We start from the raw sequence: 72089 nt of genomic DNA, 5'->3' as shown, positions 1-72089 counted from the left end.
TTAAAAATAATATTGGTAAAATTTTTTTATGAAAAAAATTGACAAGTGTCAAGTAGGGTCTTCTACTTTAATATATATATATATATATATATATATATATATATATATATATATATATATATATATATATATATATACATAGTATTATTAGAATTTTATGTAATAAAAAAAATTGGCGGGGAGTTGGGATTCCCCGACCCTGTGGGGATCCCCGCGGGGGAGTGAGTGGAAGAATTTCTCACCCGTGGGGTAGTGAGTGGAAGAATTTCTCCCCCGCAGGGAATTTGGAGGCGGGGAATCCCCACCCCGTGGAAAGCAAGAATGGGGACGGGGATCCCATTCCCCGCCCTGCCCATGCACCACTTGCATCCCAAATGATGATGAGGAGTTACAAGAGTTAAATCCTACATCAAAACATCAAGAAAAAGTTTAGACCTTTGAAAAATTACTTGGGAAAAGAAAGGCAAGAAATCCAATTAGAGATGATGTGATTCCAAAGGCTACTTTAGGCTCTCAACCTAGCATCAAAAGTGTGTTATGCGGCAAACAAGCGATTCAAAAGGCACATATGACAAAATGCCTCATGCGGCCTTGTGCAAACCATTGCCTAAAGTTGTTGTCGAAATACATTTGGCAAAATGCCTCATGTGGCTGAGCTTGCAAATCGTGCTTCAAAGGTGGCTATTTTTGTATACAACCATATTTTCTTATTGTCTTGGTTGAGAAAAAGAGATGGCTGGAAAGAAATTGTACGCCTAGGGGTGACTCACAAGCTTTGAAGAGCATTTATGAGCGTAAACATGACTTGCAAGCTTTAGTGACAAGCAAATATTATAGATAACCGATTATCCAGAAGTGTTATAGAAAAGTTATAAATGATACTATTTTGGATAATAAATGTTGGGATGAATGTTTGCTTATAGTGAAGATTGCAACACCTATAATCAAGCTTTTGTGTATTGTGGATGTCGATGAAATTCCTTTACTTGGTTATGTTTACAAAGGAATGGCTAGGATTTGTAAGGGAATCATGGCTTTTTTGGGAAATAAGAAAAAAATGTACACTCCATATATTAAAATCATTGACAATAGATGGAAAAAGCATTTTAGTCATGATATCTATGTTGCAGCTTGCTTTTTGAATCCAGCTTTTAGGTATGTCGAGGAACCATTTATTGATACTCCAAAAATTATGCATGCCCTCTTAAATGTGATGGAAAAGGCAAGCGTATATAAAGAGTCTAGTGATAGCGACAAAGTAATGGATGAGACCATTATGTATCATGAACTGAAAGAAAGTTTCAGTCGTCAATTTGCCATTGACACTTACAAAATAAAGAGACCCGGCAAGTGTTAGCTATTAAACTTGTGTACAGCTGTAATAAATTTTTTTAAATGTTTAACTTGTGTTATTTGATTCAAAGGTGAATGGTGGAAGCTATTTGGGTACGGTACTCCAATTTTGCAATAATTAGCTATCCGGCTCTTAAGAGAAACTGTTTCCTCTTCAAGATGTGAATGAATTGGAGTGTCTTTGAGTGCATTCACACAAAGAGAAGAAACAAATTAGAGCACCAAAGGCTTAATGACATTTTTTTTACATCATATTATTTGCATTTGAAAAATAGGTATGTAAATTAACTTTGTATAATTCTTATGCTTCATGTCCGTGCATTTCGTTTGTGTGTTAGTTCCAAATAACCTTTATTGTTTTTTTAATTTTGGTTACATCTCATTGATAAATTTTTTGGGCTTATATAGAGTCTTACACCTCACTCCTATTAAAGCAACCCTGGACTATTTCATAGTTATCTATTTGCCCATTGGCCTCTGAAAAACTAAAAATATATAAACATACAATAAATCTCAACACTCCCCCTCAAGATGGGCAAAAGTTATCCACTAAGCCCATCTTGTCACATCCTCAAGATAAGTCTAACGAATTGAGCCCTTTCGTTAGAAAATCTACTATATGGTCTTTGGTTGAAACATGGCCTAGCTCCAATAATCCACTATTCAACTTCTCTTTGATGAAGAACCTATCGATCTCGATATGCTTAGTCCTATCATGTTGCACTAGGTTGTTGGCAATGCTTATGGCTGATTTTTTGCCACACCACAACTTCATTCTGACTCCTTGATCCAGCTTCAACTCCACCAACATACCTTTTAGCCATAACAACTCTACAACTCCCAAAGCCATAGCTCTGTACTCTATTTCCACTGTCGATCTTGCCATCAATGATTACTTCTTACTCTTCTAAGAGACCAAGTTGCCTTATACAAAGATGTAGTAATCTGAGGTGGATCTCCTATAAGTGGAATAGCTAGCCCAATCAGAGTTACAGTAGCCCTCAATGCTCACATGACCATTCTGCCTGAATATCAGCCCCTTTCCAGGGCACTTTTCAAATACCTCAGGATCTGGTACATTGCCTCTATATGACCCTTCCTCGGGTCATGCATGTAGCGACTCACCACGCTCACTGCAAAAGAGATATTAGGACGTGTGTGACTCAGATAGATCAGCTTGCCTACCAATCTCTAGTATCTCTCGCGATCAATTAGTTCTCTGACCTCTGCGCTCAACTTGAACCTTTGGTTGATTGGTGTAACAGCAGGTTTACACCCCAACATTCTTGTCTCCGTAAGAAGATCAATTGCGTACTTCCTTTGAGAGAGAACCATTCCCTCCGTTTCTCAAGCTATTTCAATCCCAAGGAAATATCAATGCAAACCAAGATCCTTCACCTCAAATTCTTTGCCTAGTCTCACCTTGAGTTGGGCAATCTCCTTCTCATCATCCCTTGTGATGATCATGTCATCCATATATATTGCAAGTATAGTAACGCAACCTCCATTTTATCGAAATAAAACAGTGTGGTCAGCGTTGATTAGCTAGTATCTCATATCTATCATAGCTCTCCTGAACCTGTCGAATCAAGCTCGAGGGGATTGCTTTAGCCCATAAAGAGATTTTTTCAACCTGCAGACCTTGCCCACTATTTGGTCTGTGCCAAATCCTAGAGATATATCAATGTACACCTCCTCCACTAAATCCCCATGAAGAAATACATTCTTCATATCTAGCTGGTGTAGCTTCCACCCACCATTCACTAATAGTGAGACCAATGCCCAAACAGTGCTCATCTTTGCTATAGGTGCAAAAGTTTCATCATAGTCGATGCCATAAGTTTGGATGTACCCTTTTGCCACCAAGCGTGTCTTGTATGGCTCAACCTGACTGTCTGGATTCTACTTCACAATGAAGACCCACTTGCATCCAACTGTCATTTTCCTGAATGATAGTGACACTAACTCCCATGTGTAATTTTTGTTAAGAGCCCTTACTTTTTCTTGCATGGCTACCTTCCATTTTGGGTCCTCCTTTGCTACCTGCCAACACTTGGGTAAAGAGACAATGTCCAAAGATGTAATGAATGCTCCATAATGGATGATAGATTAGAGTGTTGAACTGACTGGTCAATATTATGTGGAAACCCAAAACGATTAGGAGGATTTCCCGCATTGCTATGAGAAGTCCTCCTTAATGTCACGGGAGATGAAGAGAGAGGAATCATATCACCTAGGTTTGTGGTGGATGATGTAGGTATCTCAGGAGTTGAAGAAGGCTGAGACAGGGAACTTGGAACGAGTAGTACTGTAGGCATAGGTACATTCACCTTTCTCCTCCTCTAGTACACTCTTAGCTTCCCATGAGCCTGATTTTCTCCTCCTTCTTCTCCTGTTACCTCTATTTCAACCTCTTCTTCCAGTTCATTCTCAGTCGATTCTTCCCTCAAAACAAGACTCGATCCCATCTCTAACTAAATCAGCCTTTCATCCTCACTTTTCTCCCCTTCTTGTCCTATTTCTCCACTGTCTGACAAGTTACCAAAAGGTGAGATTACTCTCTGACAAGTGCTTGCGTATAAGTAATATAAAGTATTCTTTTCTTATATTGAGCATCACTTTTATCAGATTTTATTGCTTATTTGTATGTGTTTGTGTTCTTTTATGCATGTAGGGTTGTGGAGACAATTTCAGAAGAAAGGAAGCAAAAGTAGATCGTGGACGTGATTTTTGATGAAGTTTCTTGAATTGAACAAACGTAAAGATGCAAGTAGTGCTCAAAAACATGGGGGTGTGTGCCAACCTCCATTGTGCTCAAGTGAATACATAAAATGGAGGGCACAAAGGCAGTCACACTCATATGTTGAGGCTTGTGAAACATTAGCAAGAACTTTGTCAATATGGTTTCATAGAAGAAGCGACGTTATCTACCGCATGGATGTGTACCCATTCATGTGGCCTCAATGAAAAGAGTGGAGTTTGTGCACATTTTGGTGAAGTACTGTAGTAATTTAGTATAGCAAAATTATTGTAGGAGTTACTGTTCATAGTTCGCAGAAAACAGAATTTTGGAAATCCACATGGCCATGTGGAAATTTCACATACCCATGTAGATGCCTGATTGAAGCCCCTATAAATACCACATTTTGAGGATTCTTGAGGGATCTTTTCCCCATCTTTTGCCCATCTTTGGAGACGCTCGTGGCTAGGATTTGGAAGATAGCTATTGGGGGAGCTTTCGTCGGCATGGATTCGGCGAGGTGTGCCCTAGGCTTGACATGAGAACCTTTGGAGAAGACGAGACGGCTCCACAGGACCATCGATACAGACTACAAGGGGATTTTACCTATGGATTGCTTGTATTTACTTTCGATTTTATTATTGATTTTGTGTAGCTCTATGGAGAGCTAAACCCCTAATGGGTGCTTCGACTTGTAAACCCTAGGATGATTTTGTTTCATTGACTTTTATTATGCTTCTTTATTTGATGTTTTAATTGAGTTTCAACCTTGAATGCTTGTTGTATTGATTTTCCCTTAGAGTGACACTAGGGTTGAGAATCCCTCTTGGTAATCCTTGTGGATGAGTGACACTCCATTAGGATTAGACAAAGCAAGGCTGAAAAGGGTCAAGAGGGTGAGTCGAGAGGTAGCGGAATGTCCCTTTTCGCTTCTGACATGATTTATCCTACCTCTACATTCTAAGAGTTCTTCACAGAAATGATAGAGTGAAGTACTAAGAGACAAACTGCACTAGGGCTTAATTGCGCAAGCAACAGAGTGAAGTGTTGAAGTAATCTTTAGTGCTGGGGCTTAATTGTGAGTAGGGGTCTTTCTCCTAGACCAAAAGGTTAGATCTATATTAGGAAATATGGTTTATCACTTGGAGTCCCTTGAGCTTTAAGTAACTCTACATAGTGTGAGGCTTTGAGAGCATCCCTTTCCATCGGTGTATAGTATAGGGTTAGTCACGGTTGACCATAGGTTTGGGACCGTGTGTCTTTGGATGTCCACGACTCATTAAACTTCAGTTAGGAGGTATAATATTTAGTCTTGCACTTGAAACAATAGTCCTAGGGTGAGCAATGCCCGAGTACCCCATCTTTCTATCAATTACCTATCTTCACTCCTATTGCGTTTTCTTTCTCTTTTCTTTATTTCATTTGTATTGATATTGTCCACTTAAATCACAAATTGGTTCACTCGATAGCTAAATAGCATTACTACTTGCTTCCTAACAACTATTCCCTGTGGATACGACTACCCACTCACCGGGGTACTTTATTACTTCGACAACCATACACTTACGGTACACACAAGCAAGGGATGTGTCACTCTCAAGATGTAGTATAGCTCAACTCGTGAAAAGTCACATCCATATTCACAAACAATCGACTTTCTCCTGGGCTCTAACACACATACCCTTTCTGAGTGGTAGAATAGCCTACAAAAGCATATTTGATTGCTTTAGGATATAGCTTCCTGACACATCCCTTGCGTGTGTGTACCATAAGTACACGGGTTGTCGAAGTAATAAAATACCTCAGTGAGTGGGTAGTCGAATCCAAAGGGAATAGTTACTCGGAAACACAAGTATTTCTATTTAACTATGGTAAAAACCAAGTTGTAATGTTGATTCAAAGTGTCAATACAAATAAAAGTAAAGAGAAAAGAGAACAAGCAAAAGGAATAAGGAGAGCAATTGATAGTAAAAGGGGGTACCCTGATAATGCTCACTCTAGGACTATTGTTGCAAGTGAAAGACTAATATTATGTCTCCTAATTAAAGTTTAATGAGTCGTGAAAATCCAAAGACACAAGGTCCCAAACCTAAGGTCAATCGTGACTGTTTATATATAAATAATGTAACATATGTCCTAATAGAACCCAGTGTCCTAATAGAACCCAAATCCCAAGTTAATTTAAATTCTAATATATCCTAATCATAGATATATTTAGAATTAAAATTTAAATGTCTTAATCTTAATTGATTTTGGATTCTCTCTTTAAAATAAATTATTTGGTTGTCTCGGACTAGAATGCATATTCTGAGGCAAATACAAAATGCAAATTATAAAATTGCCCCTGAGAATTTATCTCGAGGCGCAAATACAAATTTCAAAATTGCCCCTGAGAACATATCTCGAGGCATAAATGCAAATTAGAAGATTACCCTTGAGAACACATATCTCAAGGCAATCTCAAATCTTAGGATAGCACAAATACGCATCCCAAGGTAAGGCTGAATTTCATATAGTCTGAGAACATATCTCGAGACAACCTGAGAAAATACAAATCCTGGGGCTCCCAAACACATATCCCGAGGTTGATTGAATTTTATTAATTTAATTAAATTTGAAAATTTAATTAAGATTTTAAAACTTGATTTTATCTTGAAATTTTATTAATTAAAAAAAAAATTCAAAATTTTAAATTTAATTTTATCCTCTTTCTCTTTGACTTGTTCCGCGAGGAGGTTATGGGTTAGGATTCTCCGGGAGGGGGTTGGGATTGAGGATAAAGATAAAAAAATTTAAAAGGAGGCGATCGGCAAGAAAAAAAAGGGAGGAGAGAGACCGAAAAAAAGAAGAAGGAAGCTTGGGGGACCGGAGGCCAGAAAAAAAAAAATTTTAAAAAAAAGAAGAGAAGAGAAGATTTGAAGAAAAAAAAAGAAGAAAAAAAAAAAGAAGAAGAAAGCTTGGGGGACCGTCATGGTTGAGTGGCTGAGATAATGCCGCCAATCATGCCGGACGCTGTTGTCGCCTGCCGACACCGTCACCGTTGCTGCTAATGACCGCTATCATAGCTTGACACCGTTGTTGCTGCTTGCCGTGTTCGATGTTGAAGCCGCCATAGTTGCTTGAGTGGCTGAGATAATGCCGCCAAGCATGCCTTATGCTCTTGTTGGTGTCACTATCATCGTTGCTATGTTCGATGCACCTGCCTGCAATTGTTGCTGTTGCCGCTTCCTTTCCTCACCCTCCGACTCTAGATTATGAAAACATCAAGAAATAAAAGAGGAAAAAATAAAGAAGAAAAAAAAATAAAGGAAAAAATTTCAGAAAGAAAAAAAACAGAGAAGATTTAACAAAAACAAAAAATAAAAAGTTTAATTTAAAAATATATATATATATATATATAATCGCCTATGGCTGCGGCCTTTTTGCTATGATTGCCCACCATCGTCACTGTCCCATGCTGCCGATGATGCACGTCGCCACTGTTGCCCGCTGCTCACCGTCATCGTCATGCTGCCTCCATTGTCTGCTGCTATCACTGCCGAGCTCACCAAAGTGGAGGTCGAGATTGAGAAGGTCAGGAAGCAGAAGCACAAGAAGAAGGTCAAGCTCACGAGCAAGCCGTGGACCGCTATGCCAGCGATCTAGCTTACTAGTTCTTCCAGGACCGCATCTCCGAGTTCTTTGTCAAGCTCTTGGCCTCCGGCTCGAACAACTGAAGAAGGAGAAGTTCAACAAGATCAGCTTCACCTCTAAATGGTGCCCAGCTCTCAAATCACGTTTCGATCGAAAGCATCGCTCGTCAGGCTTTTCAAAGAGTATGACCCTGAGTACGCCAAGATCGAGGAGCGCCACTATGTCTACCGTGTCTGTGACCGGCTACACTACAAAGTTTTTGTCTCTTTGCGGGAAGTTCTCCAGCTACCAGCTAGAGATTTTCATGGAAGTAATGGAAAGCCATGCTATACAACCGAATGTGAAAAAAAGACAAGGCCAAGATCGCCGCCGGTGCTCTACTCCCTCATGAGATCCTTGCAGCCATTTGCAAATACAAGGACTAAGATGGTGATGATGGTGATGTTGCTATTAATATAAGGAAAGGCAAAGAGTAGCAACTGTTTCACTTGATGTTGCACCAAAGCTTGAAGGAAATGATGTGCTGCAGCCTGTAGTCTGATCAACTGCAGCAACAAGAAGAGCCCAGTCCTGTTGAAGGCGCTCCTGATTCTATACCCAGTGATAGAGGTGCCCATGGAGATGAAACTAGGGAAGTATCTGACCTTGTACAGGTGCAGCACAAACAACCATCAATTTGCAAAGATGGTTTCTTCATGTGTGTGAGGTATGGATCTGAGTGCGCTCTTAGTGCGCGTCTTGCTATTGTGATTTGTTCATTAGAACAACCACCTCTTCGTCCGCTTGGAAGTTTTGCTGATGATGGTGCCTCTATGATCATGAAACTTGTTTAGGAAGAGCAACAGAGCTCATCATTGATAACCAGGCTGCAAGCCTGTACAGCATAGCCAACAGCTGCTCAAGCATGGAGAATATGATCTGACTTTTGTGATGTCCCAAAGTCAATGTATATAAGGTTTCTCAATCTAGGCATGGGTTCATTAACTATGGAACCTTGAGTCAATGTCATCCAAAATATTCTCACACCTTGTGTGGCAGAACAGTCTAAAAGAAACTTTGCTTTTTAAAACAAAAGCAAAGTCTCTAAATCATTCTCTTGCTTTTGCTATGGTTTTGTTCGAATTCTCTGCAATTACTTTTCTCGCTATGCAGCCTCATCAATTCTGATGTTGCATTAGCAATGTGATTGAACTTTGAATACACTGATATTTTGTAATCAATATATACTCTCTTCACTATTGTCTGGCATGAGAATGATCTGATCTTATCAATACGTCTGATAATGGATGCAGTGAGTTTGCTCTTCTTTTATCTGTGTTTCAGTGAGTATTAAAAGGTCCACAGATTAATTGATTTGAGATGAAAGTAGTACCTGAAGATGAAACATTTCTAGTGTGTGGTGATGGTGATAAGGATCGTGCTAGTTGCAGAGAAGAGCTTGACTGTGTGGCTCAACATAAAGAGAAGCATAGAACATTTGTTGCATGAACTGTTTCAGGTGGATAAACATTGTGAGCTTTCTAATTCACTGGTAAACATCGATAATGGGGAATAAAAATGAAGTAAAGTGGTGCTAACTACCATCTTTGATTTGTCTATAAGTAAAATAAAAAAATGATAATAAAAAAAATCAAAGGAAATTATGATGGCATCATCACAATGATGATAAAATAAAATAAAATAAAGAGTAAAAGATTAGACGGAAAAAAAATGAAAAGGCATGCATACGTGCATGATAAAAAATTGAGAAGCATGCATGGCTCTAAGCTTGTAACATATGAAACTGATAAAACTATTAAGATGTGCAAAGAAGATCCAACAGCTACCCCATAAACTCATCCAATCAACTCCAAGCCTCCAAAAGATTTCCGAAGATAAAAAAAAGACTATAGAAGCAAGCAATGTGCTGTCGTGTGCATACGTACATGAATACTCCATTCAAAAGAAGCACATGGGATAAGCATATATATATATATACATTATTGATATAAAATGATATATATATATATATATATATATAGAATGAAATAAATTTAAAAAAATGAGAAATAAAAGGAAAATGAGAAATGTGCTGTCGTGTGCATACGTACATGAAATACTCCATTCAAAAGAAGCACATGGGATAAGCATATATATATATATATATATATATGAGAGAAATGACATATTAAAATAATCAAATGCATGCTATATGCTCACATACAAATCAAATGGCAATGTTCTTGTATCTTGTGGCAATGATTGCAGTGTCAAGTTCTAGAATGTGCCAATCACTTTTAAGTCAAGTGATACAGTTGAAGATGACGAGCCACTAGCAAATTATGTTTGGAAATATGCTTTCCAGGTTGTTGATCACGAGTGGGAGAGTAATATTTTTGCAACTGATGCTGCAAGGGCTGTTGGAAAAGTTCTTCCTGAGCTTAATGGAAAACTTACTAGAGAAAATGTTCCTGTTGTGGACTTAACCTGCCGACTTGAGAAAAATGCATCATTTGATGATGTTAAGGCAGCTATCAAGTCGAGCATTTTCGATGCTAAAGCCGTCATTGGGTTGAGATCTTCTTTCATGAAGTTTATAGCATGGTACGACAATGAATGGGGGCTCTGACAGCACGCGTGCTAGACTTGATCGAGTGCATTGCTCTGGTCAGTACCCTCGACTAAAGTAACTGATGCTCCAAGGCCTTCATTCAAACAGATTAGATATATATATATATATATATATATATATATATATATATATATATAAATTTTTAATTGCTGGAACATGTGCAAATTTTGATTGGGTGGGATCTGTACCCTTCATGATATCAAAAATAAATGTAGGAAACATTTGATTTTATTTCTCATGAGCTTTGTATAAATGGAGGTGGTTTGATAATGTTTGACACCTCCACTTATAAAAGAAAAGAGAAAAACCTAACAAGGATGTTGTCACATTCTGCAGCTTTGGACCACTCAGCAAATTGCCTTGCTCTTATCAGACAACATAAATTTCGTGACAAAGATTAGAACACATTCTTGAAGCTAAGATACAAGTATTCAATGTCATGTGTCTTATGCTCTTTTAGCCATGTCTCTGGTGACATTCATGTATGATTAGTTCCGCATGCCAGGAATTAGCCATTTTAAACTCTGTTGATGGATTTGTATTCTTTATTGTGCAGATTTGGAGTTTTAGGTTATGATAAAAAATCATAGGTCATTACAGTACTCTAATCTCCATCATTTTGTTTATGAAATGAATATTTGATAAATTGGCTGTAGTTCTTTCAAGAATTGTCAAGAAATTCATGTTCTGCTTTCAAGTTTCTCGGACGAGCAAGGACCAAGCATCAGTTATCAGCAACACTTAGTGTTTAGTTCAAAAAGACTCAACATGATGATCATTTGTCCTTATGATCATCATCCTCTGATTCTAATACCTACAAGAATAGGGGAAGTGAAAGGACAAGCATGGAAAACACACGTGGTGATATTTGAAAAACAAATAAAAATAAAAATAAAAAAATGAGGAAAAAAATGAGAAAAATGAGAACCATTCTATGGACCTATAATATGCATGCATATATGTACTCACGTGAATGAAAGGGAAGGGCCCACCGTGAGGAGATATACATGGGAATGTTAAAAAAAAATTATTATATGTATGCATGCAAACAAAAAAAATATAATTAAAAAAAGTGAGAAGCAATACATTACAATGATCAAGTATGAGAAGCCTGCTATATTCTCACGTGCATAAAAAAAGAAAAGAAATAAAAAAGTAGGATAGGAATGCATGCATATGAAAGTGAATGGATGTGGTTAAATGGAGAAAACTCATCCCAATGAAAAAATAAATAATAATAAAAATAAATAAAAAAATAATGAAGCATGGTACGTAGAAAGTTCCATGAATGAAGGTATTGATCCCCCTCTGTATGATATAGAAGCATGCAATGAAAAACAAAAATGAGAATGATGAAAAGCATGCTCTAGTCTATAGTCTGCATGCATGATGTGCATTAAAAATATAAAATGCACATAAATAAATGAATGATGAGGAGCATACATGCATATTCATGTGCATGTTTGAAAAATATTTTTTTATGGTGATTAGATGATAAAAATACATGCACACATACGTGCACGAAATAAAAAAAATGAAATGAAAAGCATGCAAAGCAAAAATAAAATAAAATAAGAGAATGAGGAGGAGCATACATGCATATTCATGTGCATGTTTGAAAATATTTTTTTAGGGTGATTAGATGATAAAAATACATGCACACATACGTGCACGAAATAAAAAAAATGAAATGAAAAGCACGCAAAGCAAAAATAAAATAAAAAAAAAATAACAATAAGAAGTATGCATACGTGCATGGCAAAAAAAAAATATATAAAAAATAATAATAAAGATAAAAAAATAAAGAAATGAGAAGCATATGGGCCCACCATTAAAAAAATATATGAATGATGAGAAGCAGGCATATGTGCATGAAATATAAAAATAAAAAAATAATAAAAAAAGAAATGAAAAATGAGAAGTGTGCATACTATATATTCATTAAAATAAATAAAAAAAATCTCGAAATGATATGCCCGCAAATGGATAACAGAGGAAACATGTACTGTATGCATGGAGAAAACTTATCCTGGGGCAACAAAAAATAAATAAAATAATAAATGCTAATCTTGAAACAGTGACAAGGGTGCTTATCTTGAAGTGGTGACTAAATTTGTCTCGAGGCAGCAATAATATATATAAGGCTGCAGCAAAGCATGCAACGTGGTGAAAAGGCACAGGCAGTGGTGATTTATTCATTATGAGATGGCGACAAAAATTAAAATATATATATATATATATATATATATATATATATATATATATATATATATATATATGTATAAATTTTAAGGCGGTTATGAGATATTTCAAGATGGTAATCAGGCATGCAATGCAATGATGACGTGCATGCAGCGACATATCATGATATGCATAATCAAAACCAAAGTAATCAAGTCAAGACTTAAAATATGAAAAAAAATCAAGACTTGAAATTCATATAAATCGACAATTGAGCTCAGTGGTCTCAAGACATCAAAAGTCGAAGACCCAAAGAGTTTCACAAGTCAATATTAAAATATATATATATAAATCGACAATTGAGCTCAGCGGTCTCAAGACATTTAAAAGGCAAAGACCCAAAGAGTTTCACAAGTCAATATTTTGAAATTCATATAAATCGACAATTGAGCTCAGTGGTCTCTAGACATCAAAAGTCGAAGACCCAAAGAGTTTCACAAGTCAATATTAAAATATATATATAAATCGACAATTGAGCTCAGCGGTCTCAAGACATTTAAAAGGCAAAGACCCAAAGAGTTTCACAAGTCAATATTTCAAAATTTATATAAACCGACAATTGAGCTCGGGCTGGTCTCGAGGGCATCGAAAGTCAAAGACCCAAAGAGTTTCACAAGTCAATGTTTGAAATCCATATAAATCGACAATTGAACTCAGTAGCCTCAAGACGTCAGAAGTCAAAGACCCAAAGAGGTTCGCAAGTCAAGAAGGGAACTTCACAAGCATGAAAACCTGAGCTTATGAAAAGTCAAAATCAAGCCTATGACTCATCAACATGGAGGAGTCATAATTTGAAATTCAAATCAAACTCAAGATGCAAATCAAATCAAAAAATGCAAAAAAAAAATGTCCAAGACACAATGTTCAGACACAAGTCCATAAGTCAAGATGATTGTCAAGATGATTGTAAATTTCTTGTATTTTCAATGGAATCCATGAATTCATATTTATTGAAATCAATGAAAATTGATTATCACAATTTGTCTCCTTGTTCACACTTATTTTCTTAATCGGAGGTTCCTGCGACAATGTCCAGGGTAATTAACATTAAGGGCTTGCCTTTAGTGGAAGTCATGAACCCATAATCTCTTGAAGTCATAAAAATTAAATTTCATTTGTGATCTATGCTTTTTTAACCCGTCTAATCCCAATAAAAGGCCGGGTGGAAAGAAAGGAGCCCACAGTGACTAACCCTTATACTATGCCCCGGTGGAAAGGGATACTCTTGACGCCTCACACTGTGTAGTGTTGCTTGAAGCTCTAGGGATTCCAAGTGATAAACCCTATTCCCTAATATAAATCTAACCCTTTGGTCCAGCCGAAAAACCCTAATCACGATTAAGCCCCAGTGGAGTTTGCCTCTTAGCATTCACTCTATTATGACTACAAAGAACTCTTGGAATGTGGAGGTAGGATAAATCACATCGGAAGGGAAAAGGGGCGTTCCGCTACCCCTCGACTCACCCTATCAACCCTCTTCAACCTTGCTTTGTCTAATCCTAGTGAAGTGTCACTCATTCACAAGGATTGCCAAAATAGATTCTAAACCCTAATGTCACTCTAAGGGAAAATCAAATCAAAAAGCATTCAAGGTTGAAACTCAATTAAAACATCAATTAAATAAGTAAAATAAGAGTCAATGAAACAAAGTTATCCTAGGGTTTATAAGTCCAATCACCCACTAGGGGTTTAGCTCTCTATGGAGCAATACAAAAGCAAATATGAAATCAAAGAGAAGTGCAAATAATCCATAGAGAATCGTAGGGCAAACCTAGGGCATACCTCGCCAAATCGATGCTGATGAAAGCTCCCCCAATAGTTATCCTCTAAAGGAACTCAATGTCGCATGCCGTAGGACCACTCCAAAGCCTAGCAAAAGCCTCTCCACATCCTAGCCGACAGCTCCCCAAAAGATGGCCAAAAGATAGAAACAAGATCCCCAAATAAAACTCTTAAAGCGGTATTTATAGGGCTTGAAACGGGCATCCACACGGGCGTATGGAATTTCTACACGACCGTATGGATTTCCAGGACTTTTTTTCCTGCACACTTTGAACAGTAACTACTACAGTGATTTTGCTACAGTAATCTTCTACATTATACTTCGTATTACTTATACACAATCACTAATCACTTCCCCACTATTGGTCTGTTGTCTCTCACAAAGCACACATATCCAAACACTTTCAATGGAAAAACTCCTCCATCATTACCCTTCAACATCTCATAGGGAGACTTCCAATCCAATATTCTCGAGGGCATCTGTTCTTCCATTCTGCTATCCCATTCTGTGCTGGTGTATATGGGCAAGTAGTCTAATGATGTATCCCTTGTGTAGACAAGTACTCCCTAAATACTTTGTTGGTGTACTATGTCCCATTATCGAATTTCAATACCTTAACCACGGCACCATATTGAGTTTGTATTGCCATGTGAAAGTCTTTGAAAAAAGCAAGTACATCATTCTTATTTTTCCATCAAATATAACCAAGTAACACGAGAAAAGCAATCAATAAAAGTCACAAAATATCTATATCCATTAATTGTATTTGCCGGATAAGGCCCCACACATCAGAGTGAATAAGATCAAAAACCCCAGAACTCTTATTCCCAGAGCTATGATAAGAGCTTCTGGTATATTTTCCTAACTCACAAGCATCACAAACTAACTTTTCCTTATTTGCCCTTTCATACAATGAAGGGTACAACTGACTCAAAACAAGCAATGAAATGTGTCCCATACACCGATGATGCCGCAGAAACACCTCCTTTACTATCATCCCAGACACTCCTACTCTTGTCCCCTCTACCAAAGATGTCAACGCTGAATCCATCCTCTCTTTATCCATGTACCACAATCCTTTATGCCACGTGCCAGTCGTAAGTCTCTGACCTGTCCCCTTCTCTGTGAAGTTCACTTTGGGAATATCAAAAGAAACTAAACAATTTAGTTGGAGGATAATAGCACTAAAAGAAAATAGATTTACTGAAAATGAGGGAGCATACAATACATTGGACAAGGTTACTAAATCGGTACATTTAATTATACCCTTACCAACCACAAGCTGGGTTGTGCCATCCGCTATTTGGATTCTTTCTGGAGGGGTTAAGTGAGTGAAAGAAGTGAACTCACTAGACGCTCCTGTCACATGTCGAGATGCACCAGAATCTATGATCCATTCTAGTGATCTAGTGGGAGGTATAAAGGCAAAAGCATGTGTAGTACCTGTGGTAGAATGAACAAAAGTAGAAAGATTACCCCTCGAGTTATATGGGCCTATCTCATTAGTCGTGTTCTTCTTTCCCCCATGTCCTGCCATTCTCTGCTTCCTTTTTAGCATCTCGAAGAGCTCATGCTCCTCCTCGGTAAGGACTGACTTTTCCTCTACTTGTGGATCTACCATCAGATGTGCTTGGTAACCTCTATCTTTGCCTCCTCAATGGCCCCCACATCCATGACCACGATCTCCAGATTATCCTCGCCTACCTGTCTCTCTCTTCTTAGGTGGTTTTGGACAAGCTTTACTCAGGTGGCCTACTTCTCCACAATTGTAGCACCTGTGGGTTTCCCCATATGCACCTATTATACATGAGCTCAAGGTAGCCAAAGCTGATTGAACACCTGGAAGTCCACTCGACTCAGAGTGTAGCCTCATGCGACTTTCCTTCTATATCATAGCAGAGATAACCTCATCCAATGAAGGGATCTTTTATTGGGTTAGAAGGATTGATCTCCTCTGATCAAAGGCCAAGTTTAAATGAGCCAAGAACTGTATAGTCTTCATCTGTACATTGAACTCCCTGCTCTTGCACCCTGGAGTTGATATAGGTAAAAAATGATCAAGATCTTGCCATAACTGTTCCAGCTCCATGGAGTACTACTGAATAGATCTATCACCCTGCATTACCTCCTCTATGTCGCGCTGGATTTAGAGTACCCTCATGTGGTTCTCAGCCCCAGCATAGGTCCTTTTTAGCTTTACCCAAATATCCTCTACCTTTCTAATACCATCCACTGATGAAGCAACTTTTGGAACCATTGAGTTCACTAGCCAGGTGTAAAGCAAGGCGTGTATGGTTCTCTACTCATCCTCCTCAGCGCTTCCACTCGTTGGCTCAGCCTTGACTCCTGTCAGGTATCCATCTAGCCTTTCCCCCATTAAAGCAGCCTTGATCTGACTCGACCAACTCAGATAAGTAGCTGGTCCATCAAGTTTCAGATCTACAGGAGGAAGATCTAGCCTAATAGGCTATGGATATACTGGTGTCAACCCCTTACCTTGCCGACCCAACACCAGAAGCAAGGTTTTGACCTCCTTTTCATTCAGTTTTTTCATAATATCCTCCATCAATCAATCTTAAGTATCAAAGTCTAGATCACACAGATCTCACGTGACTTCCTTCCTCTTCTTAACTTGACCCAGTCTCGATCTTCTTTACCCACAAGATCAAGATCCCTGTCATTCAACTTTTCTTTCGTTTCTTGACACAATCTTGGTCCTTCAAGACATCAAGATCTAAGTCAAACCCATCTCAACCCCTTTGTCAGGATTGGTGGGGTATCGGGCCCCCCACCTGGGCAACTTCAATTGATGAAAAGGGAGAAAGGTGGTTACCGAGTAGAGAAGAGATGGGCGTCGGTATTGTAGCGGTGGTGGTATTGTAGTAGCGACGGAACTTCGTTAGGGTTTTGCTAGATTCTCTCTGATACCATATTGTTTTTTTAATTTTGGTTACATCACATTGATAAATTTTTTGGGCTTCTATAGAGCCTTACACCTCACTCTAATATAAACAACCCTAGACTATTTCATAGTTATCTATTTGCCCATTAGCCCCTGAAAAACTGAAAATATATAAACATACAATAAATCTCAACAACTTTTACTTTAAATTCCAATTTATAGAATGATAATAGAGAGTCACTCATTGGTTATTGATGTGTTCTCCGCAAATGCATGGGTCACACACAAGTAATACAGTGGTACCCTGTGAGGGGTAGGGTTGTTGAACCACATGGACTGAACTCAAAGTACTGGCTTATCACTGATCTCTAGTTGAATTCAAATTGAGGATTATATTAACCAAAAGAAATTAAATAATAAAAGCATAAAAGGAAAAGAACAAGTGAAGATAACATCCAGCTTGGATTGAGTGTTAACAACAAGAGAACAATCCCCCGGGATGATTCCTATACACTTAGTAATGCTCACTCGTTATCGTGATTTACCAGGTACATTCTATAGTTCTAGTGTGTGCTCAAGAGCAATGTTGCAACTATTGTTCTTAACTACGCCGAGTTTTACAAAGATAACTATGAGTTCATGCTCACCAAGTTTTGCCATTGCCTAGGGTAATAACAACTGTGACAATCCACCAACAAGTTTTACCTGAACAACTACGCAGATCAAACATATTAAGTTTTGCAAACACAAGATTTAACATAAGAACTAAAAGAACTCCGTAAATCAAGAAATGCAAGTGTTCATGGCATACAAAGTGTCATAGCTCCCACCCTGGGGTACTATGGCCGGCTAGCCCCTCATGGGTGGGTACAACATGGAGAAAACAACAATAGATATAAAGAAAGAAGACATGACTCCCTTCTCTTCAAGATCTGCCTCCAATGTTGAGCTCTGTGTGCTGGCACCACTTCCCTAGTGCCTCCAACTCGCCCTTTGTTGCCTTAGAAAGTGTGGTAAAGCTTGATCTTCGCTCTCATCAATATCCTCTAGGTGGAGGAGAAGATCCCCGAACAAAGATGATAGAGAAAACCTTAGAAACTAGAGTTAAAAAGGTAGATCTCAGGCGCGACACGGAGCCAGTATACGCTAACCCACTAAGAAAAGCTGCTTGTTGCGTAGCATGTTTAGCAAGGAGTTTCCATTCAAGCGTCACCAAGGTTTAGGTTTCTCAGGCAATTAAGATCTCAAAAAAATGTGAAGAAGTCACACACTAGGGTTAAGGTTTCTTAGCCCTTTTATAATGCAAGAGTGATCCAATGGTAATAAAAGGTATACATTGAGAGGATCAACAAGGAAAGAATCAATTAGCATTATATCAAGATTAACGATTCAAGAAAAGAATTAATTAGCATCATTAATCCTTAGGAAGAATAAATCAAAATCAACGACTCAAGGAAATAATTAATTAGCATTATCAATCTAAGGAAAAGAATAAATTAGGAGATTTATTTCACAATTATCCAAAATTTATACCTAAATAAAAGTAGAAAATAAATCAAGAAGATCACGTGACTAGGTTTGGAAGTATGAGATGGCTTTGATTGTTACATATCCAACAAAATTCACAATTGTACTCAATTTATTTATTTTTTTTTGTGGGGGTTCATATGCGTATAAATTAATTTTTATTTATTTAGGGATACACATGCAAATGATCTTTTAAAATGAGATAGGTTGAATTTGATTAGAAAAGAACTTTGGTATTTTAATTAAATTTGCCTAAGTCCATTATTTAGAAAATTTAGGGGATATTTTAGTAGTCTCGTTTTTGACTTGTAAACATTTTTTAAAAAAACATACACTATAGTCTATAGAAGTGATCCACGTCTGTTTTTAGTGGTTTTAGTTCCGCAAAACAAAGACTACTGTAAACTCTGAAAATGATAAATTTATTACCGCTAAATTATTTTAATTATTATAAAATTTTTAAATTCATTAAGATAAAATTTTAAAAAAATGTATGGAGAAAATAAATTTGCAAAATACATATGTTATTAATGTTAATGTAAATAATTTTTAGAAAAATAGTTTTACCATGTTAAGATTTTACTATGGTAGCTGTCACGGCCCTCCCGATCGCACTAACGATCAGGTGAGACCCTTACAGTAGCCATCAACCATTTCTCTCAAAATTCTAATTGGGGGACTTTGGCATTTTCTTTTTAAAATAGATTGTTTTTAAGAATAGGTACATGTGACCCAACTTCACACAGTACTATTTCTGGGTTAATTTTATTAATATATATATATATATATAATAAATTTAGGATCAACAACATATTTAAATAAGAGTAATGATATTTTTACTGAATAAATTTTTTGAATAGGTCTCTCGAAAAATGTGGATGCCAAGTTGGCATTCATGTCAACATCCACATCACTTTTTTTTATCTCTTTTTTTTTTAAAAAAAAAAATTTAAATTTTATCTAAATTCTCAATTTAAACTTTTAATCGTAAATGATAAACCAAAAACTCCCTTACTAAACACCAGAGTATAAACCACAAATCCCGGTAAGATATTTGTGGTTTACTGTTTAGGGTTTAGGGTATAAGATTTAGGTTTAGGGTTTAGGGCTTAGGATTTAGGGTTTAGTATTTATTGTTTATGATTTAAGTTTTTAGATTTTTAGGTATAGATTTTGTAGTGTTTGTATTTATGATTTTAGATATGTTTTTATAATTTTTTTTAAATTTTAAGAATTTAAGAATTTTTAAGGGTTAAATATGAAATTTATAAAAAATAATGACTGATGGTATGAATAACAAGTTGACATTTACGTCATTCGAATAATCTATCACAAAAATAACATCGCTATTTGAATAATCATGCTAATCACTTTTTTGTTTATTAGCATCGATGTTTTTAGGCTATTTGTCCAGCTTGAAAAAATAGTTTAAATCTTAAGTTATGCATGCGGAAGGTATAGGTGTTATAAAATTCAGTTCTTTTCGTGTGGTTTTATTCTTCGTAATGTGGCTTGCCAAATTTTGTAAATAATAATAATAAAAAAATTAAATTGAATAACATAAAATAATAAAATTTATCCCCTGCCTCTCAACTAGACCTGTCCAAGGGCCGGGCTACCCGCCCAAACCCGAAGGCCCGCCCGAAATTTGGGCGGGTTTGGACAAATATATAGGGTCCGATGTCCGGCCTCGACAAAAAAAGAAGCTCGTTTAAAAAAATGGGCCGGGTTTGGGTTTTGTTGTTAAAAAGTCCCGACTCTGCCCGCCCGACCCAGTATTATAAAAATATATTTATTAATTAAGTTGGTATATACTTATACATATATATATATATATATATATATATATATATATATATATATATATATATATATATATATATATATATATATATTTGATTGCCATTAATTATAATGATTTGAATTTTTAGTTGTTTTTAATTAAATAAAGATTTATATTTCTAGTATTTTTAACTTTTAAGTATTTTTGTAGAATAATATTCTATCATATCCACATATTAATAATATTATTAATTTTTTTATAATTTATATATTATTTAATAAAAAAACTATTTGGGCATGGGGCTGGGCAGGGTAGAGATCATTAAATTTGGGCGGGCTTGGACAAGAATTAAGGCCCGAATTTTCGGGCCGGGCCGGGCTTGGGCAATGTTGAATTTTAGTAATTTTGATTCAAGCCCGGCCCGGCCCATGGACAGGTCTACTCTCAACTAGAAAACAGTCAAAACACTCGACAGTGTTTTCTTTCGTGTTTCTTATCTTGGCATAGGAAAGTGCATCCGTGATCATTCATCGTCACTGAAAAACCTGGAAACCATACTAGACATTCCGTGATGGCGTTGAAGTTCCCAAAAGTTCTCCTTTTCTTCTTCTTCTTCTTCTTCTTCTTCTCCACAATCGCGGCAGGAAGCTATGAAGATCCTACGAGGAGGACCATGGAGGAGTTCTCAGGATATCCATTTCATTCATCGCATCCCATCTTTTCTCTTTCACCAGTCAACCTGGAGAGCCTTCAGAAGCAGGTATTACTTCTCTTGGTTTTCTTGGAGATTACTTTTTGCCTGAAGGGAATATTAATAAATTGAGGTTTTTGTTTGCTTGGTTTTGTTTCTTTTACAGTTTGATGAGTTGGCGAACTTTTCAGATACCCCAGCTCCATCAGTGACTCGGATTTTGTTCACTGAGAACGATGTATTGGCTCGAGGGTAAATCTCAGATAACTTTTAAATTTTCTTGATTCTTTGAAATAGGAATTGAAAAATAAAAAAATGGAATTGTTGGAGGAACTTCCATAAAAACAACCTTTGTATATAGGAGTTTATGGAGTTTTTCAGTTGAGTTCTTATTGATTGATTGAGGATGATAGAATTATAGGAACTTGATGCAAGTTTATATACATAGTATTGCCATCTCCAATACAAAAAAATGAATTGACTTCCTCATCTATTGCATTTTGGTTTGTAAACAACCATAAAGGTTTTAGGGAAAGTAGCTATTTTCTCTACCTTTATTTCTATATGCCTATGTGCTTCAATTGAAATGTTTCAAGAGTTGAATAGTTAATTAAATTCAAAGGCTTCACCAACTGCCATACCCCTGATGGGGAGTTTAAGAGATATTCATTTAAGAATTTATTTCGATTTTGCTTTAGTTTTTCTTTTTTGGACAAGTTAATTGTCATGCATTGCCGAAGACAGGAACAATGAATAGGGGGATGTTAAGGCAGATTAGTTTGCACTAAAAAAGAGGAGTTCATAAAAGTTCACATGGTGGGAGTGAAGAGGAGGAAGGTTTTGAGCCATCTGCGAAGGCTAGATAAATGTGCAAGGCTTAGGATGTAGGGAGGATTAAACATGCGCATATTTACCTCCTTATTTGAAAGCCATTTCCATGCCATATAATCATGCCACTCAAGTTGTGAAAAGTTCACCTTACTGTTCTGCTAAGGCCTATCCTAATAGGTTTTAAACTCTATACAGCCACCTAAATAAGACATAAAGAAAGGATCATGAAAGGATAGGATAGAAGGTGAGATGTACTGTATTAAGTCAAATGGGATAATTGAAACCTTTTATTCTTGAGTAACTTCATCTTCCCACCTGCTGAAAAGCTTAAGTCCTATTATCTAATCTCTTCTATTTGAACCCAGTTGAGTTGGTCATCCTATTATCTAATCTCTTCTATTAGAACCCAGTCGAGTTGGTCTGGTACACCATGTGACATATGTTGCATGGTGTGGGGGCTCAAGTGTAAGAAAGATAAAGGCTTTGGAATGTGGATATAATTGCTCATTAGTGTTTTGGATGTCACTGACTTTGAGTGTGAGAACAACTTACATGGAAGAATAGGGTTGCATATGCGCTTCTTAAACTTGCAGCCTCTGAGTTTTGTGCTCTTGGCTATCCTTTGAGGGTACTGCTTTAAGAAGCTTGAGAAAATATTTGGTTTTAGTATCTGTTGAAGCTTGTTTTAATGTGCATATAATTAGATTAAGAAGGCTTAAATGTGCTAGAGTATTCCCTGGGTTGGATGTTTTAAATCTTTCAGTCCGATTTGATTTTGTATGCCTTGGACCCCCATCTTTTGGCTGTGACATGCCTTGAACCCTCAATTTATCACTTTGCGAGGAGTGTCTTGAATTCTATAATTTCTATTTTACCTGCATATTATTTAACACACCTCCTTTACTGCTTGCCTCAAGTCTGTTTACTATTTTCTCAATCTCAAAATGGATTTAGCATCTCATCTTGTTTCTAGAATTTATATTTGTGAGAACTTTATTATTAAGAGGTGGGCTTCCTTGCCCCATGTAACCAGAATCCTCAATCAATGAGTACTGAAGGGATAATATTTAGTTATTTATAAAGGAGATTTAAAAGTATGGAAAAGATTTTTAAGCAATACATTCTTTTATGGATATTTTTCTTACTAGAAGACTTCAAAATCATGTAGAACTTATGATATATAACAAATGTGTACAGGACAATGTTCAAATCGATCATAATCACAATTTTTCATTTTAACTTTGTTAAAATATTGTAGAATACCTAGCATATTACTATGTATTATTATGGAGGCAACATTTTCTGACTCTTATGAATACTTATGTGATCAATTTGAAAATCATTTCTCTTATTGATAAAATTGTAATTGTAACTAAAACCATAACTGCAGGTATATTAAAGAACTGATGGGTAAAGCTAGTCTTTCTGTTCGGGAAGATGCTGTTGGTAACATATTTGGGCGGTGGTGAGTTTGAAACCATTATTCCTGCAGTCTTATAACAAGGATGAATTAGAAATAATTCAAGATTTTGTTGCAGTTTGAATTTGAAGTTAATTTTATTGCTGTGAGACTAAAAGCTTTTCTACATAGACATGATAATCCCATGTTCAAATAGACATAACAGTAGCTAATGCAAGGTTGCTGTTTGATTGAAGATCATGTCAGCTTTTATCTTACAATGTCAAAATATTTTATGTAGACATAATAATCCTGTGTTCTAATAGTTGTAACAGTACTAACATGAAGTTCAAGTGGCTATTTTGTTTTTCAATTTGACTTCCCATGCTTCATTCAAAACCCATAATTCTAGCAACAGAAAAGGTGATAAAAATATACCCTGAATAATAACTGAGATTCTGGATGTATCCTTATTTTAGAAAAGGTAATAAAATATCAACAAAATTAGAAGCTAATTTCTAGAAAATAGGAACTAATTCTCTAACCTATTTTTCATAACTGTTTGATACATCCCTAAAATTAGTGCATTGATTCTATCATGCCTGGCTTGATGAGGAGAAACTCATAGGTAAGTTTGAACAATTCCTTTGTAAGGATATCAGCTATATGTTGTGGTATTGCAACAAATGGCATACAGGTAACTCCTGCTTCAATCTTCTCTTTTATAAAGTGTCTATCAATTTCGATATGTTTTGTCCTTTTCTGTGATACAGGCTGTGTGAAATGCTAACGTCTACCTTGTTATCAAAGCACAACTTCATAGACATAGTCACAGGTTTTTTTAGTTCTTCCGAAACTATTTCAGCTGCATCATCTCGCAATCCATATAGAGATTTCTTTGGTTTGCAGACTTTCGATCCAAACTTTCTCAAAGCCCAATGGTGGATCCACGTTAAAATTTTCCTCCAAATCTCCATAGAAAGGCATCCTTTACATCCAGTAATTCTAGAGGCCAGCGAAGATTGTCTGCAATTGATAAAAACACTCTTATTATGTTTAATTTTGCCACAGATGCAAAGGTTTCAAGGTTGTCGATATTGTATGTTTGAGTGTAATCTTTAGCCATCAAATGTGCCTTGTATCTTTTAAATGATCCATCTGACTTGTGTTTGCTGTGAAAACCCATTTGCTTCAAACTGTTTTTCTTCTTTCTTGGCTGATCCATTACTTCCCATGTTTTATTTTTTCAAGGGTCATTATTTCTTCAAGAGTAGCCTCTTTCCACTCAGGAACCTGTAGAGCATTTTTATGTTGTCTTTGGGAATTTTACACAAGACAATTATGAAGTAAAAACAAAGAAGGTATGTGACAAATCTTATAAGAAACAAAATTTTATATGGAATGTTTGGTACAAGTTCTAATGCCTTTACAGTTAGCAATGGGATTTAGATGAACTAGCTTGGATATGTTCAGTGTGAAGGCCGTCTGCAAATAGGGCCATTCCCACTCGCGTCCCGGGGTGCTAAGGGCTTTTTCTAAAAGGCGGCAGTGTTTAATTGAAGATTCAGTGGATTTTTTATCAGCCTTTGCTTTGTACTGTTGCCCTTGTTGAGAAACATTGGTCTCATTTCTTTGTTTCCTTTATGAGTAAACAACTTCTTTGGTACTTGTCTTGCCGTTTGTTGTTCCTATCAAAAGATGACTGTAGAATTTGGATTGAGTTTTCATTAGTTAAAACACTAGGTTCTGTATTTATGAAAAAATTGGGTCCATTAGAAGTTAATGTGGCATTTTCAGGTTGAAAGACATTAGAGTAACCAGAATGTTACATATGCGTCTTCCATTCAAAATGGGTTTCAAAAAATGGTTTAGATTAAAAAAAAAAAAACTGAAGTGACATCTATGGTGACAAACATTTTCTTGGGAATAGGTCCAATAGGATCATAATACTTGCATCCATTTTGAGTTGTAGCATGACCTACAAAGACGCTTCCTCGCGCTCGGATTTAATTTGTCATGGTTGTGGTCACAAATATACATCGAAGCACTTTTAATGGTAAGTTAGAGCACAACTTAGATATGAAAAAACTCTTTTGAAAAACACTTGCATGTGTTTGAAATTTTAAGCAGGCATTTGGTTGAAAGAAATTAGCTGCAAGAGTTGTTTCGCCCTAAAGACACTAAGGAACCTTATTTATAAATGATAATGCTCTAGCAACCTCTAAAGGATGTTTGTTTTTCCCTTCAGTTACTCAATGTTGTTGAGGTGTGCCTATCATCGCAAATGAGCTAGGCTTGATTGGGTAGGCGTAGGGCCCTACTCAAGCTCAGCTCGAAATTCAGTAGCTTGAGCTCGAGCTTGGTCTGAGCTCAAAATTAACTCAAAAAGATGAGTTTGAGTTCAACTCAAATTTTGAAAGCTCGGTCTAGGTTCGGCTTAGCTTGAAATTGAAATTGGGCAAATTGTTTCTAAAAAATTGAATCCAGCCATCTAGCGCAAGATTAAAATATACTAAATAATATAATTATGAATATCTTTAATAAATTAAAATTAATATTTTTAATGAATTAAAAATATTGTTTGATAGAATTTTAAAGCACAATACTATTACCTAGAATAAAAAAAATCATGAATTCTTACTTCATCCTTTCATTCATTTGATAGATAATGCTACCTCACCTAAGCATTAAAATAACAAATGATGAGGCGCGCAAGTGAGCCTAATGTGACGCAAGTGCACGTGTTGTATCAAGTTGTAAAGTGTGCAGATATGCAAAAGTCGATCCCATGAGGAAATTGAATATTAATGCTAGCTCTCATCCTATTATCTAGCTGGTCAAAGTGTGTTAAGTGTTAACAAGTAAACTAACTAAAATTAAGATTTTTTTCCACAAAACTCAAATGCAATCTAGTAGAGATCAAGATAATGAGAATGGTGCTCGGATGAGATTTTTCTTAGTTGCTCAAGATGATGACTTCTATTTATAAAGTTTTGAACCTAATTCATTAAGATCATTGGACCATGGAGGTTCTTTTCTTGGATTAGCTCTTATCTCTAAGTGACTAACCCCTAGACAAGGTGGAGTAGGTATTTCACACATTCTCCCCTTGAATGTATTTCAATTATGTGAACCATACTATTAGGTTACCATTGTATGGAAAGTTCTTATCATTCTCCAAGCACCAAAAAGTTTGTTCATTTTGAACTGAAAAAATTGAAAACAAGTAGTTTGTACTTGAGTCAACTCCATTTTCAAAGAAATAGAGACCTCTGTTTCTTCAGCATTGCCAATCATCCTATCGAGATCAACTCATACTGCAAAGAATGGAAATTAACCTAATGCTTGAGATCATTCATTAACTTAGTGATCTGCAAAAGATTACGAGATAGCTCAGGCACATAAAGAACATTATGCAGAGTTAAGGAGATATACCAAAGGATCCTGTTCCAGCTATTGTTGAGAGAGAACCATTGACAAGTTTAATTTTGTGTTCCCCGAACAAGACTTGTAAGCTGAGAATAGATTAGAACAACTTGTTATATGATCAATTGCTCCAGAGTCCATGATCCAAGGGTTGGTTTGACCAGAATTGTCACTGAGGAGAGTAGTAATAGAGATATCTTTCCAAGCCAAAGAACCAGAGGGATTTACACTAAATTGTGGAGATTGGAAAAGTTTGTACAAGTGCTTTAGCTGTTCTTTTGTGAATTTGACGCTTTTGGAATGACTTGCTGCCCTTGGAAAGAATTCTAAGGAAAATCTGTTCCACCGTATATTGTGGATGTCCCATAAGAAATTTATACAGTTGCTTCGAGCAATCTATGATTCTACATGGCTGTTCAAGTTTAGAAGAAATAATTTAAATTCTTCATATTATTTGACAGTTGAAAACAGTAGAATATATAGAGAAGCATGACAACAAAACTGTCATTGATACCCATAATTCTAGCAACAGAAAAAGCTAATAAATATACTTGTAATAATTATGGAGAATATAGATATCCTTTTTTAGAGAAGGTAATAAAATATTAACAAAATCAGAAACTAATCTCTGGAAAACCGGAACGATTATGTGACCTATCTTTTTTGACAGAATTCAAATAAGAAAGTGTTTTGAAACTGGTTCAAGTAACCCCCTAGCCATTTGAGGGCTATGTGGGGGGTGGGGGGTGGGGGAGGAATGCTTATATGGGCTGGACTTGACAAAAAATTGACAGATGCTGTCCTAGCTACTGCAGGAATGAGTCTATGAACCTTTTGATGCTAGCATTATTTATTAAATAATGATCATCTTGTTGTCAACATTGTCTTTCTGTTCTGTTTGTTAGCCTTTTGGTTACAAATGGATAGGATATAGTAATAAATTATCATTATGTTGTAGTATAACCTTTACCATCACAAGGTTTTCATTATTTGTAAGGAATTGGTTATAGACATAGAAAATAAGGTGGCATATTATTCTCTGTAAGTAATACAATTGGATCCCTATTTATCATGCACATTGTAAATGAATTCCCTATGTTTCGACATATCTACTTCCTGAAATTTCACCAAATTATTTTTGTTTTTCAGGACTGGTTCTGATCCAGAGCTTGGGGCAGTTGCAACTGGTTCTCACATTGATGCCATTCCTTATTCAGGAAAATATGATGGGGTTGTTGGTGTCTTGGGTGCTATTGAAGCAATAAATGTGCTGAAAAGGTGTGTAATTAACCTGCTCAAATTTGGCATCAATGTTAGTTTTTGAGTTTTCATACTTTAAAGTTCTACTACATATGCTTGTTTTCCATTACTCAAACTTTTGATAACCATGCTCAGAAATTGAATATTATTTGAAATATTTTGGTAATATAATGGATACTAGTCATGTATCATCCTTTAATATGTAAATCTAAATGCAAAGTCATTTGCTACTAGAAACTCCTAAGTGTTTGGTTAGGGGATAAAAGTTTGGGCTTAAGGGAATCTTTTTAAAAATTTGGGTTAAAGGGAAAACTTTTATTTGAGTTAGACAAAACTTCGGCTTAATTAGCCATAATTAAAGTTAAATATTTTAAGATAAAAAAAATTACTTTTCTAATTAATTGATGTGGTTTACTGCAAGTGCACGTTTTGATCAAGTAGTATTTAAGATATCATTCCCACGGGACGATGTTGTTCATTACCGATTACTTGCTATTAATGGCTATCTAAACAGTTCTAAGTTAAGTAAAGAAATTAAAGCAAATGAATTAAAGAAACTATAATTAACAAGAACTAAGGGTGAGTGATGGCTCAGGGCAAGGGTTTAGATTCAAATACTTTTGGGATTTGGGTTCACCACAATGAAGATTTGAAGGTTCCATACCAATGTCCTTGCTATTAGGTTTAATCACTTCTTGAGGTGAATTATCTTGAGGTACTTGCTACTTCCTTTTGGAATACAGCAAGGTATCTAATTTAGACCTATCCCTACTTTTGTGGTAATTTTATTAATTAGATCAATCAAGATCTGTGATAATCCAATGGGCCTTTAGGAGATTTTAATCTAAAACTTTAGGTTAAATTCTTAGCTTTCCAACATCAATGTTCACTTTTCGGTTCTTCCCTTGACATCTAAGATCATGTAAATGAGAGGCTTTACACATTCACAAGCATTAACCACAATGAAAACTGAATTAAAAGCAATCAAACATTAATTAGAAAAGATAAATCAGAACTTCATCATCTATTGCATTTACTTCCAATCCTAGAATAAAAGTATTTACTCTCTCATGTTCAATATGCAAACCATAGAACTCATTCTAAACATTAGACAAGCAAGAATAGAGATTAGTGGCAAAAGAAAAACTCCTTGTTCTCCACAAGGGTTATGCATCTTGCTTGCTACTTAATAAATCCCAGCTTGATCTTCAATCTGCTTTCTTAGATGGCTCGGGCTCCTAGCTTTTCTCGGGTCTTGGAGAGACCAATCCTCAGCCATCGCACCCGGATTTCCTCCTCTCAAAACCCCTTTTGTTGTTTTATATAGGTAGGGCTTCAGTTAGGGTTTTGCTGCCAGCATGAAAGACATGCATGTAACATAACACGGGCTGGTCGTGTTTCTTTCTGTGTTGAGAATTTGGAACTTCTGTTGCACAGGTAAGGGACATGGGCTGTGTTCAGGCACATGAGCTCGCTGACAGTGTTTCTTTCTGGTCTCCATTTTGTGCTTTCTTCATACTCCAAAGCTGGTCCATTCAGTCCTTCCTTCTTAGATGCTTGAAATGATCATGGAACCGAGGGCAAACTCTGCTTATCAACATGCAAAAACATTGAAAAGTAGTAATCCGAACTAAAAGAGTGAAATCTATACAAGACTTGAGAAAAAAACGCATGGGCAAACTACAAATAAAACCCAATTCATATCAAAATATCATGCAATTTTCACTTCTAATGATGTGTTAATTAATATTTATCATTAATAATCTTGTTACTATTATTAATAAATTTATTTAAATTTAAGTATTGTAAAAGGAGGTTGGTGGGATAATTCTTGGGCATTTGGTTGGGGGTTGGGTAGTGTCCTATTTGCTTCAAAGCTGACAGCCTTATGTGTTCTCTTACTTGTGGATTTGAAGGTGATATCCTTCCTTGAATTTGTAATATCTTCAAGTGACAGTGAACCAACCATTGCACTGTTTTCTGGTGGACGCAGGCCTCGTCTCTTGTGTTGTTTGATGCCTTAATTGTGCGTTTACCTTGTTCATGCATGTTGAAATGCTCTAACTCACATCTCAATTCTCATCAACAGGAGTTAACTGAGTAAATGAATCAGACTAATCATAATTTAATACGATTTATCCTCAGCATATGAGTGGGAATTTAGTGGTGAAGTGCCATTTTCATGAACTGGCGCTAAGAGGGGATGTAGTCTCACTTTTAGTGACGAATTAATGAAGTCAAAACTTATTAAGAATGGCCACTTCCCTCTGCTTCAGAGAGTTTTGGCTGAACCAGGGCTAATATAAAATGGGGAAGTGGAGAAATGGGACTTCCCACATTTAGTTTTCAAACAAACAATATTTCTGACATCCTCCATATGACAATGTTTTGTTATAGTACATAAAATTTTAAATGTCTTGATTTTCTTGATCAAATCTTTATTTGAGCCACCTTGAATTTCATCAAGCTGTGAACTTGAAATTAGCGTTTCCAAGACAATCCAAATAAATGAATAAGATAAACCTGAGTGTACCTGCAATTCTGTAGACAAACTGAAGTTATTTCCTACATACTGGGATAATTTTGGACAGCCTCTCAATATGCATATTTTAGAAACCAGATATTCGTTAGCAAGGATTCCTGAACATAAAACAGCAAGTAAAATGCATGTATCAGTGACTCAATTTTATAGATGTCTATTATTGACTCGCCAATTTGAAATGGTTTGTCTTGGATCTAACGTGATAGGACATGATGAATTTTCCATCAGAACATCATGAAGCCTGAAAATACAGGCATTGGCGGAAAATTAAGATCTTTATAATCATGAGGTTGATCCATTTTCTTCTTGTTCATGCTGAAATAATTAGGTACATCTTTAAATGTTGAATCTAAAATGTTGAAAAATATGGTAAAACTTCTACTGGAGCATCCGTGGATGAAAGACAAGCATATGGGCAAATATTAAGGTCTTACATGGGAATGTATGCGATTAAAGACTGCTGGGGTTTTTATATATATTTATATGCATGTATGTATATATTGCCTTTTTTATTTGCAATTTCTATATCAAAATTATGATGGATACACATTAATACTGAATGATTTCCATTTTCTCCTTGTTCATGCAGAACTAATTATGCCCTAAGATTGTGGTTTGGTTTAGTTGTTTCCTTAATAGTATTTCTTACATATATCATGTGTCTGATGATTCTTCTTCACAGATCTGGCTTCCAGCCTAAGAGATCATTGGAGGTGATCTTGTTTACATCTGAGGAACCCACTCGTTTTGGAATCAGTTGTTTGGGGAGGTCTTTACTTATTCTTGCTGTTGTATGCTGGTTGCTTTGTTTATATTGTTCTATATACTTAACTGTTATCAGAGATGTGGAGTTTTATTCCATCTCACTTATTAGCTTAAATATGTACAAAAACTCATCGTCAGTTTGGTTGGTGGTGGCCTATCTCTGTAAAAATTATTGTGATTATATTGAATTTGTTTTATGTCTTAAATGTGCAGTCGCTTATTAGCAGGGAGTGAGGCACTGGTTAATGGCATTAAAGAATCAGTTGATGGTCAAAATACATCATTTTTTGATGCCGCAAAGTCTGCAGGCTATGTAGTTTCTGAAGAAAATTTGTCTACTGTCATTTTGGAGAAAGGCAGCTATTTTGCTTTTCTTGAATTGCATATAGAGCAAGGTCCACTTTTGGAAGAAGAAGGTTGGCCTCAACACTCACTTTTATATGTTTTATTTGTGATGATTATGTTTAATTTCTTATTTCAATCTTAAGGTGTTTCCATTGGTATTGTAACTGCTATTGCTGCTCCCGCAAGTATAAAGGTGGAGTTTGAGGGAAATGGAGGCCATGCTGGAGCAGTCCTTATGCCAGAAAGGTTTTCTGCTTTTAATTTTTCTATATATATATATATATATATATTCAATCATTTCCTTATTGTCCAGAAAGCCTTTATACCATTGATATTTATTTCTTGTTTGAATATTCTATTTTACATGCTTTTGGAATAAATCCTGGAAAATAGTTTGTCATATTTAAGGTATGTAATGAGGATCGTTGAGTTTGAGTGTTTATGCAATTTGGTCCATGTGGCATATTTTAGTTTAGGAGAGAATATGTAATTGAAGATGCTTTCTTATGAATAAGAAGAAGGGAGTCAATAAGGAAGATGGATAGTCTTAGACAAGGCATGGTTCCAGTTATAGGTCTTAATCGTTGATTAGGATGCTTGACCACCTCACTGCCAAGTGCCATCTTCCACTCAACTTCTCCTTAAAGGATGTGCAGGTTACTAGTTTAATTAATGATTTCATATTAGTTAATTTGTTAAATATGGATATGAATATAAAGCCCTTTATCTTTTTTCTTATTAGTTTAAGCTTTTGGGTTGAATTGAGCCTAGATAATATTTATTTGATTTGTATTTAACATAGTAGCAGAGCTTGACTTGTTTTAGTTGTTTAGTTTGTTTATTTTATTTGCGACGTGTCTTTAAAATTGACTAGCATGTACCGCATGGGGTGTATTAAAGTAACTAATATTCTTATGTAGGTTAATTTGGTAAATGTGGATACGAACATATAAGTTTTGGTCTTTTTATCCTATCAGCTCAAGTCTTTTGGGTTAATTTGAGTTGGGATAATAAGTTCTGTTTGAATCTAACATAGGTAATTAGCCTCTTTTTCAAGATTACAAACAAAAAATCCTAGAATATGGTTTGAGGTCTTCAATGATTTTATTCAGAGGAGACATTTGGTTGAAAGAATCTTGTCAAATTCCCAGTTATCTTGGAAAGGCATGTTACATGCCTATGCTTGGTAGACATTAGCAATATTCCTAACAATATATCAACTCTAAGATTGCAACTTTCCCACAAATAATGGTGAAGTGATTCCCATCATGTACCTGTGTAATGTCACATTAATATCAGGTAATAAAGTTTACATATTTTTTATTCCGAATAATACCCTTTGACTTATTTTGACATATTTTCCTCTACGTTGATTAAATGCACACTTTGATATATTTTAATTTTATGCATACATTTTATAATGACGTAAGAAACACTAAGGATTTGGCCCTGCAAAAAATAAGAATGGCTTATATACACCTATAAAATGATATTTTCTTATGTTTCTCTTGGATCAAAAACCAACTAATAACTTCTATTAAAAATAATCAACTATTCTTTGCTCTCTTTTCTTCATTCATTATGGGAAATGACAAAATAGGAAAACAAAAATTATTTTGTAGTTTATGTTAAATGTATTATTTAACATAAAGAGTAATTTGGGAATCTAGTTTTCTAATATGGCTATATTTCCATCAAGATTTTGTGTATATTAGAGTAACTAATAGTCTCACATCAGTTAATTTGGAAATATGTATTTGAATATATAAAACTATTTTCTCATTCTATTAGGTTAAAATTTTGGGTTGAATTGGGCTTAGATAATATGTTTGGTTTGCATTTAACATGACATTAGAGCTTTGTCTATTTGGCTTGTTTGCAACATGTCTTGTTAAAATAGACTAGCACGTATCACGGAGTGTATTAGAATAACTAATAGTCCCACATTTGTTAATTTGAAAAATATGGATTTGCATATATGACCGTGGGTTTCTTATCTTAATAGCTTAAGCTTTCTGGTATGAATCGAGCTCAAATAATATGTTTAGTTTGCATCTAATATGGTATCATAACTTGGTTTGTTTGGTTTGTTTATAACGTGGGTAGTTAAAATAGACTAGCACGCATTAAGGGGGCTTGGTAGAGTAACTAATAGCCCTACATTGGTTAATTTGGAAATATGAATCAAAATATATAATTTTAGGTCTATCTTATTACCTTAAACTTTTGGATTGATAATCAGGCCTAGATTATTTGTTTGGTATGCATCAAACATGGTATTGAAGTTTAGTTTATTTGTTTGCTTTTCTTTTTCCTTTTTTTTTAATTTTGGTCAACATGACTATTTAAAATAGGCTAGCATGCATCAAGGGATGTATTAGAGAAACTAATAGTCTCACATTGATTAATTTAGAACATATGGATTTGAATATATGAGCCTCTATTTCTTATTCTATCAACTTAAGCTTTTTGGGTTGAATTAGACCCATATAATATGTTTGGTTTGTATTTAACGGTGTATACCAAATGTGTTAAAGTAAAAGGCATGTCAATATTTGAACTAAATAATTCACAAACCAAACATAATGTTCTAGTATTATTAGGAATTAGATTCTTGAGAATTAAATTATTAGGAATATGGTTATGTAAGGCCCATTTTGTTTCCTGTGAACCAAAGCCCCTGAAGGTAATGCAAATCCATTGTCTCAATGTGAGAAGAATATAAGCTTGATGAATATAAGGTTGTCGGTGAAGTGAAATCACATAAAGTTTGAGGAAAAATTCAAGGTAGATTTTCAATCAATGATGTGGTCTAAAAGCAAGGAGTGACAAGGAAAAGCATGTGTTGTAGAATGAAGGGTGAAAGTTGTTTTTTGTTGGAAATAATTTTGGGATGAAACAAATTGGTGGGCAATAAGCAAGATAAAACTCAAGAGGAAGATGTATTCAATTTTTCCCACTTTCAGAGGAAGACAACAATACACTTGCTTATAGCGTTTTGTGACCTTTCACATTTGCATATTAATTTCATATTCATTTCCCTAAACACCATCTCATTAACCAAAACACATTTTCATGAACTAAAACAAAACCTTTTAGTTTCCCAATATCATGCATGCATGTATCCAATTAAGTTTACTTCTTCTGACATCCTTCCTTAAACTTAATTGCCTTTGTCTCTCATGCCAAGTAGTTGCTTAAATTTGTTGAAGAGATCAATTCCAAGTGGTTTGGTGAAAATGTCTGCAACTTGATCATGCGTCTTCACATATATTAGCTTCACATCTCTATTCTTCACATGCTCTCGAATAGAATGAAACCGAACATCAATATGTTTGCTCCTTTGATGATGCACCGGATTCTTCCCCGAAGAAATAGCTGACTTGTTATTGATGAATATTTTTGTAGCTTCATTTTGAACAAACTTAATCTCCTTTAATAAATTTCTTAGGCATATAGTATGACCTATGAAGCACGGACACTCCAGGGAGCTTGGCGTACCCGTGTCGTACCCATGTCGGACACACGGATACCGGACACACCGTGGACACCACCAGACACTCATATGTTTTGTAAATGGTTTTTCTAAGTTACTCATGTATATTTCCTAATTACTTCCCAATACACAAGATCACCAAATTATTCTATAAGTAAATATATGACATATATTACATGAAAACTATATAGATTTATATTTATAATAAATATTTTATAAATATATAATATTTTTTTATAGCCGTGTCTTGCCGTACCCGTGTCCTTAATGTTTAGAAATTATCGTGTTGTCATGTTCGTGTTATGTTGTATTGTGTCACTGTGTCCGTGTTCATGTTGCTTAGAGTATGACTAACACGTGAAGATGCCGCGACATACTCCGCTTCACATGTAGATAATGTCACAATTGGTTACTTCTTAGACATCCATGAAAATGCCGCATCACCCATGAAAAATACAAATCTGGAAGTGCTTTTTCAGTCATCACAATCTCCATCTCAATCACTATTCGAATAGCCAATAAGCTCAAGGTTGTTAGAAGAAGAATAAAATAGGCCATGGCAAAAGGTACCTTGGATGTAACTGTTACAAGAGAAGAGAATGACAATCTGTATATTTTACATTGATGAACTAGAACCAAACATATATAGGTGGTATTTAGCTCTAAACATGGTAGCTCTAAAATTGTATAGATTACAAAGAATAATATCTCTAAGATTATGCCTAAGAATCAGCTATTAATATCTCTAAGATTATTTTTAAGAATAAGAAATTTATAGCTATTTACAACATTTCCCTCAAGTTGGAGCGTAGATATCAATCTTGCCCTACTTGTTACAGATATAGTCAATTCGAACCCCATTAAGAGCCTTGGTGAAGATATCTCCAAGTTGTTCTCCAGTCTTTACATATCTTGCAGAAATCAATTTTTGCTAAATCTTTTCACAAACAAAGTGACAATCGATCTTAATGTGTTTAGTGCGTTCGTGAAACATAGGATTAGTGGCAATATGGAGAGCAGCTTGATTTTTACACCATAGTACAGCTGGAATCGATGTTTTAAGGCCCATTTCTTGTAATAACTGATATATCCACATAACTTCACATATAGATTGTGCCATAGCTCTATATTCAGACTCTGCACTAGAACGAGACACCACGTTTTGTTTCTTGCTTTTCCAGGATACCAAGTTTCCCCCAACAAACACACAATACCCTGTAGTGTAACGTCGGTTTATCTTTGAACCTGCCCAATCCACGTAAGAAAAACTCTCGATGTCACCATGTCCATGATTGTTGTATAATATGCCACGTCCAGGAGCCCCTTTCAAGTAACACAAAATCTGCTCCAGTGCTGCCCAATGATGAACTATTGGAGAAGACATAAATTGACTCACTGCACTAACAGAGTAGGCAAGATTCGGACGAGTTACTGTAAGATAGTTCAATTTCCTAACCAACCTTCTATACTTCTCGGCATCTTCAAACAAATCACCATCCTTTGTCAATTGAGAATTAGGAGGCATTGGAGTGTTGCATGGTTTGGCTCCCAACTTTCCTGTGTCAGTCAATAAATTGAGGACATACTTTCTTTGGGATAAGAAAATACCTTTCTTACTTCGACTACTTCAACCCCCAAGAAATATTTCAATGCTCCTAGATCTTTGGTGTGGAATTGAGTGTGAAGAAAGGATTTTAAAGCTGAAATTCCCATAGAATCACTCCCAATAATGACTATATCATCAACATAGACCACAAGAAGAATGATACCTGAGTCATATTTAGAATAAAAAACTGAGTGATCTGACTTAGTCTTTGTCATTCCAAAACTTTCGAGAGCTTGACTAACTTTCCCAAACCAAGCACGTGGGATTTGTTTCAATCCATACAAGGATTTACGAAGACGACACACCGTGCCAAACTCTCCCTGAGCAACAAAACAGGTGGTTGCTCCATATGCACTTCTTCATTGAGGTCACCATGTAAGAAGGCATTTTTGATGTCTAACTGATGTAGAGGCCAATTATATGTTGCTGCCAAAGAAATAAACAAGCGAGCAGAAGTTAACTTGGCCACAGGAGAAAAAGTATCCAAATAATCCACACCATAAGTCTGAGCTTATCTTTTAGCCACAAGACGAGCCTTGAGGTGAGCAATAGAATCATCAGTATTTACTTTGACGGTGGACACCCATTTACATCCAATAGTCTTCTTTCTTGTAGGTAAATCCACTAAATTCCAAATATCATTAGTATCTAAAGCATTCATCTCTTCTATAATAGCAGTACGCCAATCAGGGTGGGACAAGGCTTCAGAGATAGTTTTGAGAATAGGAGTAGATTCAAGAGATGCAACAAAAGAACAAGATGAAGACAAATGATTATAAGAAACAAAAGATGAAATGGGATAAGTGCACTGTCTTTTATCTTTACGAACTGCAATAGGAAGATCAAGATCACTAATCGTAGGGTCTAAAGGCGTTGAAGTTATTTGCATAGGACATGGAGAAAGCCTTTCCCGCCTTGAATACACCTACCAAATAGGGGGTTTTGGTGGAGGTGGAGGAAGGTCACTTATTCGAGTTGTGATAGTATAAAGGAGCAAGTCATCATCCTCCACAGGACCAGAAGACGTGGAAGACAAGGAGAAGAACGGAATATGTTCTTGACAAGTAACATCAACTGACACAAGATACTGATTAAGGGTAGGAGAATAACAACAATAACCTTTTTGTATCTGAGAATATCTAAGAAAAACACATTTAAAAGATTTCGGGTCCAATTTAGTGAGATGAGGTCGGACATCACGCACAAAACTAGTCCTACCAAACACTCGTGGTTCAACAGGGAACACAGATTTAGTGGGAAATAAGATATGATAAGGACTCTCACCATTAAGAACAGAGGAAGACATGTGATTAATCAAGAAACATACTGTGGAAATAGCATCTACCCAAAACTGTTTAGGTACTTGCATTTGGAAGAGGAGTGCTCTCGCAGTTTCAAGGAGATGTCTATTTTTTCGTTCATCTACTCCATTTTGAGATGGGGTATCAACACAAGATGATTGGTGAAGAATGCCATTTTGGACCATGTAAGTTTGAAAAGAATATGAAAAATATTCTTTTGCATTATCACTTCTCAAGGTTTAGACAGAAATATTGAATTGTGTTTTTATTTCCGCACAAAAGGCACTAAAATGAGTAAATAACTCAGAACAATTTTTCATAAAAAAAAGATAATTAACTCGAGAAAAGTCATCAACATAAGTAATAAAATATTTAAAACCAGGTTTGGACAAAAAGGGCACGGACCCCAAACATCTGAATGAACCAACTCAGAAGGAGAATTGGCTCTTTTATTGACTCGAGGAAAAGAACTCAAACAATGATGTTTAGCAAAATGACATGACTCATAGTCCAAAGAAGACAAAGCATGAAACTAAGGACATAATTTCTTCAACACTGGTAAGGATGGATGACCAAAACAACAATGAGGTTCAAAGGGAGTGAGGACACTGGAACAAGCAGTGGATCTCGACAGTTTTGTATCCAAAATGTAGAGGCCTCCAGATTCATGTCCCTTACCAATAATCTTCTTCCGTCAAAAGAACCTGAAAGATGTAGTAATTAGGAAAGAATGAGACAAAGCAGTTCAAGGCACGAGTAATTTTGCTAACAGACATGATATTAAAAGAAAAATTAGGTAGATTAAGAATAGATGACAATGATAATCAAGGAGTTAGATCAATAGTGCTAGTACCAAGAACACAAAAACTAGATCCATCTGCCAAAGTGACGTTAGATGGAGATGTGTGAGGTTCAAAATTGGATAGGAGTGTGGGATTACCTGTCATATGACCAGTGGCACCAGTGTCAATGACCTATTTGGTCGGAGAAGAGATAAGACATGTACTTGGGTCACCTGACTCAGCGATTGCATAGATAGATTGAGATGAAGACTTTGAATTCTCTTGATACTGAAGGAATTTTGCATATTCGTTTGCAGAGATTGCACGTGTTGTCAGAGGAACTTGGGATGGTATTAGTGGTTGCAACATAAGCTGAGTGAAATTTTTGAATCTGTGACTTTTGTTGTAATTTTCTACAATGTCGCTTTGTATGTCCTGTCTCATAACAGTTATAACAAACAATTCCCCCCGAGTCCAGATCCTTGCTTTTAGTGCTTCCACTTCTGTTATTATTCTTGGCATAAGCTTGTCCTGTTTTGATCCACGACTAATAAGTGCACTATTAGTGTGAATGACAGAAGTGATAGATGGGTTATTATCAACCCGCAGTATCCTGGTAAAAACATCATGTAAGGAGGGAATTTCTGCACTAGATAAAATCTGGGACTTAGCAAACTCAAATTTAGAGTCAAGCCCGGTTAAAAAACTCGTGATAGCCATCTTTTCCCGTTGATCCTGTTGAACTTTCACATCAGGGTTAAAGGGCAACAAGACATTTAGTACCTTATATGTTTTCTTGAAGTGCATGAAATATGCCATTAATGATTTCTCTTGTTGTTCAGCTCGATAAAATTCCTTACAAACATCATATATGCGTGAGATATTCTTTTTACTGGAATACAAAAACTCTAAATGCTCCATTAAAGACTTAACAGATTCACAATGACTAATAAGTGAAAATACCTCACTTTCAATAGAGTTTCTAATTTGCAAAATCAATCGAGCATCATCCCGCAACCAAACTATCTTTTTGTCATCATCAATTGGTGGATCTTTTGTCAAATGGTCATCCTTGGAGATACTTCTTAAATAAATTTTGATGGTATTGTTCCACTCCAAATAATTAGAGCCATTTAACTTCTGATTTGTAACTTGGGACAACACAGGGATAACATCTGTTACCACCACATTCTTCGACTCTTCACCCATATTGGCACAACACAAACCAAGTAGATCAGCCCTACCCACTACAAAACACTAACAACGACATCTTCATGGCAAGGCCAAGAATGCCGCTCAGCAAGCAACTCCCTCAAAATTGAGAAAACAGATTAGAAAGGATCCAAAACAGAGAAGAAGAAGCCAGGACGGCAATTGTCGCCGGAGGTTGACACACGCGCAGATGAGGATTGGTTACTGGAAAACTAGACCAAAAACAAAAACAAGAACCTTAAAGCTCTGGTGCCATGTTACAAGAGAAAGAGAATGATAATCTGTATATTTTACATTGATGAACTAGAACCAAACATATATATGTGGTATTTAGCTCTAAACTTGGTAGCTCTAAAATTGGAAAGATAACAAAGAATAATATCTCTAAGATTATGCCTAAGAATAAGAAATTTACAGCTATTTACAACAGTAACGAAGGATCCTTTTAGCCGCCTTCCAATGACTTGCTGTAGTTTCCTCCATGAACTTACTCATAAGTCCAACACCATAGAGTATGTCCGGCCTAGTACATGTCAAATATTTCAAGCATCCTACTAAGCTTTTGTAAAGCATAGGATCAATCTTCCTTTCATCATTCTTGGAAAACTTGGCTCCGCAATCCACTGGGGTACTAATTGGGTTGCATTCCTCCATCTTTAACCTTTTTAGGATCTCCTTATGTAGAAAAGTCAAAGATATGTAAATAATTAGTAACGGTTGTATAGCTGTAAGTAGGAATTAGTTTCCTTATTTTTAGCAATCAGATTTTATTTTCTAAGATCTGATTATATTTAGCAATCAGATCCTATTTTCTAGGATCTGATTTTTTGTATCATGTGTAATCTTTTTCTCCTATATAAGACCTATTCGGTCTATCAATGAAATCAAGAAGTGTATAATCCTTTTCTCAAAAAACTACATGGTATCAGAGATAGGTTCTTTTGCCGTAACCTTTTTCTTCTTTTTTTAAATGGCCTCCTCTACCACCGACTCAGCTACACCAGATTCGACCACTACTTCTGTCCCTTTAGTTTCCTCTAATATGGATTCTTCTCACTCATCCATGCAAGTTACTCTTCATCGATTGAATGGACGCAATTATCTTGAGTGGTCTCAGTCTGTTAAGCTGGCCATTGATGGCCGTGGAAAACTTGGCTATTTGACAGGAGAAACCGCTGAACTTGATTCCAATGATCCCTCTTATCGGGCTTGGCGTTTAGAGAAGTCCTTAGTTACTACATGGCTTCTTAATTCAATGGAGAATTCCACTGGTAAGCCGCATCTTTTTATGAAATCTGCCAAGGAGGTCTGGGAGTCAGTTAAATCCACCTATTCTGATCTTGAGAACTCTTCTCAGATCTTTGAATTGAAGATTCGTTTATGGCAATCCAAACAAGGGTCTCGAGATGTTAGGACCTATTACAACGAGATGGTTTCATTATGGCAAGAGCTTGATCACTGTTATGATGACCAGTGGGAGAGCCCTTTCGATTGCGTGTGCCATAAGAAGAAAGAGGAGAATGATCTTGTGTTTATGTTCTTGGCTGGTATTCATCGCAACCTTGATGAGGTCAAAGGGAGGATCCTTGGCCGTAAACCTCTTCCCTCGATCTGAGAAGTCTTCTCGGAAATTCGACTTGAAGAACTTCGCAAGAAGACAATGTATGTTGACATTGATTCCACTACAACCAGTCCTGATTCTTCTGCCTCTGCCCTTATTAGTCGAAGTGCTGACAATGACAAAAAGAAGAGACTATATTGTGATTATTGCAAACGGATGTGGCACACTTGTGAGACATGTTGGAAACTTCATGGCAAGTCGACTGCTGGGAAACCTTGCCCTGAAAGGGCTCTTCACGCTATAATCGACTCTTCTCGTGACCATCCTTCTCCAATCGAACATCCCTCCTTCACTCGGGAACAAGTTGAGCAATTGTTGAAATTAATTCCTTCCCAGTCTCAAGATCCTTCCCGTTTCATTGCAAAATCAGCCGGTAATAATTCTTTAATCTCTTGCTTTCATTGTTCCACACAAAACTGCACTTGGATCATTGATTCAGGTGCCACTGATCACATGACTGGTTGTTCGCGTCAGTTTTCCTCTTATAAACCATGTGCAGGAAATAAACGAGTTCGTATTGCTGATGGTTCTTTCTCTATTATTGCTGGTATTGGGGATATTAAAATTTCTCCCATCCTTACCTTTTTTAATGTCCTTCATGTTCCGAGTTTATTGTGTCACTTAATATCCATTAGCAAACTCACAACTGATCTTGGTTGTAAGGCTGTTTTTTCACCTTCTACCTGTGTCTTTCACAAGTCGGCCTCGGGGAAGATGATTGGACAAGCTTGGGGGTCTGAAGGATTGTATTTCTTGGCTGATGGATTCACCAAAAATAAAGTAACTCAATCGATTTCCTGTTTAAATACTGTTTCTAGTTTGAATATTTATGATATTTATTTATGGCACTGTAGATTGGGTCATCCAAGTTTCTTCTACTTAAAACATTTGTTCCCTGGTTTGTTTGGCAATAAAAATCCATCATCCTTTCATTGTGATATTTGTGCGTTGGCAAAAATGAGTAAAAGTTCTTATCATCCACTCTCGTATAAACCTTCGAAATCTTTTGCCTTAATTCATAGTGATATTTGGGGTCCATCCTGTGTTACTACTTGTAAAGGATATCGATGGTTTATAACTTTTATTGATGATCATACACGTGTGTGTTGGACCTTTCTTCTTAAAGAAAAAAGTGAGGTACCTTCTGTTTTCAAGAACTTTTATAACATGATTTTTACTCAATTTGGTGCTAAAATTCAGATTTTTTCGAAGTGACAATGGCTGGGAGTATTTTGCACAATGTTTGGGAAATTTTTTTTGGGAAAGGGGGATTGTACAACAGAGTTCATGCAATGACACACCTGCTTAAAATGGTGTTTCTCAGAGAAAAAATCGACATCTCCTTGAAGTTGGTAGGGCTTTAATGTTTTCTGCAAATGTTCCTAAATACTTATAGGGAGATGCCATTTTGCATGCTACTTGTTTGATAAATAGAATGCCATCTTGGATTCTCAAATTAAAGAAGCCAATTGATATGCTACAATCTTTTTTTCCTCAATCACGCCTATTCCATTCCATGCCTTTAAAAATGTTTGGCCGCACTATTTTTCTAAAAAATCCAAATAAAAAGAGTAGCAAACTTGATCCGAAGGCTATAAAATGTGTGTTTGTTGGTCTTGCCTTCCATCAAAAAGGTTTTAAATGTTATCACCCGAGTTCAAAGAAATTATTTATTTCAATGGATGTCAATTTCTTTGAAAACATTCCTTTTTTCCATTCTCATCTTCAGGGGGAGAATAAAATAGAAGACTTGAATTCTAATCAAATATTGATTCACGAGAAATTAAACTGGTTGTCTAATCAAACTTTAATTCCTGAAAATTTAATCCCTCAAAGTAATGGACAACCTAACTTGAACTTTGATCTTGTGTTGCCACAAGAATTTCATCAATCTTTTCAAAATAAAAACAATGTTCAAATGGAAAATAGATTTGGGAAAGTTTATTCTGGGAGAATCCACCGTTCAAGCGATCAACCGGACAAACTCACAAACTATCTGACATCCGAACCGGAACCGGCGCCACCTTCTAGTAAGTCATGTGATCCAACTCTAGATCTTCCAATTGCTCTTAGGAAAGAAAAACGCTCATGTGTCAAATACCCCTTATCTAATTATGTGTCTAATGAACATCTCTCATCCCAATATTCTGCCTTTACCACTGACAAGGTCCCCTTGCGTATATCCCGCAATTGCACGGGTTTGTCGAAGTAATAATCCCGGATGAGCGGGTATCGAATCCACAGGGAGTAGGGAATAAAAACACTTAATCCGCTTCTTAGCTATGTGAAAAATCAATAGTGATAAGTGTGACAATGATTAAATTCTCAAAAGTAAAAGCAACAAGTAAGAGAGCACGAATAAAGGAGGAGGTAAGGCAATCGATAAAGATGGGGTATTCGGATAATGCTCCGCCTAAGATAATTGTTTTAAGTGCAAGAACCCTCTATTATGCTTCCTAATCGATGTAATGGTGAGTCGTGGAAATCCTTAATTACATAGTCCCAAATCTAAGGTCAACTATGCCTAACTTTATACATGTCCCGGAGGAGAGATTAGATAACCTCTCAACCTCGCACTCGAATAGAGTTGCAAAGAGCTCTAGGGATTCCAAGTGATAAATCTCTTCCTAATTATAGATCTAACCCTTTGGTCCAGGTGGAAGGTCCCTAACCACAATTAAGCCCTAGATACTAAGATCACCTCAACGCTTCACTCCGTTGCACGCTCAACTAAGCCCCAACGGAGGGTCATCCCTTAGACCATTCACTATATTATGGCCGCAAAGAACTCGAGTAACGGAGGTAGAATCTATCACGTCAGAGGGGAAAGGGGACGCTCCTGTACCTCTCGACTCACCCTTTCAACCCTCTCCAACCTAGCTTTGTCTAACGCTCATGGTGTGTCACTCACTCACAAGGTTACCAACAAGAACTCTCAACCCTAGTGTCACTCTAGGGGAAATGTTCATACAATCAAGCATTCAAGGTTGGAACTCACAATAAACATCAATTAATTGAAAGCATAATAAAGGGATTCAATGAAACAAATACATCCTAGGGTTCACAAATACCCAAGTACCCACTAGGGGTTTAGCTCTCCATGGAGCTAAGTACAATCAAAGAAATAGAATGTAAAAGCAATGAATCCATAAAGAAACCCCCTCGATGGTCGTGTCGATGGTCTTGTGGAAAGTCCTCTACTCGTTGTCCAAGGATTCCCTCGTCCGGTATAGGATACGCCTCGACGGAAGCTCCCCTACTAACCTTCTTCCTAAGGAATGACGATGTCGGAGCCGTAGAACCTCTCCAAAACCTTAGCCAATACCCCTCAAAACCCTAGCCGAAGCCCTCTCTCAAGTTTGGGAAAAGATGGAGAAAAGAATGCTGAAATCGGGGCTGAATCGGCTTTAAATAGGGCTGGAATCGGGCGACCACACGGGCCTGTGGATTTTACACACGCCCATGTGGAATTTCCACACGGGCGTGTATAAGTTCCACACGCACGTGTGGATTGTCTGAATTTTTGTTTTCTCGGCCGGCTGTGAACAGTAATTACTACAGTGATTGTTACAGTAACCTGCTACAGTATTCTGTCAAAAATACTCCCGAATCCACTTTTCATCAAGGTAACATAAACGGGCACACGTTTATGCCGTGGATCGCTTTGCTTCTTCAATGACGGATAAGTTGATGGAGATCTTGTTCTATGTGCATAAGTCGGAATGCTTGAGTGTGATTGCCCTTGTGCCCCTCCAAATGGTTGTGCTAACTTAAATACGGGGAGGTTGGCACACACTCTAGCATCTCGCACCCGACTCATATCTTCGCGTTTGAATTTTAGCAAGATTTTCTCCAAAATCGGTGCATTGTGATCCACATTGGCTTCTTTCCTTCATAATTGGTTTCCCAACTCAACCTGCATAAAAGTAACATAAAAACACACATATTAGTGTAAAAACCCGAGAAAAGTAATGCTCAACATAAGGAAAGAACGCTTCACATTCATATCGCACAAGCACTTATCAACTACTAATATATATGTTGTTCAAGTTCCTAATAATATACAGGAAGCTCTTAAAAGTCTTGAGTGGAGAATGGCTGTTTTAGAGGAGGTGGATGCTCTTGAGAAAAATCAGACATGGAATGTTGAGGAGCTTCCAAAGGGAATTCCTACAGTTGGGTGTAAATGGGTGTTTACTCCAAAGTTCAACAGTGATGGATCTTTGGAACGATACAAAGCTCGTCTAGTGGCCAAGGGGTTTACCTAAACCTACGGTATATATTATACAGAAACATTTGCTCCTGTTGCTAAATTAAACACAGTTCGAAGTCTACTCTGTGGCAGGAAATCTAGATTGGCCTCTATGCCAGTTTGATATAAAAAATGTCTTTCTAAATGGCAAGTTGGAAGAGGAAGTCTACATGCTACCTCCACCTGGATTTGAATACAAGTTTGGTTCCAAGGTCTGCCGCCTAGAGAAAGCTTTGTATGGGCTGAAGCCATCTCCTAGGGCGTGGTTTCAGAAATTTACTGTAGTTGTAAAGAATCAAGGCTACAATCAAGCACAATCGGATCATACCTTGTTTACTCGCTTCTCCAACTATGTTAAGATCATAGCTTTGATAGTTTACGTGGATGATATTCTTATCACAGGTGATGATTATGAGGAGATTGACAAGATGAAGGTTCGACTTTCTAAAGAATTTGAAGTCAAAGATCTTGGAGAGATGAAATACTTCTTGGCTATGGAAATAGCTAGATCTAAGCGTGGGATTGTTGTGTCACAGAGGAAATACATTCTAGATTTGTTACAAGATACTGGAATGAGTGCGTGCAAACCTTCTGAGACACCGATTGATCCAAATAAAAAGCTTGGAGATATTAAAGAAGGTAAAGAAGTAGATGTTCAACAATATCAGCGACTCGTTGGGAGATTGATTTATTTATCTCATACTAGATCTGACATAGCATTTGCTGTGAGTTTAGTAAGTCAGTTCATGCATTGTCCATATGAAGCACATCTTGACGCTGTCTATAGAATCCTCAGATACTTGAAAGGTTGTCCTGGCAAAGGATTAATCTTTAAAAGGGGGGAAAACGAACAATTGAAGCCTTCACGGATGCGAATTGGGCAGGATCAGTCACTGATAGGAAATCTACTTCTGGTTATTGTACCTTTGTGTGGGGGAATCTCGTGACATGGAGAAGCAAGAAACAAACTGTCGTAGCTCGTAGCAGTGCTGAAGCCGAGTACCGAGCTATGACAAACGGCATATGCGAACTTCTATGGATTAAGAGGATTTTTGAAGATCCTAGACTTGAATTGGAACTACCTATGAAGTTATACTGTGACAACCAAGGTTGTCAGACCCGGCCCGGGCATTGACCCGGTTAAGGCTAGGGGTCAGGGGTCAATGGGTTCGACCGGGTCGAACCGGGGTCAATAATAAAATATAAAAAAAATATTATAATAATTAATAATGAACAAATATAATATTAAAACTATAATTATAATATAAAAAATTACTCAAATTTGATATTTAAATTGATAAATGACCTTATATGCACTAGTGTTTTCTAATCAAGGTAGTCAAATCGAGATTCGAATCGTGAATCGAAATTCTAAATTTGTGAATCGATAATCGTGAATCGAATCGAATCGTAAGATTCAGTTCACATTTCAAAATCATATATATACATTAATACATATATATATAACATGATTATATATAAAAAAAAATTCTAAGTCATGCATTAAACATAAAATAGTTTGGAAGACATTTTCCTAGTTTGAGATCTTTTTTAAGTTTGGAAGACATTTTCAAGTGTTAAGCAAACCTATATATTGAAAAAAACTTAGTTATTTTAAAAATAATTGAGATTTAAAAATTAATAAAATAGTCACAGAAAGATTAAATTATGTTAAAGATTAGTTTTTTTAAAAATAAAAAAAGATTTCTTTCCATAACAAGATTTTTTTAAGATAACAAATTAATTCGATATTAAAAATTTTTAAAAAGAAAAATATTATCTTTTTAATTAATCTTTGAATTTGTTTTTTTCGATAACAAATTCAAAGATTAATTAAATAAGGGCCAATTTGTCTTTTTTCTTTTTAATTCAAAAACTCATATTAACTAGGAATCGTTGATCTTCTCGATTCATATCGATTCGACCGATTCGGGACCGATTCAAACGATTCATTCACGATTCTAGATCAATGTCGATTCTTTTATAAGATTCGAACCGTTACGGATGAAAAACGATATGAATCGTACGATTCGTATCGAAAATCGTACGATTCTAACTACACTGTTTCTAATTATGTCATTTATTTTTAAAATTTTTAAAATATTTACAAATTTAATATATTAATATATTAATATATAATTATTGAACTTCTGTCGGTGTTTTTTATTTATTTATTTGTTTATTGGTTGATTTTGTTAGAATAGATAAGAAATTTAATTTACTAATTTTTATCTTTTATATGGATGATACATTTTATCAATAAATTATGTAACTTACCCAATTTCAATTGAGATTTTATTTTGTTTTAAATTCTTATATTTTTTATTTAGTTAGAATATTTTATTTTTATATTTTATAAGAAAATTACACTCATTTATTGTTTTATTTTTTTAATAAATTAAATTTTAGAAAGTATTGAGTATTTACATAACATATTAATAAATTTTATTTTTAAATGCTAATTTTTTTGTTGGTATGTATATGATATATATATATATATATATATATATATATATATATATTGTAATTCCATTTATTGATTATAAATTAAAAATAATATTAATAAATATACATGATTTTGTAGTTTCTAATGAGATAATAATAATAAATTATTAAATATTGTAAAAAACTCTAATATTGTGACCCGATTGACCCGGCCGGGTCAACCGGTTCTCGGTTGAACCGCCCGGGTCACCGGGTTAAGACCGGGTTTTTCCATACCCGGTTCAATGGGGTATACCCGGGCCGGTCACATGGTCGGTTCCCGGGTTTTCCGGTTGAACCGGCCGGGCCGGTCCGGGTCTGACAACATTGGTGACAACAAGGCAGCAATAAGCATTGCGCGGAATCCAGTTCAGCATGATCGAACAAAACACATTGAAATAGATCTGCATTTCGTGAAAGAAAACTTGGAAGCAGGAGTTATTTGTATTCCCTTTGTTGCATCTGAAGACCAAACTGTAGACATTCTAACCAAGGGGTTGTTCGAGTCGTCATTTGACTTACTTGTAAGCAAGTTGGGCATGTATGATATATATGCACCAACTTGAGGGGGAGTGTAGAAAAGTCAAAGATATGTAAATAATTAGTCACGGTTGTATAACTGTAATTAGGAATTAGTTTCCTTATTTTTAGCAATCAGATCCTATTTTCTAGGATCTGATTTTTTGTATCATGTGTAATCTTTTTCTCCTATATAAGACCTATTCAGTCTATCAATGAAATCAAGAAGTGTATAATCCTTTTCTCAAAAAACTACACCTTAGCATAGTGTTCTTGAGTGACAAAAATTCCAACATCTTGTTGCTTTATCTCCAACCCGATGAAATAGGACATAAATCCCATGCCCGTCATCTCGAATTCTTTTACTATTGCATTCTGAAAGCTTTCCATCATTCGAGGTGAATTCCCTGTATAAATAAGATCATCCACATACATAAAACAAATAAAATGTTGACACCTTCTTTCGTAGAGAGAGCATGTTCATTTGGGCACTGCACAAAACCATTAGTTTTAAAATAAGCATCGATTCTTGAGTTCCAAGCTCGTGGAGCTTGCTTTAGTCCATAGAGTGCCATCCTTACCTTTAAAACTTTATCTTCTTGCCCTTTTTTGATGTAGCCTATTGGTTGTTCAACATAGACTTCTTCCTCCAGTTAGCCATTGAGAAAAGCCGACTTCATATCAAGTTGGGAGGCAAGAGAGAGAATCATTTTTATAGTCTCCATCTGAGTTATGGGGGCAAAAACTTCATTATAGTCAATCCTGGCTTGTTGCTTATATCCCTTAGCTACAGGCCATGCTTTGTACTTCTTGATATCTTCTTGTGCATTCTTTTTCAGTTTGTAAACCCACTTTACACCAATGGGTTTATGGCCTTCTGGTAGAGTAGTAATCCCAAGTCTTGTTCTTTTCAATTGCTTTCATCTCATCTTCCTTGGCTTTCCTCCATTTATCATCTTTAATGGCTTCTTCAAAAGATATAACTTCCTCATTTGCATAAAGACAAATGAGATTAAGGGGTCTTGTTACCTCATAGAGTTCTTGAATATTCCTTGTTTTTTGTGGTCTAGGACCATCCTCATCATTTGAACTTGTTAAAGTAGGAGACGATTATGGTGTTGGCTCTCTATCTTGCTCCATGACTTGTTCTTCTTCTTGAATTATCTCCGTATTAGTATTCCAATTCCAAGCACCATCTTCTTGAAATTTCACATCTCGGCTTATGATAATCTTCTTTTGCTTTGGCTCATATAGCTTATAGGCCTTCGATCTTACATCATATCCAATGAAAATACATGGAATGCTCTTGCCATCTAGCTTCACCCTCCCTTGATCTTGAATATGTGCATAAGCAATGCAGCTGAAAACCCATAAGTGAGATACATCTGGCTTGACTCCACTCCATGTCTTTTGTGGTGTGAGGCCTTCCAAGTTCTTTGTGGGGCATCTGTTGAGTATATATGCTGCACAATTCACATCTTTAGCCCAAAATTCTTTAGGCATTCATTTTGTTTTCATCATGCTCCGACTCATGTCAAGTATGGTTCGGTTCTTCCTCTCGACGACTCCATTTTGTTGGGGGAATAAGGTGCTGTTGAAGGCCTCTAATACCGTGAGTTTTGTAGAACTTTTCAAACTCTTTAGATGTAAATTCTTCTCCACGATCTGATCGGAGCGCCTTAATAGTGTAACCGGTTTGGTTCACCAATGATTTAACCTCCTTGAATGCTTAGCATGCCTTTAGTTTTTCTTTCAAGAAATACACCCATGTTTTCCTTGGAAAAATCATCAATAAATGTTAGAAAATAACGACGACCTCCAAATGATGTCGGAGTGATTAGACCACATATGTCCGAGTGAATAAGTTGAAGCGGCCTCTTTGCTTGGTTAAATGACTCCTTTGGAAAGCTCTTCTTGGGGTGTTTGCCTAGAACACATCCCTCACATAATTCATTTGGTGCATCAAAATATGGTAGCCCTTCACCATTTTCTTGCTTGAGAGGAGTTTTAGTGCACCAAAATTAACATGCCTGAAATGCAAATGCCAAAGCCATGTGCTATCCTTCAAGCAAGCATTCAAACATCTTGCAACAACATGATCAATATTAAGACCAAACATGCGGTTCCTAGACATGGGAACATTAGCAGTCAACTTATTTTCCTTTCGCAAATGCATATGTCCATCCTTCATTTGTACTTCGAACCTTTCTCCAAGAGTTGGCCAAGACTAGGAATGTTTGTCTTCATTTGAGGCACATAATAGACATTAGAAATATATTGATGGTTTCCATCCTTGAGTTTGATAAGAATCTTACCAACACCTGCTATTGCGCCTTGGAAGCATCTCCAAATAAGACTTCGCCATTCACTTTCTCATCTAGCTTCGTGAACAGTTCCTTGTGCCCACACATATGATTGCTTGCATTGGAGTCTAAATACCACAAGTTTTTATTTGTGTCATCTTCTCCTTTCTTTGCTAGTAGAAGCACGTTATCACTATCATCTTCTTTAGCATAGTTAACCCTTCCTTGCACTTGGTTAGCTTGATTACGCCAACATTTTAAAGAATAATGCCCAAGCTTGTTACAATGATAACATTTAACATTGCTTTTATCATACCTCCGGCCTCTACCTTGTTGTCCTTTTCTCCCATTCCATTGAGTGTTAAAATCATTGTTGTAGTCGCCATGCCCTTGGCCACGTCTAAACCCTCCACTACGGCCTCTACCATAGCCACATCTACAGACACCTCAGCGACCACCTTAACTTCTCTAATTTTCTTTCTTATCATTGATAGACAACTTGGTTTGTAGGGCTTGCGCTAATGGCTCCTTGCGCCTTCTTAGCACTCTAGCTTCATGAGCTTTTAGTGACCCTTGTAGCTTTTGCATCTTCATATTCTTTACATCTTTTGCTTCTTCAATTGCCGCCACAACATAGTCAAAGATCCAAAGATCGTAGCACCTTTTGCACTACACAGCTGTCTTCAATGTCATCATTATTTCTCTTCAAGTTATTTACAATAGCTTGCACCCTTGCGAAATAATCTGATATAGATTCGGACTCCTTCATCTCTAGCTCTTCAAACTCACTTCTTCAAACTCACTTCTCAAGGATTGGAGGCGAATGCTCTTTGCTTTGTCATCTCCTTTGTATCTTTCTTCAAGGATACCCCATGCTTCTTTAGATGTTGTGGTTTTCGACATCTTCGTAAAAGTAGCCGCATCTAAGGCTTGATAGATAAAGAAGAGAGCCTTCTTTATCTTTTTTCTTTAGATCCGTCAATGCCATTCTTTGAACCCCCATAAGGTTCTCCTCATCTTGAGACTCCTCAAAGCCTTTAATAGCTTCGTATGCATCTTGGAATTCAAGCTTCATACTCATTTGTATAATCCAGTGCCCATATGTCATATTGGCAAGACGGGGAACAACAATCACATTGGTAGCCATCTCCAATGATCACCTTCGTCTCTGATACCACTTTGTTGGAAATAATTTTGGGATGAAACAAATTGGTGGGCAATAAGCAAGATAAAATTCAAGAGGAGGATGTATTCAATTTTTCCCACTATCAGAGGAAGACAACAAAACACTTGCTTATAGAATTTTTGTGACCTTTCACGTTTACATATTAATTTCATATTCATTTCCCTAAACACCATCTCATTAACCAAAACACATTTTCTTGAACCGAAGCAAAACCTTTTAGTTTCCCAATATCATGCATGCATGTATCCAATTAAGTTTACTTGTTCCAGCAGTTTTTTTATTATATGTGTCTATGTAGTCTTTTTATTGATTGGTGTCCTTGACTATTTTTAAGCATGTGAGTTAAACGCAACCTTGTTTCAAATTCTTGATTGAAATTTAAGTAGAAAAAATTGAACAAGTTATGATACTTACCTGGGAGTGATCAAATTTTCCATGCAAAAGTGTATCATTTCCTTTTTTCAACTTTATGTAGATCCTTTTCTTATGTAAGAAAAGTTAGTGTTGGAGGTTGCATGAATTTCCAGAAGAAAACTGATGAGGTTTGGTTAGTGTCTCTTCAATAAACTGATAAGGTTGCATGAAACTTGTTTTGATTGGTATAAATATTGAATATTTGTAAAATTTGCTAATTTCTTTATAGGGCATCCTTCGTCCTTGCTAGGCAATCCTTTTCTTTTTCTTTTTCCATGCGTGTGTTGTTAATTGCTTTAATTGTTATTAGAGTTGTGAAAGGTACCACTTAGGTTAATTTTGTAAGCATAGATATGAATTGATAAGTTCAGGTCTGTCATCCTGTCAGACTTCAAGATAAGTCCACCGCTCAATATATGTTTGGCTTGTTTCTACTTTGTTATCAGCCAGTTAGATGAGCTTGTCTGCAATATGGTTAAGGAAAAATAAAAAAAATAAAAAGAATCAATCAAGGTGGCATAGTCGAGATCCTCATAGGCCCACATTATTTATATTAGTAAATGTGGATATATAAATATATAAGTCCGGTCCATCACTCTGTTAGTTCAAGTTGTTGGATTGAATTGATTTTTTAGATGATACGTAGTTGCTTTGCATCTAAAAATTGTCTCTTGATACTTCTTTTAATGGACTATATTTTCCATTTTATCTTTCTTATTGGTCCAAGAACCTTTTTCTCTTGTTCCGGTTCTCCTATTTTTATTTATATCATAGCTGCACGTTATGCTTCTTTCTTACATGTATTGATATGACCTGCCCATTTATACTTTTATGTGGCATTCTCTGTACCTTATGGAGATCACCATTTTGATCAAAATTGTGTTCTGGAGACTTAGTTTCATCAGTCCAGCTTACTTATGTGTATATGATTTTCCTTTTATAGAACAACCCATAATCCTTTATTTTTATACTTAATATGCTAACTAGTTGTTGGCTACTCTATAGAAATGATGCTGGATTGGCAGCTGCGGAGCTAGCACTGGCTGTTGAAAAGCATGTTTTAGAAACTGGGTCTATGGATTCTGTCGGTACTGTAGGTATGCAATGATGCCATCATGGTTTGTATGCCATTTTCTGTTTTTGTTATCATGGAAAGCTTAATATCTCTTAGAATTTAGTTTTAGGTAAAGTTTATTTGAAATATTTATGAAACTTTATGTGCTAATTTTATGTGTTTTTACCACTTCAAGGCATCATTGTGCTGCATCCTGGAGCAATTAATAGCATCCCCAGCAAGTCTCATATTGAAATTGGTATATCCCTTCCCGCTCTCTGTCTCGCCCTGGATAACATTCTGTCATGCTTTTAGATTCTTCATTTGTCTTTCTCAAAAATATTCCTTAGTAGGTTTTATATGCGGCTGACTTTCTACACAAATCAGTTTGACTTTTATGTTAAACGGACTATTTTTTATTTTTCATTTGTCTTTGCAGCATATATGAGATCCATATGATTGTCAGTTCATCAGACTTGTGCTTTTGTTGTGTTTGTTCAATATATCTTCCCAAGCAAGAGATACGCTTTCAAGAAAAGGTGTTATACTAGTCTATAGTAATTAATATATTTTTTTTAGTGGAAAAGACAAAGCAGGAAGACCAAGGAGCACTAGTGCGGTGTGCTTCATGTCGTCTAGGTTCAGGAGCATATTTTTTATTACTTTTTTCAGTTGCATTCCATCTTGCCTTATGATTATGGCATAGTTATATTGTCGTCTTCCAAATTTTAATCTGTTTTTGTTGTTCTTAGTGGTAAATTTTTTTTTTCTTTTTGTCCTCAAATCCTGCATTTGATTTCATTATTATCCCAAACTATTTTTCATGCTGGTGCTACTTTTAGATAGAATTATTTGGTTTGATGTGGTTTCCAGATTGTACAATTTTACACTTAGTTAAATTCAATACAATGCAAATACTTGGATATTTGGTGTTTATCAAATTTATACATGTGTCGTTTAGACTTTTTATTGCTTTGCTTTGGCAATGCTGATTTTGGTTAGTTCCCCATTTTGCAATTTTGGTGTTGGAGTTCTGTTACTATCTGAAAAAAGATTTATGTTTCTTTGTCAAGACACACGAGACATTGATGAAAAGAGAAGGGATGGAATAGTTGAAAAAATTCATCAATCTTCAATTGACATAGCCAAAAGACGTGGAGTTAAGCTATCAGAGTTTAGAATTGTTAATCAAGATCCACCAGCCAAGTGTGACCACTCAATAATCAATGCCATGGAAGTTGCTGTGCGGCGGTTGAATCTTAGCCACAAGATGATGATTAGTAGAGCCTACCATGATTCCCTCTTCATGGCCAGGTAATAGAGTTCAAATTTTCTCATTCCCCTATTGCATTTTCTATTATAAAGTTAAACGTTAGTATTTTTTATTTTTTTACTTTTTTTTATTCACGTGCGGTCATGTCTGCTATAATCTAAAATGCATCCCAACTACCAAGATATATAGTCATAGATTATACTAGCAAGCCAAGCATATTTTTGACCATGGTTGTTGCCTAGTACTATGTGTATTTTTTTTTTCAATAATTCTGAAGTTGTAACTAGATACATTTACAGAAATATGATTTGTTTCCTTATTACTGTCATTGCCAATTTTTTAATGACATCCATGGCAATGAATTAGATCATAATCATAAGGTTTGTTGCTATTGCTGGAACTGAGCCAAGGCACAGTGCAAGCTATACACCTGAACCAAGCAGACAATGTTTGCTTTGAGAAATATAGTCCCTCATCAGCTGGTGAACAGCATCTTCACTGACAAATATATCCCTAGCTCCATCACTCAGTTCAGGTTTTGTGCTGGGTCCTGCGCCATTTCTAACACATGCGCTTGTGTGAGCATGTTACATGATGTGGTGGCATGCAATAGCGGTATGCGGATGTCTTCCTTTTGCAACTAACACCTATGTTTCTCGCTGCTGAATCTTAGTCTAATGCTACCTCCCTTTTTTTTCTAATCTGTTGGGTCTAGCCCTTAACAACTGCAACATTGGTTCATTGGAAGCATAACTTCGTCTATATACTTTCTTTTATCTATGAGATCTTGAGAAAACCAACAACCATCTTCTCCATTTCCATTGCTTCCATTTGTCACTTCGGTGATACTTGAGCAATCTATCTCCTTGCCGAGGCATGCTGAGTGACAAATGCTTCACCAGGTTAGTTGTTCCTTAATGACTGAAGAAACACTGGTAAGCTGGTAAACCTCACACGGGCGAGATAGGCCTTCGGGCAATGCTTTTCATGCTGACCTTTGCGTTCTAACCCTTGCTTGCTTTGATTTTATAGAATTTATAAGGGCTTGCATATTGTTTTGTTCTAGCAGCTATGCCCTTTTCAAGATGGATGTACTCAAAACTAATTCTGTATTGTGTGGAAGGGATATTTAATTGACTGGTCTACTCTTTTGTCTGAAGTGTAAGAACATCTGTATATCAGCTCATATTTTTACATGAAGACAATTGAAACACTCTTTGAGCAAATTATGTTCACATTTGTGCCCATGCAGGAGGCATTTCATAGACTGCAATTCCCTAAACATCTAGGCTATCAATGTTAGGATGCACATACAAGGCTGGGAGCTTAATTTTGTCATAGGTTCATAATAATTTTTAGCTTAGCTGATTTAAGCTAGCTCAAAAATGGTTTTTGCTATTTCTAACCATTCTAATAGTGGCATTCACAAAGAAGATATCATGCTTGTTCTGTCTGTCATTAGAATTTTGTGTTGGGAATTGAATAAATGCATACATCACAAGTTGCAAAAAGATGTGATTAATTAATACCATAGGCTGCAAAAAATAAACAGTTTGCAATAACTGAGTGTAAAAACGGCTTAAGCCAAGGTCATAATGAAAAGTTTGATTCAAATAAAAAAAAATTGGACCCAACCGATCATCCTTTTCGAAACAAAATTAAGCAAGCCCATTGATGGGATATATAGCCAATTGCTGGGAACATTGTTAGAGAAAATCCAAGCCTCTCTGTTACAATTGGGTTTAGAATCAGGTTTTAATATTGCCTGTAGAATTTGGTTTAACTACAGATAGTAGATTGCAAAATTAGGAAAAGGATCCAACAATATCCAAATATATCACCCTAAGCACAAACAAGCTTTTCTCTGAACTTCAAAATCTATCTTCACCCAATTATAACATGACACCAGAAAATTCTTTTGAACGCCCTCCCTTGCAAGTCTTTGGTGTAATTTCTTCTTCATGGTCATATCTCTCTCCCTTTTTCCCCATCTCAAAGTATCTGACTCTGTGAATCCACTTGATTAGACCAAGCCTTTATATGGTATCTCAATACTCTTGTGCCTTTTAATGTAGGTTTTTTCTCTGGGTTTTGCACTATTGTCTCCTTGTGTACTAATTGATAGGATAAAACTTAGTACTTGGGATATTGTTAGAGAGAATTGCAACCTAACTCTTAGAATTTGAAATAAAATCACAAATGATCTATTAACTACAGAACTTAGTTTTGATACCAATATTATGCTGCAGAATTTGGAATTTAATCTTCTTGTATGCATGAGCATCTCCTTAGAAAATGAAAAAAATTATCTCTATCTTCAAACTCTCCTAAACCTTACTAACTGCTTACTCCTTGACCCTCTAAGTTTCTTTCCATACTTAACTAGTAATTGAAATAAAATGTAAATCTTGCTTATTAAGCCTGCGATAAGTATGGACGATGTGTGTGTGTGTGTGTGGGGGGGGGGGCCTCATTCATGAACTATTATTACCATAAGGCAACACAGAGAACTGTAAATGGTGCAGAACTTTATAATCAAGGTTTGGGATGCATATGCTTATCTTAATATAAACAAGCATGCCATGTACTCAGTGAACAGCATCAATAACCTCATTCTTCACTGCAAATTAAATTGCAGTTTATGAAACATTGTGTTCTCTTTTTAATTTGCTCTATTATTGGCTACCATACTAAATGTGACAAAGCGAATATTCATTGAGGATAGGTGTGGCACATGCATACTTTACTTGCTGGAACACTAGTGGATAGGATTTCAGGCGCTGATGTTTGTAAAGTTCTGAAGAATCTGAGGTAGCTGAAACTGACATCAGTGCTGAAGTGGGATCTTCACGCTTCAACCCTATGACGAAATCTCAACTTTGTGATTCTCTTGATTTGATGCTGAGTTTTGCCCATTGTTGGATTCTTTACATGTCATTCATAATGATATTTTATATGCATGAACCTTTCGTTCACATCATTCCTGGCAATTCTTTTAAAACCTGTATCAGCGTACATGGAAACCGTTTCTGAAAGCAGAACTTCCATTTAAAAACATTCACTAAAAAAACTACCTATAGATTACCAAACTGATCCTCCAAGAAGCGCCCAATTTATGGCGAAGTCTATTGTCTTTGATCTTCATAGAATTCTAGGGTTAGCTATTTAATTAGTCTCATCAGTAACCTGTGCTTCTTTTACACTAACTCTGGGTTATAACATTGCAAGCTGAGCAGCTTTTATTAATTGGATGATCTATAGAACCTCACTAGCTTGTATGTTGATGTTGATGTTGATGTGTATGAACTATTGCACATGGTTTATAGTGGGGAATGCTCATTGAGCAAAGTGTTTCAAATTAAAATATTAGTTGTTCAACGTTATTTTGCTTTTGGCACCAGATAAGTTTTTTCTTATCAAAATTTTCTGTTTTTCTTTTCTGTGACTATTTGAAGTTATTGTTATCTACGTAAATGTGAGAAATTCACTTGGGATAATCTTTTACCTTTTCCCTTTGTATATCTTGTTTTCTGTTTTTATTTTTTTATAATACCCTTATTAGTCTATGTATTACTCATTGGAGCTCTTTGGTGACAATTTCTTGTTTATTTTATTTTATTTTTATATATATTAATTTTATCACTATTATTATTATTATTATTATTATTATTTTTTGCAGAGTCTCACCTATGGGCATGATCTTCATACCGTGCTACAAAGGTGTGTCTTTGATATACCCCCTTTCCCTTGATTAATTGAGTTATCATTTGTTTCTCTCATGTTATACAATATTATATGCTAACAAAATGACTTCTGGACACTTAAAACCAAATTAGAGAAAGTGAGAAAAACACACATTCTTTTTGAAGTGTAATAGTAAGCGTATGTAGTATGACTTTAAGTGATATCCTGTCCTGACCACAGGAAGCATTTAGATAAATAAAAAACCCATTGGTATGCATGTTCACTGCTAATGAACAACAACAAACAAATGGGATTCATTCCAAGAGTCATGATTCGCAGTGAGTCATTAACTTCTGTTTATTTGAGTTTTATTAGAACCAGTCATGTTTGCACTTTGTTCCGCCTATACATATATATATATATATACCATGGCTTTGGAAGTCCCTGATTATTTCTGAATAATGGCATTCGTCTATGGTCCTTAATCCCTGTCCAACATATCCAAATGTATTTTGCTAAACCAAATTACTTATTTATGTGTAAACTCTCCCAAACATTTGTACGTTGCTCGACCAGACCTGTTCACATTTCAATGATTAAATAAAATGGTAAAGTTTTTTGTATTTGTTTCTAAATGTAGGTTATAGCCACAAGCCTGAAGAGTATGCCTCCATTGAAGATATTGCAAATGGAGTCAATGTTCTTGCACTAACTCTAGCGCAATTATCTCTGGAGTGAGCATTAGATGGAAACCCTGCAGAACAAGTAGCCTTAGCTGAATGGTGTTGTGCAATGTCGAATTCATATGTTTGAATGATCTTTTTTTCTAATTATAAAAATAAAAAAAATGGAAAAAAGAATCTGCAGTGCGTTATCTATATTGGAGGTTTGCATGATTCAGAAAAACTATTTTTCTCGGCTCATTAAAACAGTTTAATATTGAATTTTCTTGCCTGCGAACTCAATGATGCTAAGTGCTTGTGCATGTGGTTTGACAGGAGCAATTCATGATACACATTAATTTGGTGCAAACCAAAAAGTGAAGACTTGAAATCCTAGTGGTTGGCTACTTTTTTATTTTGCAATTTGATTTATACCCATTTATTGATTTTTAAATTATATTATGGAGGAAATTACTTTTTTATTCTTACAATTTTTTTTAAAATATTCAATTTCTCCTCAAACGAAATCCGTCCCCTCCAGCCTTGGCAAGTCTTCTTGGGAGAGATTTTTCATGAAGGAAATGATGAAAATGAGGAAACCAAGTTCATGCCATTACTAATGAGGGGTATTTCATTTATTTCACTATACTTTCAATTTCTCTAGTGGCAAAGTTTGTTTTTCAAAAGAACTTAAGAGGGTATTGGTCCTTTATAACACTTAAAGTTGTTTTCTCTTTCTTTCTTTGTTTTTTTTTTTCTTAACAATGTGAATGAGCTATTTCACACATACACTATAAATACTCAACTATATTTTAAGAGTTGAGTCTTCAATTTTCCCACATGAGAGTTATTCGCTCTGCATGTAACATGTAACAATGGTGCGATGTTTCTAAGTAACTGTTTTCATAAATTTTGTTTATTTTACTTCTTTTTTGATGCAGCTATACATGGAACATGTTACATCTGATGTCAAAAGTGAATAAATTTATATATTTATGGATTAAAATTTATTTTTTGCTTAAAAATTTAAATGAATAATGGAGCAAATTTCATAGATGATAATGACTTGTACCTTAAAAATCATATAATATAATGTAAAACTATTTCATATTTCAAGTTACAAAATAATTGATTTCATTTTTCAATTGAAACGAAATAGTAAAAGAAAAACACATTTGCAAACTAAAAAGCATCACTTCACGGAGAGTTATCAATTGTATATTGCTTTTTCCCATTTTTATAACATAATTAATTATGACTTGAAACACACAGCAATGGGAATGCATTCAGCCCACACAACTATGTGATGAACGCACATGGTTGATTACTTGTTGAAATTAGTTCTTTGTTAATTAATAATTTTTCATTGAGTAATTAGCGTCTCATATGTAGGGTATTAACAATTTTAATAATGAAATGTTTGTGATTCTTCATAGACATTTCAGTAAAAGCATTCACAGAATTCTTAGTTTGGTGCAAGTTTGGTGCAAATTTGGTGACGAGGGGCATGATCAAACATTATGCCTAGTAAATTCTTTGAGGTTTCTGTCCTCTTGTTTGTTACAAATTCTTGACAAAGTGATGTCTACCATACAATAAAATTGTGCAATTTAATAAACAAATGTTTAGCCCCAAATCCAATATGTGTCGAAGAATTCTTAAAATGCACTTTCACTAGATTGTATTTGTAAATATAAATTTTTAAATGGCTTTACCTGTAAATATAATTTTTTATAAGCGTTTATTTGTAAACATATAAATTTTAATAATGGTGTTGTGCAAATATGAACTTTTATGAGGGTGTACCAGCAAATATGAATGTTTTACGGGTTATGCATACATAAAACCTTTCACAAGGGTATGCAGGTAAATATGTATACATATTATCAAAATAATATGTATATTTTAAAATTTTTTTATTAATTTTTCAGATTAAAATTTGCATTTAAGTTTTTATTTATATTAAATATGCTATTACAAATTTAGGAAGTTTGATTGCATTTATTTGTTTTTACAATAACTTTTTTTTTGGGTGAAAGGGACTCCAATAGTTTGTATTTGATGTGAACCGAATGTGCACAGACCATATAGTAATAAAAATTTTATTACCACAAAGACTTTGTCACTGAATACCAATTTTTGGGAATTAGAAGTTATCTAAACGAATCAATATCTTTATACAAAGAAATTAAGCTAAACAAGACGGAAAACTAAAATTAGCAAAAACTAAATCAATGGATGGCTGAGGGGATCAAATTTAAATAATAAAGCTCTAGGACTAAGGTTCACTTTAATGATGGATAGAAAACTCTATATTTATTACTCTGTTAGGTTTAATTGATTCAAAGATGGAATTCCTATAATATGCACTATTTCTTTTTAGAACATGAGATACATAACTTAGATCAACTAATGGTTTGGTGGTAATTTAATCTATTTAGAATCATAAAGTTCCATGATACCTAGTTATCTAGAATTTCATGTTCAATTTTAGGGTTTCTAATACATTGGCTCACCGTTTTCGGTCTTTCCCTTTATATTTGTTATCATGCAAACATGGGATCCAACACATTCACTAGCATTAAATACCATAGAATTAAATCAAAAATAATTAAAAAAAGAATTTCATCAAACGACTACTCCAAAAGCTAAAATAAAAATATTCACACAAGCATGCCTAATGTATACCCATAGAGTTTAGGGTGTGTTTGGATTCCGGAATAGGAATGAGAATGAAATAAATGGTAATGGTAATGATAATGGTAATGGGAATGAATGGTAATGGTAATGAAAACAGTGTTTGGTTACAATAAAATTCATTGGAATGAGACAAGGGGAAATGAACAATGTGATAAATTTACTAATTTACCCTTAGTGCTAATAAATAATATATATTCATATTATTTATGACAAATTTTTAATTTGTGAAATATTTCGTATATCTTATTTACTTAAATTATTATAAATTATTAATTAAATAATTCAGTTCAATTATTAGTAATTTTAATTAGTATAATTAGGTATTATAAATTAATATTTGGTGTATTATTTTCATTTAAAAGATGAAACTACTAAATTTTAAATAATTTAAATATTATTATCCATTTTAATGATTATAATTAAATATATATAAAATAGTTCATATTATTATTATTTTTACAAAATCAAAAAATTGTTGGTGTCTATTTATTTTTCTGTTTATTGAATAAATTGGTTGTAAGGCATGTAAAATTTATAAGCCATATTTGTATACCAAAAAGACATATATTTCAAACATCTAGCAAAAAACAAATACATTTTACTTCATGTAGCAAAAGATAAGAAAATACACTTCCATGATGTAACCAAAACAAAAAGCAAATACACTTCTTTTGAAGCAACCAAACATTGCCCACACAAATTCCCATGTTTTCAAAAAACATAAAACATGTTTATAAAAATATCACAAATTATTCTGATAATAAAGACAATACTTTATCCTTTGACATGAGATAACACTTATTGAAAATAAAGTAGTAACACAAAATGGTAAAGCTCAAAATCCAAGCATTGTCAAGGAAAATGAAGCACCTGTACAATAAAGGCAATATGAAAACACATAAATCATAAGCCTTTATGTAATTTTAGGAGATCAAATGGATCCATGAATTATTGTCATTAAATGAATGGAAAATACAACCTTATAGGAAAATGAAGATCTTAGCAACAATATAGATCCACCATATCATTATAAAGCAGTAACACAAAATAGCAAAGCTCAAAATCCAAGCATTCTCAAGGAAAATGAAGTACTTGTACAATAAAGACAATATGAGAACACAAAAATCAAAAGCCTTCATGTAATTTTAGGAGAACATCAAATAGAACCATGAATTATTGTCATTGAGTGAATGGAAAATACACTTTTATAGGAAAATGAAGATCTTATCAACAATATAGATCCACCATATCATTATCCTGAAAATGCAACCCAAACATTATGATAGAGATGCTAATGCTTAGGAACTTCAATTTAATAAATGGAACCAAAGAAAAGGAAAAATGATCACCTGAAGATGATTTACATGCTTGGTGGGCGATGTGGAATCCTTGCTAAAAATAGCCGACAAAAACGCAACTTCTTATCGTGAGGCAAGTCACAAAACATGTTGAGTTGATTCTCATCTTTTACCAAAGCTTCAAGGATAAGAAGTCCTTCATCATCCGACAGACCATTAATTTGTGAAAACAACTTGACTTAGTAATTTTTTTCTCTCTTCAATTTCTCGGCAAGATGCTTCTTGACGAATAGCGAGTTCAGCATTACGAGCCGCAGTTTCAGCATTACGGGGAGCAACTTCAACATTGTGGCCTGCAGATTTAGCCATTGTTTGAAATATGTTCAGAATGTTGAATATGTTGAATATGTTCAGAATTTTTTTTCCATTGTCGGATCCTTATCATCAGTCTTTCTTTTTTTATGTGCAGATGTTTTTGAGGCACTACTATCCGATGGCATAGGTGGTGGAATGTCAGTATGTTCTTGCATGGGTATGAAAAATTCATCATTTGCCATTTGAGAGAAGCCTTCATCAACCTCCAAATTGATACTATCACGCATATATTGGTTAGCATCATCACCAATGTCACCACTTGCACATCCATGTGCTCTATCTTTTGTAAAAACCTGAGCTAGCTCATTTAAAAAAGGAAAAGATCTGCCATAAAGTCCAGCTACTTCTTTGTGACTCTGTATGGCATGAAAAACATAGTTAATAATAAATTGAGACATGTTTATATTATTGCATAACTATGAAATATTATTATCTCTACCTTGACATATTCATCGTATGCGCTTTTCTCGCACTCAATAGTACTACTTTCATGGTTCCAAACAAAACCGCTGATGCGTAGTAAATCTACAATGGAAGTAGTCTTGCTCTTAAGAAGTTTAACTCATGACTCTATGTTCTGCGTGGCTTTAAGCATGGTTTGAGGGATCTTTTCCTTTATCATCCTCTCCAACTGAAGAAGGTACCCATTTCGAAACCCATTTTTAGCTTGCCACGCGGGATTAACTGATAACTCGACCAATGCCTCAATCAAGGCTTTATCTTCTTCAGAAGTCCAGAAACGCTTGTTTTGTCCCCTACCCCTTTGTTGTGAATCTGGGTCCATACTTAGGAGAACAAAATACAAATGTATAATAGACATGCGAAGTAAGTGGATGTTATCATGGTAGACATAAATCAAATAACTGACAAATAAAGACATAATTTGTTATAATTCATACACAAGTTAATGAACTTGAAACCTAGTTAATTACCAAGTACTAAGCAAATTTCTAGCATGAAATATAAAAGGTACGATTATAAACACAAAAGTTACCAAATAAACAAGCATGACAAAAAGATTACATAACACTACTACATGGACAATATAAAGGCAAACACTAGATAAGATGAATACATAACATGGCAGCTCTCATTCTCAATTCAAGGACATAAATCAATAGGATCAATTCAATTCCAATTGTTAAACATGTCTGTAGCCATATTAAGCCTCAATTGGTTCCACTCATTTCTTGGTTCAATAGTTGTAATATTAGTAGTATTGTCTTCTAAATTTTCTTCTGAAGGTAGATTATCAACTTCATCCTCTATAGGATCTTTTGCCATCTCCCTTCTAATAAAATTATGCAGCAAGCAACATGCCTTTATAATACGTCTTTGAGTGATTATGTTATAAAAACTTGAGCTAGACAAAATTTTCCAACGAATTTTTAAAAGGCCAAATGCCCTCTGGATCACATTTCTTGCACTTGCATGCTTTATGTTAAAAAACTCTTGAGGTGTAAGCAGTTGATGACCATCCACCCAGGAACTTGAATGATATTGTTGTCCTTGAAAAGGTGCGAGAAACCCAGGAGAATTTGCATATCCCGCATCAACCAAGTAATAGAAACCTAATGGATGAACAAATATTTTTTTTATTACCAACTAGTTGTACAATCCATTCTAATGGTATCATAATACTCAAAGCATGCTTTAGAGAAGATTTTAGTTACTGTGTGGGACTCGTAATCCATTGGGTTTTGTTGGAGCATCTCTAAGAACTCGACCATCATGTGTTGAACCCTCTCATCCAGACAAGACATAAATAAATTGCATATCTTGATCACTGACAAGGTCCCCTTGCTTATATCCCGCAAGTGCACGGGTTTGTTGAAGTAATAATCCCGGATGAGCGGGGTCGAATCCACAGGGAGTAGGGAGTAAAGACACTTAATTCGATTCTTAGCTATGTGGAGTATCAACAATGATAAGTGTGGTAATGATTCAATTCTCAGAAATTAAAAGCAACAAGTAAGAGAGCAAAAGTAAGGAGGAGGCAAGGCAATCGATAAAGATGGGGTACTCGGATGATGTTTCACCTAGGATAATCGTTTCAAGTGCAAGAACTCTCTATTATGCTTCCTAATCAATGCAATGGTGAGTCGTGGAAATTCTTACATACATAGTCCCAAATCTAAGGTCAACTATGCCTAACTCTATACATGCCCCGGAGGAGAAATCGAACAATCTCAACACCTCCCACTCACATAGAGTTGCAATGAGCTCTAGGGATTCCAAGTGATAAATCTCTTCCTAGATTTAGACCTAACCCTTTGGTCCAGGCGGAAGGTCCCTAGCCACAATTAAGCCCTAGATACTAAGATCACCTCAACGCTTCACTCCATTGCACGCGCAACTAGGCCCCAGCGGAGGTTCATCCCTTAGACCATTCACTCTATTATGGCCGCAAAGAACTCGAGAAATGGAGGTAGAATCTATCACGTCGGAGGGGAAAGGGGACACTCCTGTACCTCTCGACTCACCCTCTCAACCCTCTCCAACCTAGCTTTGTCTAACGCTCGTGGTGTGTCACTCACTCACAAGGTTACCAACAAGAACTCTCAACCCTAGTGTCACTCTAGGGGAAATGTTCATACAATCAAGCATTCAAGGTTGGAACTCACAATAAACATCAATTTATTGAAAGTATAATAAAGAAGTTTAATGAAACGAATACATCCTCGGGTTCACAATCACCCAAGTACCCACTAGGGGTTTAGCTCTCCATGGAGCTAAGTACAATCAAAGAAATCGAATGTAAAAAGCAATAAATCCATAAATAAACCCCTCGATGGTCGTGTCGATGGTCTTGTGGAAAGTCCTCTACTAAAGTGGTTCAAGGATTCCTTCGTCCGGTATAGGATACGCCTCGATCGAAGCTCCCCTACCAACCTTCTTCCTAATGGAATCACGATGTCGAGCCGTAGAACCTCTCCAAAACCTTGGCCAATACCCCTCGAAACCCTAACCGAAGCCCTCTCGCAAGTTGGGGAAAAATATGGAGAAAAAGAATACCAAAAATCGGGGCTGAATCGGGCTTTAAATAGGGGTCGGAATCGGGTAACTCCACGCAGTGGAGCGGTACACACGCCCGTGTGGAATTTCCACACGGGCGTGGATAATTTCCACACGCCCGTGTGGATTCTCTGTCTCTCTGATTTCTCGGCCGGCTGTGAACAGTGTTGCTATAGTAATTGCTGCATTGTTGCTACAGTCTCGACCTGAATAACTTCCCAATTCCATACTTTTATCGGGGTAACGCAAAGGGGCACACGTTCACGTCGTGAATCACTTGCTTCTTCAATGATATATATGTTGGTGGGGTTCTTATTCTTGTATGCATAAGACGGAATGCTCGAGTGTGCCTGCCTTTGTGTCCCTCCAAATGGATGTACTCACTCGAATACGAGGAGGTTGGCACACACTCTAGCATCTAACACCTGTCCTATGTCTTCGCGTTTGAACCTTAGCAAGATCTCCTCCAAAATAGGTGCATTATGATCCACATTGACCCATTTCCTTCATACTCGGCCTCACAACCCTACCTGCATAAAAGTAACATAAAAACACACATATTAATGTAAAAAACTGAGAAAAGTAATGCTCAACATAAGGAATGAACGCTTCGCATTCATATCGCACAAGCACTTATCAATCACAAACACTAAGTACATTAGTAGTGATTTCAGATTTTTGTGATCTATATCTTGGTCTGTCGACTTTCGGTACATTTACTCGAATATGTGTTCCATCCAATGCTCCGAGGCAATTCTACATTGAATAAAAGCATGAGCAATCATAACAAATTTAGTGGCTAATTGAAAAAAAATCTACAATATAATTAGTTATTACCTAAAACCACTTCCACTTGGTATCACTTGAATTTTCAAGAACAAGTTCTGGATTCTTTAAAAAGACACTATGACAAAGGGTAATTGACTTTAAGATGGCATGGAAATGTCGACTCACTATCTCGGTTGACCGAAAAAAATCAAACTTAATAACCCTATTTTTTACATGGTGTGCCACAATGTTTAGAAACATTGCAACCGTCTCTTCTACCATAACATTTCGTGTGCCTCGTAGACCCCTAGTAGTGCTTAGTAATCGGCATAAACTATGAAAATATTGTCGGTCCATGCGCAATTTATCAACGCATTTGGTGTCATTTTCATAAATCAAATGGTGCAAATAGTTATATTGCTTGTGGCGTCTAACTGACGTGGACTCCATCTCTCTTTGAATTGTGCCAATTCTATTATTACGTTGTCTCGCCAAACATAGGACGATCATAACTTTAATTTAAAAAAGTACCTCACGTACACTACACAATTTAGTTGAAGTTCTTCAATCTCATCCATATTGTTGTCGGTCATATCTAAAAATTTTAACGGCACATTAATATTGGCAAATGTATGATACGAAAAATAATACCCAAAATGATGTAAGAATTGTAGCATGAAAAACAAAAGGAAGTTGATTGTTTAAATTAAAAAAGGGAATTGGACATGCAACATTTAATAATGAAAATAAAACCAATTTTGTATGAGTTTTGGTTGGTTTTCATTTGCCGTGAGACTCAAGGCTTGAGGGAATAAAATGAAGTTTAAATTATTGATTCTTATCACATGATATCATGTTGATTGACTTAAAAACTAAAATAATTCTTTAAACTAATAATTTACTATACCAATGGCATGAGATGGAATAAATAAATAAATAAATAAATAATGTAATTTAAAGAATGTAATAAACATTTAGATATATTTCAGTTACATGAACTAATGATGAGAAGGAACTCATGTTTACATAACCTAGATATAATAGGAGCACTGGGAGATATGTCCATTACAGCAACTCAATTGGTACCCACATTTATCAATCACTGTCTTTATAGACATATATATATATATATATATATATATACTATTTTAGTACAAAATAATATTTTTAAGTGTATAACTTTTTGCCACCAACTTCCTGGATTAGTGTTGTTAACACTAAAAAAACATTTTCATATGACTAGTTGGATTTTTCACAAAAGTCCCACTTCTTACTAGTACGGTTTGGGTACCAATCTTTATTTCTAATAATTAAGCATATCTTTGAAAGACATACACATACATGACATTTTTCCTTTTTTGTTTTTTTGCATGTATATCCACACAAAAAAAGGGCTATGTTAATATGCCCCTGTGAAAACTATTTTTGCTTGTATATGTTTATAAACAATTTTTATTTGCTCTGTAATTTTTCTTCTCCCCATCTATGTTGGTAAATAACAAATAAATAAATGTCAAATATATATATATATTCATAAAAACTTTTAATTGACAAGTAACAAAAAGGTGTATATAAACAAATAAAACAATTTTCCTATGGTTGTACTATAAATCATGAGATTCATAGGGTTATTTTAGCACTTACGCAGTTTTACAGGAGCCATTGTTGGTTTTCATAAGCACATATTCAGGATATTCAGGAGAATAAATCATTAACAACAATGGCACATGCTTAATATGAATCTATAATTAACAACAATGTGTGAGTAACCAATCTTTTTCCCATCGAATTGTAGAATGGAATCAAGGGTTTCTTGGGTTTATCTATACAAAGAAAAGATAATCATGCAAATTTACAAACATTATCACCGAATGATGACCACAAGAGACAAAATCATTGATTCAAAATTTTCTCAAATATAAAAAACAACAAAAATAGGAAAAAAACAATAAGGAATGGCAAATAAACAAGCAGAAGATAAGATGAGGATGAGAAAGGGATAAAAGAAGTTGAATTTATTACATCAAAGATGAAGGAGATGAGAATGAACTCCACTTGTTTCTCTGAATCTTCAATAGTGACCACCGTCGAAGGGTCTCATGGTGCCGCGGGGAGAATATCCGATGGTGGCGGTGTCTTCTCCAAACGGTTTCTTGTGCTTTCTTCACACCCTCTTGATCGATGAGCAATTATGGAAGGGGGCAATTTTGTCAAATTGCATCAATTCCTCCCCATTACCCACAAATTTGTGGGTAATGGGAATTAGCCTTTAATTCTGGAGGTCTAGATTTAATTCCAATTCTTAAACATATCCAACGGGTGTTTTTTTTAAAACTTGTGTCTATTCCCATTCCTGAGTAATTATTACCCTAATCCAAATGCACAGTTAATGTAAACATAAAAAAGCAAGATTTAAAGAAGGGGGGCAAAAAAAAGAAGAAAGTGTTTTATCCCTAATCAGAGTGATGCACCTCTTACGTGTAGATTGATGAATCCCACTTGATCTTCGGTTCGTTCCTCCTTTTGATGAGATAGTAAGCCCTTAAACACTTGCAGTCGCTGAACCCTTGCTACCTTAGCCAAAATTTCCTTTTTTTCTTCTTGATAACTTAATTACCATTTATAGAGGAGGCTCCAATTAGGGTTCACTGAAATTTGTTGAGGATCATGACCATGTCACGCTACACTGCCTGCATGTAAAGCTTTTTGTTAGTGCAACCTCACTATAATTGGCATGATTTGACACCAAGACAAGATCACGTGGCAACCTGTGTGATGTGACATAATTGATGACATGGCAAGGCAAAGTGACATGGCAAGGAGTCTTGACTTGGAGGCAAATATCTTGAAGATCTTGGTGGAGTTATTTTTGGCAATGTATTACAACTTGAAGACAAGATCATATCAAGACCATATTTAGATGATTTGATTGAAGACTAAATATGGATGGAGCTTAATTGAAGAAATACCTATTAATGGCATGATTGAAGGCTATTGAAGGTATGATTTGAAAAAACCTTAATAGATATGATGGAAGACTATTAAGGGTAAGATTTGAAGACATGCCTATTGTTGGCATGATTGGGATGATTACTTCAAGATCTTTCTTGGGAAGATTTGAAGGCCAAACTTGGATGAATTGAAGATCAAGTTTGGTAAGTTTCGTGAAGACGCACAAGGACGTTCGCCCCTCACCAGGAGACTGAGTGATGAGGAACTGAGGAGATAGGCTAGTTGCCGGCAGTCGGGATCCGGAGATTTGGCTGCACCGACTTGGACTAAGCATGATCGGGAGATTGATGTGTCTTGAGGTCATCCACAACGTAACCAGAACTCAGTCAAGTCAGCAGTCAGGGCCATGTTGCAATTCATGTTACAACAGGAGTTGCAACAGCTAATTTTGGAAGGTTTTTAAATTAGTAGCCGCGGAGATTCTAAAAGAAGTATGTGCTATTTTTGGGACGTTGAGGCATCTATATAAGCTATCTTGCTTTTAGATTGGGTGTGTCTCTTATGGAGGATAGTGTGTGAGCACTAGACAATCTAGAAAGGGTAGTGATCTTTATTGTTGGGAGAGTGAGTGACAAGTGTTTGTACTCATCTATTTTTACCTATTTTAGTAGATTGTTTATCTCCGGGCTTGGCCTCCCAGACGTAGGTTAGTGGACGCCAAACTAGGTTACCAATCTTGTGTGTGTCCTTCTTGTTTGGTTTGTGTGAGCTTTCTATGAGTGTTTGAGTGTTCTCTAAACTACAAACCACATCGGCGGAACTAACACTTTCTATTTAGATTTATGAAAGTTCTGTAAATCTAATTTGTAAGGGACATGACTGTGTAACTTGAAGGTTAGTTCTTTGGATCTCTCTTTAGGAATCTTCAAACAATCATGGATTTGTGTTGATTTTCACTCATCTGCACATAGAAACATCGAGGAGCTGCAAAAGAGTAAAAATTCATACAAAGGTAAGTAAATAATGTATAATTGACTAAGAAATAAAGCATAATTTATACTGAAATATGACATAATTCTATAATCATCATTATTGTAGGTAGTTATTTAATTACAAACATTAGAGATTGTGGACCATGTACTTAGATTGATGATATTGATTATTTTATGGAAAGTAGATAGAGACAATTATGGATAAAAAATTTCATTATTCTACTGGGTACAAAAGCAGAATGTGGAAGTTTATATATATCTATATATCCTTTCACTTTGGTAAGGTCATATTTTTTTTTAAAAAGAAC

General features: G+C 35.6%; 1 protein-coding gene across 1 annotated transcript; it reads left to right on the top strand.

Annotated features, from left to right (window-relative positions):
- Positions 1 to 21053: 21053 nt before the first annotated feature.
- On the top strand, positions 21054 to 59942 carry LOC120266703 (ureidoglycolate hydrolase). Its single transcript, XM_039274350.1, has 12 exons — positions 21054 to 21333; positions 21431 to 21516; positions 23486 to 23560; positions 28070 to 28198; positions 31405 to 31491; positions 31701 to 31903; positions 31976 to 32078; positions 54014 to 54105; positions 54259 to 54321; positions 55136 to 55376; positions 59015 to 59055; positions 59660 to 59942. Exons 1-12 carry the CDS (start codon positions 21145 to 21147, stop codon positions 59755 to 59757), a joined length of 1407 nt encoding a protein of 468 aa, XP_039130284.1. The 5' UTR covers positions 21054 to 21144; the 3' UTR covers positions 59758 to 59942.
- Positions 59943 to 72089: the final 12147 nt, after the last annotated feature.

Source organism: Dioscorea cayenensis, chromosome 8 (genome assembly GCF_009730915.1).
Source record: "Dioscorea cayenensis subsp. rotundata cultivar TDr96_F1 chromosome 8, TDr96_F1_v2_PseudoChromosome.rev07_lg8_w22 25.fasta, whole genome shotgun sequence".
NCBI classification, from domain to species: domain Eukaryota; kingdom Viridiplantae; phylum Streptophyta; class Magnoliopsida; order Dioscoreales; family Dioscoreaceae; genus Dioscorea; species Dioscorea cayenensis.
The sequence above is the reverse complement of the archived record's forward strand: the minus strand, read 5'-3'. Positions and strand labels throughout refer to the sequence as shown.

Excerpts from the sequence above, each read along its gene's own strand:
- LOC120266703 (XM_039274350.1), top strand. The coding sequence starts at position 21,145 with ATGGCGTTGAAGTTCCCAAAAGTTCTCCTTTTCTTCTTCTTCTTCTTC. Across the intron at positions 28,199-31,404 it reads GCAATAAATGTGCTGAAAAG|ATCTGGCTTCCAGCCTAAGA; the intron begins GTGTGTAATTAA and ends TCTTCTTCACAG. Across the intron at positions 54,322-55,135 it reads CAAGTCTCATATTGAAATTG|ACACACGAGACATTGATGAA; the intron begins GTATATCCCTTC and ends TTCTTTGTCAAG.